This window comes from Pseudorca crassidens, chromosome 1 (genome assembly GCF_039906515.1).
Source record: "Pseudorca crassidens isolate mPseCra1 chromosome 1, mPseCra1.hap1, whole genome shotgun sequence".
Taxonomy (NCBI): domain Eukaryota; kingdom Metazoa; phylum Chordata; class Mammalia; order Artiodactyla; family Delphinidae; genus Pseudorca; species Pseudorca crassidens.
Genome location: NC_090296.1, coordinates 161,371,427 through 161,443,515, shown reverse-complemented (window position 1 = coordinate 161,443,515; position 72,089 = coordinate 161,371,427).

Sequence of the window (72,089 nt, the reverse complement as noted above, 5' to 3'; positions counted from 1 at the left end):
GCAGCAGTGATAGGATTGGTGAGGTTCGGTGAGCCAATGCAGAACCTTTGAAGTCATATTGCATGGTACCCATTCCATGGGTCTCAACTCTCCAGGTTTAAGGGATTCTTCCTTCAGCTAAAACATGCATGTGGAACCCAGAGTATGATCCACCGTGTGATCGGGAAACGTGTTCAAATGTGTCTCAGTTTTTGTCCCCTGGTACTCGGGTGCAACATTCCAGACGCTTTACTAAAACTCTCTCCACTTGGAGAGTCAGTGCCTTTAAACTCCTGTTTGGCCCAGTTTGCCATTTCTGCGGAAAATGAACAGGAATAGGGAGAACCAATGAGAGACTAGCTGGAGGTGTCTGGACGGGCAAATTTAACTCTCATTTCCCACCAGGAAGAGGAATTAACCAAAGGCTCAGCGTGCCATGCCGGAACCACACTAGGGCCTGAAGCAATCCTGCGGTGTTGCGGCCAGCTCACAAGAAAGCGAGTTGAAGAAAGGAGCTCAGGGGCACTGTAATTCACAAACCTGCAGAGTTATAAATGACAGCTATCGTCCAAAAATATATTGAAGTAAGGCTGCCAAGAGGACTCGAAAGCGGGGCAGAATTGCAGGAATCCGATTTCAGGAGGTAGACTGGAATTGCATGTAAAGCATAGGAAAAGAGTCAGAACGTCCACAATGATGCACTTGGCCAAAAAGGGCGTATGCGTTTTTTCCTGAATATATTCAGGAAAAAATGCATACGCCCTTTTTGGCCAACCAAGCAAGCTTGCAAAGGAAATCTGCAGTACAATGAAGTCTCACTGCCCCCCGGTCAAAAGGGCCATCTGAAAAATGTGTAAAATCCAGAAAGGCAGGACAGGCCATGGAGAATTGGGAGCCTTGTTATGCTGATGGGCGGGATGTAAATTGCCAACAGCCACTCTGGAGAAGTGTATGGTGTTTCCTGAAACATCTAAAAAACAAAGCAACAGAGCCTAGGGCACTTCCACTTATGGTCCTATAGCTTAGGGAAATTAAAATCAAAAAGACACAGCCACCCCAAAGTTTGGGCCGGCTCTGTTTACAAGAATCTCGTTTATGGTACAAGTTCAATATCGCAGAAAGTGAAAAATGGATAAAGAAGTTGTGGTACTTACGTACAATGCAATATCACTCAGGAATGAAATCTATGTCATCAGGCCCGTAGCAGCATAATGAGTGGATTCAGGTACGATGATTCTAAGTGACATAAGTCACACAGAAAAAGAAACATCATAAGATATCACTAATACATGGAATGTAAACTTGGCTACACAGGAACTGAATTACAAAACAGAACAGGATCTCAAATGTAGAAAACCAACTTATGCTTGCTTAAGGGGAAAGGTGAGTTGGGGTGCTGCATAAAACCAGAGATTGAAATTAGCACAGATACCGTTCCATAAGCCAAATATGTAATAGACAAGAGCTACTCCTTGCTCAACGAAGTGGACTCAACACCCCATATTAAACGTCTAAGAATATACCTGACTAGTAAGAATCTTGAAACCTATGGATTTATATGTCTCCAAAAGAGAATCAAGCATGTGTACAGCGGCATAAACGCAGCAGTGATAGGATTGGTGAGGTTTGATGAGCAAATGCAGACCCTTTGAAGTCATATTGCATGGTAGCCATTCCATGGGTCTCAACTCTCCAGGTTTAAGGGATTCTTCCTTCAGCTAAAACATGCATGTGGAACCCAGAGTATGATCCACCGTGTGATCGGGAAACGTGTTCAAATGTGTCTCAGGTTTGGTCCCCTGGTACTCGTGTGCAACATTCCAGACGCTTTACTAACACTCTCCCCACTTGGAGAGTCAGTGCCTTTAACCTCCTGTTTGGCCCAGTTTGCAATTTCTGCGGAAAATGAACAGGAATAGGGAGAACCAATGAGAGACTAGCTGGAGGTGTCTGGACGGGCAAATTTAACTCTCATTTCCCACCAGGAAGGGGAATTAACCAAAGGCTCAGCGTGCCATGCCGGAACCACACTAGGGCCTGAAGCAATCCTGCGGTGTTGCGGCCAGCTCACAAGAAAGTGAGTTGAAGAAAGGAGCTCAGGGGCACTGTAATTCACAAACCTGCAGAGTTAAAAATGACAGCTATCGTCCAAAAATATATTGAAGTAAGGCTGCCAAGAGGACTTGAAAGCGGGGCAGGATTGCAGGAAACCGATTTCAGGAGGTAGACTGGAATTGCATGTAAAGCATAGGAAAAGAGGCAGAACGTCCATAATGATGCACTTGGCCAAAAAGGGCGTATGCGTTTTTTCCTGAATATATTCAGGAAAAAACGCATACGCCCTTTTTGGCCAACCAAGCAAGCTTGCAAAGGAAATCTGCACTACAATGAAGTCTCACTGCCCCCCGGTCAAAAGGGCCATCTGAAAAAAGTGTAAAATCCAGAAAGGCAGGACAGGCCATGGAGAACTGGGAGCCTTGTTATGCTGATGGGCGGGATGTAAATTGCCAACAGCCACTCTGGAGAAGTGTATGGTGTTTCCTGAAACATCTAAAAAACAAAGCAACAGAGCCTAGGGCACTTCCACTTATGGTCCTATAGCTTAGGGAAATTAAAATCAAAAAGACACAGCCACCCCAAAGTTTGGGACGGCTCTGTTTACAAGAACCTCATTTACAGTACAAATTCAATATCACAGAAGGTGAAAAATGGATAAAGAATTTGTGGTACTTACGTACAATGCAATATCACTCAGCAATGAAATCTATATCATCAGGCCCGTAGCAGCATAATGAGTGGATTCAGGTACGATGATTCTAAGTGAGATAAGTCACACAGAAAAAGAAACATCATAAGATATCACTACTACACGGAATGTAAACTTGGCTACACAGAAACTGAATTACAAAACAGAACACGGTCTCAAATGTAGAAAACCAACTTATGCTTGCTTAAGGGGAAAGGTGAGTTGGGGTTCTGCATAAAACCAGAGATTGAAATTAGCACAGATACCATTCCATAAGCCAAATATGTAATAGACAAGAGCTACTCCTTGCTCAATGAAGTGGACTCTACACCCCATATTAATCGCCTAAGAATATACCTGACTAGTAATAATCTTAAAACCTATGGATTTATATGTCTCCAAAAGAGAATCAAGCATGTGTACAGCGGCATAAACGCAGCAGTGATAGGATTGGTGAGGTTTGATGAGCAAATGCAGACCCTTTGAAGTCATATTGCATGGTAGCCATTCCATGGGTCTCAACTCTCCAGGTTTAAGGGATTCTTCCTTCAGCTAAAACATGCATGTGGAACCCAGAGTATGATCCACCGTGTGATCGGGAAAGGTGTTCAAATGTCTCTCAGTTTTTGTCCCCTGGTACTCGGGTGCAACATTCCATACGCTTTACTAACACTCTCCCCACTTGGAGAGTCAGTGCCTTTAACCTCCTGTTTGGCCCAGTTTGCAATTTCTGCGGAAAATGAACAGGAATAGGGAGAACAAATGAGAGACTAGATGGAGGTGTCTGGACGGGCAAATTTAACTCTCATTTCCCACCAGGAAGAGGAATTAACCAAAGGCTCCGCATGCCATGCCGGAACCACACTAGGGCCTGAAGCAATCCTGCGGTGTTGCGCCAGCTCACAAGAAAGCGAGTTGAAGAAAGGAGCTCAGGGGCACTGTAATTCACAAACCTGCAGAGTTAAAAATGACAGCTATCGTCCAAAAATATATTGAAGTAAGGCTGCCAAGAGGACTTGAAAGCGGGGCAGAATTGCAGGAAACCGATTTCAGGAGGTAGACTGGAATTGCATGTAAAGCATAGGAAAAGAGGCAGAACGTCCACAATGATGCACTTGGCCAAAAAGGGCGTATGCATTTTTTCCTGAATATATTCAGAAAAAAACGCATACGCCCTTTTTGGCCAACCAAGCAAGCTTGCAAAGGAAATCTGCACTACCATGAAGACTCACTGCCCCCCGGTCAAAAGGGCCATCTGAAAAAAGTGTAAAATCCAGAAAGGCCGGACAGGCCATGGAGAACTGGGAGCCTTGTTATGCTGATGGGCGGGATGTAAATTGCCAACAGCCACTCTGGAGAAGTGTATGGTGTTTCCTGAAACATCTAAAAAACAAAGCAACAGAGCCTAGGGCACTGCCACTTATGGTCCTGTAGCTTAGGGAAATTAAAATCAAAAAGACACAGCCACCCCAAAGTTTGGGACGGCTCTGTTTACAAGAACCTCGTTTACGGTACAAGTTCAATATCACAGAAAGCGAAAAATGGATAAAGAAGTTGTGGTACTTACGTACAATGCAATATCACTCAGCAATGAAATCTATGTCATCAGGCCCGTAGCAGCATAATGAGTGGATTCAGGTACGATGATTCTAAGTGAGATAAGTCACACAGAAAAAGAAACATCATAAGATATCACTACTACACGGAATGTAAACTTGGCTACACAGGAACTGAATTACAAAACAGAACAGGGTCTCAAATGTAGAAAACCAACTTATGCTTGCTTAAGGGGAAAGGTGAGTTGGGGTGCTGCATAAAACCAGAGATTGAAATTAGCACAGATACCGTTCCATAAGCCAAATATGTAATAGACAAGAGCTACTCCTTGCTCAACGAAGAGGACTCAACACCCCATATTAAACGTCTAAGAATATACCTGACTAGGAAGAATCTTAAAATCTATGGATTTATATGTCTCCGAAAGAGAATCAAGCGTGTGTACAGCGGCATAAGCGCAGCAGTGATAGGATTGGTGAGGTTCGGTGAGCCAATGCAGAACCTTTGAAGTCATATTGCATGGTACCCATTCCATGGGTCTCAACTCTCCAGGTTTAAGGGATTCTTCCTTCAGCTAAAACATGCATGTGGAACCCAGAGTATGATCCACCGTGTGATCGGGAAACGTGTTCAAATGTGTCTCAGTTTTTGTCCCCTGGTACTCGGGTGCAACATTCCAGACGCTTTACTAAAACTCTCTCCGCTTGGAGAGTCAGTGCCTTTAACCTCCTGTTTGGCCCAGTTTGCCATTTCTGCGGAAAATGAACAGGAATAGGGAGAACCAATGAGAGACTAGCTGGAGGTGTCTGGACGGGCAAATTTAACTCTCATTTCCCACCAGGAAGAGGAATTAACCAAAGGCTCAGCATGCCATGCCGGAACCACACTAGGGCCTGAAGCAATCCTGCGGTGTTGCGCCAGCTCACAAGAAAGCGAGTTGAAGAAAGGAGCTCAGGGGCACTGTAATTCACAAACCTGCAGAGTTAAAAATGACAGCTATCGTCCAAAAATATATTGAAGTAAGGCTGCCAAGAGGACTTGAAAGCGGGGCAGAATTGCAGGAAACCGATTTCAGGAGGTAGACTGGAATTGCATGTAAAGCATAGGAAAAGAGGCAGAACGTCCACAATGATGCACTTGGCCAAAAAGGGCGTATGCGTTTTTTCCTGAATATATTCAGGAAAAAACGCATACGCCCTTTTTGGCCAACCAAGCAAGCTTGCAAAGGAAATCTGCACTACAATGAAGTCTCACTGCCCCCCGGTCAAAAGGGCCATCTGAAAAAAGTGTAAAATCCAGAAAGGCAGGACAGGCCATGGAGGACTGGGAGCCTTGTTATGCTGATGGGCGGGATGTAAATTGCCAACAGCCACTCTGGAGAAGTGTATGGTGTTTCCTGAAACATCTAAAAAACAAAGCAACAGAGCCTAGGGCACTTCCACTTATGGTCCTATAGCTTAGGGAAATTAAAATCAAAAAGACACAGCCACCCCAAAGTTTGGGACGGCTCTGTTTACAAGAACCTCATTTACAGTACAAATTCAATATCACAGAAGGTGAAAAATGGATAAAGAATTTGTGGTACTTACGTACAATGCAATATCACTCAGCAATGAAATCTATATCATCAGGCCCGTAGCAGCATAATGAGTGGATTCAGGTACGATGATTCTAAGTAAGATAAGTCACACAGAAAAAGAAACATCATAAGATATCACTACTACACGGAATGTAAACTTGGCTACACAGAAACTGAATTACAAAACAGAACAAGGTCTCAAATGTAGAAAACCAACTTATGCTTGCTTAAGGGGAAAGGTGAGTTGGGGTGCTGCATAAAACCAGCGATTGAAATTAGCACAGATACCATTCCATAAGCCAAATATGTAATAGACAAGAGCTACTCCTTGCTCAACGAAGTGGACTCTACACCCCATATTAATCGCCTAAGAATATACCTGACTAGTAATAATCTTAAAACCTATGGATTTATATGTCTCCAAAAGAGAATCAAGCATGTGTACAGCGGCATAAACGCAGCAGTGATAGGATTGGTGAGGTTTGATGAGCAAATGCAGACCCTTTGAAGTCATATTGCATGGTAGCCATTCCATGGGTCTCAACTCTCCAGGTTTTATGGGATTCTTCCTTCAGCTAAAACATGCATGTGGAACCCAGAGTATGATCCACCGTGTGATCGGGAAACGTGTTCAAATGTGTCTCAGTTTTTGTCCCCTGGTACTCGGGTGCAACATTCCAGACGCTTTACTAACACTCTCCCCACTTGGAGAGTCAGTGCCTTTAACCTCCTGTTTGGCCCAGTTTGCAATTTCTGCGGAAAATGAACAGGAATAGGGAGAACCAATGAGAGACTAGCTGGAGGTGTCTGGATGGGCAAATTTAACTCTCATTTCCCACCAGGAAGAGGAATTAACCAAAGGCTCAGCGTGCCATGCCAGAACCACACTACGGCCTGAAGCAATCCTGCGGTGTTGCGGCCAGCTCACAAGGAAGTGAGTTGAAGAAAGGAGCTCAGGGGCACTGTAATTCACAAACCTGCAGAGTTAAAAATGACAGCTATCGTCCAAAAATATATTGAAGTAAGGCTGCCAAGAGGACTTGAAAGCGGGGCAGGATTGCAGGAAACCGATTTCAGGAGGTAGACTGGAATTGCATGTAAAGCATAGGAAAAGAGGCAGAACGTCCACAATGATGCACTTGGCCAAAAAGGGCGTATGCGTTTTTTCCTGAATATATTCAGGAAAAAACGCATACGCCCTTTTTGGCCAACCAAGCAAGCTTGCAAAGGAAATCTGCACTACAATGAAGTCTCACTGCCCCCCGGTCAAAAGGGCCATCTGAAAAAAGTGTAAAATCCAGAAAGGCAGGACAGGCCATGGAGAACTGGGAGCCTTGTTATGCTGATGGGCGGGATGTAAATTGCCAACAGCCACTCTGGAGAAGTGTATGGTGTTTCCTGAAACATCTAAAAAACAAAGCAACAGAGCCTAGGGCACTTCCACTTATGGTCCTATAGCTTAGGGAAATTAAAATCAAAAAGAAACAGCCACCCCAAAGTTTGGGACGGCTCTGTTTACAAGAACCTCATTTACAGTACAAATTCAATATCACAGAAGGTGAAAAATGGATAAAGAATTTGTGGTACTTACGTACAATGCAATATCACTCAGCAATGAAATCTATATCATCAGGCCCGTAGCAGCATAATGAGTGGATTCAGGTACGATGATTCTAAGTGAGATAAGTCACACAGAAAAAGAAACATCATAAGATATCACTACTACACGGAATGTAAACTTGGCTACACAGAAACTGAATTACAAAACAGAACACGGTCTCAAATGTAGAAAACCAACTTATGCTTGCTTAAGGGGAAAGGTGAGTTGGGGTTCTGCATAAAACCAGAGATTGAAATTAGCACAGATACCATTCCATAAGCCAAAAATGTAATAGACAAGAGCTACTCCTTGCTCAACGAAGTGGACTCTACACCCCATATTAATCGCCTAAGAATATACCTGACTAGTAATAATCTTAAAACCTATGGATTTATATGTCTCCAAAAGAGAATCAAGCATGTGTACAGTGGCATAAACGCAGCAGTGATAGGATTGGTGAGGTTTGATGAGCAAATGCAGACCCTTTGAAGTCATATTGCATGGTAGCCATTCCATGGGTCTCAACTCTCCAGGTTTAAGGGATTCTTCCTTCAGCTAAAACATGCATGTGGAACCCAGAGTATGATCCACCGTGTGATCGGGAAACGTGTTCAAATGTGTCTCAGTTTTCGTCCCCTGGTACTCGGGTGCAACATTCCATATGCTTTACTAACACTCTCCCCACTTGGAGAGTCAGTGCCTTTAACCTCCTGTTTGGCCCAGTTTGCAATTTCTGCGGAAAATGAACAGGAATAGGGAGAACAAATGAGAGACTAGATGGAGGTGTCTGGACGGGCAAATTTAACTCTCATTTCCCACCAGGAAGAGGAATTAACCAAAGGCTCAGCATGCCATGCCGGAACCACACTAGGGCCTGAAGCAATCCTGCGGTGTTGCGCCCAGCTCACAAGAAAGCGAGTTGAAGAAAGGAGCTCAGGGGCACTGTAATTCACAAACCTGCAGAGTTAAAAATGACAGCTATCGTCCAAAAATATATTGAAGTAAGGCTGCCAAGAGGACTTGAAAGCGGGGCAGAATTGCAGGAAACCGATTTCAGGAGGTAGACTGGAATTGCATGTAAAGCATAGGAAAAGAGGCAGAACGTCCACAATGATGCACTTGGCCAAAAAGGGCGTATGCATTTTTTCCTGAATATATTCAGAAAAAAACGCATACGCCCTTTTTGGCCAACCAAGCAAGCTTGCAAAGGAAATCTGCACTACCATGAAGTCTCACTGCCCCCCGGTCAAAAGGGCCATCTGAAAAAAGTGTAAAATCCAGAAAGGCAGGACAGGCCATGGAGAACTGGGAGCCTTGTTATGCTGATGGGCGGGATGTAAATTGCCAACAGCCACTCTGGAGAAGTGTATGATGTTTCCTGAAACATCTAAAAAACAAAGCAACAGAGCCTAGGGCACTGCCACTTATGGTCCTGTAGCTTAGGGAAATTAAAATCAAAAAGACACAGCCACCCCAAAGTTTGGGACGGCTCTGTTTACAAGATCCTCGTTTACGGTACAAGTTCAATATCACAGAAAGCGAAAAATGGATAAAGAAGTTGTGGTACTTACGTACAATGCAATATCACTCAGCAATGAAATCTATGTCATCAGGCCCGTAGCAGCATAATGAGTGGATTCAGGTACGATGATTCTAAGTGAGATAAGTCACACAGAAAAAGAAACATCATAAGATATCACTACTACATGGAATGTAAACTTGGCTACACAGGAACTGAATTACAAAACAGAACAGGGTTTCAAATGTAGAAAACCAACTTATGCTTGCTTAAGGGGAAAGGTGAGTTGGGGTGCTGCATAAAACCAGAGATTGAAATTAGCACAGATACCGTTCCATAAGCCAAATATGTAATAGACAAGAGCTACTCCTTGCTCAACGAAGAGGACTCAACACCCCATATTAAACGTCTAAGAATATACCTGACTAGGAAGAATCTTAAAATCTATGGATTTATATGTCTCCGAAAGAGAATCAAGCGTGTGTACAGCGGCATAAGCGCAGCAGTGATAGGATTGGTGAGGTTCGGTGAGCCAATGCAGAACCTTTGAAGTCATATTGCATGGTACCCATTCCATGGGTCTCAACTCTCCAGGTTTAAGGGATTCTTCCTTCAGCTAAAACATGCATGTGGAACCCAGAGTATGATCCACCGTGTGATCGGGAAACGTGTTCAAATGTGTCTCAGTTTTTGTCCCCTGGTACTCGGGTGCAACATTCCAGACGCTTTACTGAAACTCTCTCCGCTTGGAGAGTCAGTGCCTTTAACCTCCTGTTTGGCCCAGTTTGCCATTTCTGCGGAAAATGAACAGGAATAGGGAGAACCAATGAGAGACTAGCTGGAGGTGTCTGGACGGGCAAATTTAACTCTCATTTCCCACCAGGAAGAGGAATTAACCAAAGGCTCAGCGTGCCATGCCGGAACCACACTAGGGCCTGAAGCAATCCTGCGGTGTTGCGGCCAGCTCACAAGAAAGCGAGTTGAAGAAAGGAGCTCAGGGGCACTGTAATTCACAAACCTGCAGAGTTATAAATGACAGCTATCGTCCAAAAATATATTGAAGTAAGGCTGCCAAGAGGACTCGAAAGCGGGGCAGAATTGCAGGAATCCGATTTCAGGAGGTAGACTGGAATTGCATGTAAAGCATAGGAAAAGAGGCAGAACGTCCACAATGATGCACTTGGCCAAAAAGGGCGTATGCGTTTTTTCCTGAATATATTCAGGAAAAACCTCATACGCCCTTTTTGGCCAACCAAGCAAGCTTGCAAAGGAAATCTGCAGTACAATGAAGTCTCACTGCTCCCCGGTCAAAAGGGCCATCTGAAAAATGTGTAAAATCCAGAAAGGCAGGACAGGCCATGGAGAATTGGGAGCCTTGTTATGCTGATGGGCGGGATGTAAATTGCCAACAGCCACTCTGGAGAAGTGTATGGTGTTTCCTGAAACATCTAAAAAACAAAGCAACAGAGCCTAGGGCACTTCCACTTATGGTCCTATAGCTTAGGGAAATTAAAATCAAAAAGCCACAGCCACCCCAAAGTTTGGGCCGGCTCTGTTTACAAGAATCTCGTTTATGGTACAAGTTCAATATCGCAGAAAGTGAAAAATGGATAAAGAAGTTGTGGTACTTACGTACAATGCAATATCACTCAGGAATGAAATCTATGTCATCAGGCCCGTAGCAGCATAATGAGTGGATTCAGGTACGATGATTCTAAGTGACATAAGTCACACAGAAAAAGAAACATCATAAGATATCACTAATACATGGAATGTAAACTTGGCTACACAGGAACTGAATTACAAAACAGAACAGGATCTCAAATGTAGAAAACCAACTTATGCTTGCTTAAGGGGAAAGGTGAGTTGGGGTGCTGCATAAAACCAGAGATTGAAATTAGCACAGATACCGTTCCATAAGCCAAATATGTAATAGACAAGAGCTACTCCTTGCTCAACGAAGTGGACTCAACACCCCATATTAAACGTCTAAGAATATACCTGACTAGTAAGAATCTTGAAACCTATGGATTTATATGTCTCCAAAAGAGAATCAAGCATGTGTACAGCGGCATAAACGCAGCAGTGATAGGATTGGTGAGGTTTGATGAGCAAATGCAGACCCTTTGAAGTCATATTGCATGGTAGCCATTCCATGGGTCTCAACTCTCCAGGTTTAAGGGATTCTTCCTTCAGCTAAAACATGCATGTGGAACCCAGAGTATGATCCACCGTGTGATCGGGAAACGTGTTCAAATGTGTCTCAGTTTTTGTCCCCTGGTACTCGGGTGCAACATTCCAGACGCTTTACTAACACTCTCCCCACTTGGAGAGTCAGTGCCTTTAACCTCCTGTTTGGCCCAGTTTGCAATTTCTGTGGAAAATGAACAGGAATAGGGAGAACCAATGAGAGACTAGCTGGAGGTGTCTGGATGGGCAAATTTAACTCTCATTTCCCACCAGGAAGTGGAATTAACCAAAGGCTCAGCGTGCCATGCCGGAACCACACTAGGGCCTGAAGCAATCCTGCAGTGTTGCGGCCAGCTCACAAGAAAGTGAGTTGAAGAAAGGAGCTCAGGGGCACTGTAATTCACAAACATGCAGAGTTAAAAATGACAGCTATCGTCCAAAAATATATTGAAGTAAGGCTGCCAAGAGGACTTGAAAGCGGGGCAGGATTGCAGGAAACCGATTTCAGGAGGTAGACTGGAATTGCATGTAAAGCATAGGAAAAGAGGCAGAACGTCCACAATGATGCACTTGGCCAAAAAGGGCGTATGCATTTTTTCCTGAATATATTCAGAAAAAAACGCATACGCCCTTTTTGGCCAACCAAGCAAGCTTGCAAAGGAAATCTGCACTACCATGAAGTCTCACTGCCCCCCGGTCAAAAGGGCCATCTGAAAAAAGTGTAAAATCCAGAAAGGCAGGACAGGCCATGGAGAACTGGGAGCCTTGTTATGCTGATGGGCGGGATGTAAATTGCCAACAGCCACTCTGGAGAAGTGTATGATGTTTCCTGAAACATCTAAAAAACAAAGCAACAGAGCCTAGGGCACTGCCACTTATGGTCCTGTAGCTTAGGGAAATTAAAATCAAAAAGACACAGCCACCCCAAAGTTTGGGACGGCTCTGTTTACAAGATCCTCGTTTACGGTACAAGTTCAATATCACAGAAAGCGAAAAATGGATAAAGAAGTTGTGGTACTTACGTACAATGCAATATCACTCAGCAATGAAATCTATGTCATCAGGCCCGTAGCAGCATAATGAGTGGATTCAGGTACGATGATTCTAAGTGAGATAAGTCACACAGAAAAAGAAACATCATAAGATATCACTACTACATGGAATGTAAACTTGGCTACACAGGAACTGAATTACAAAACAGAACAGGGTTTCAAATGTAGAAAACCAACTTATGCTTGCTTAAGGGGAAAGGTGAGTTGGGGTGCTGCATAAAACCAGAGATTGAAATTAGCACAGATACCGTTCCATAAGCCAAATATGTAATAGACAAGAGCTACTCCTTGCTCAACGAAGAGGACTCAACACCCCATATTAAACGTCTAAGAATATACCTGACTAGGAAGAATCTTAAAATCTATGGATTTATATGTCTCCGAAAGAGAATCAAGCGTGTGTACAGCGGCATAAGCGCAGCAGTGATAGGATTGGTGAGGTTCGGTGAGCCAATGCAGAACCTTTGAAGTCATATTGCATGGTACCCATTCCATGGGTCTCAACTCTCCAGGTTTAAGGGATTCTTCCTTCAGCTAAAACATGCATGTGGAACCCAGAGTATGATCCACCGTGTGATCGGGAAACGTGTTCAAATGTGTCTCAGTTTTTGTCCCCTGGTACTCGGGTGCAACATTCCAGACGCTTTACTGAAACTCTCTCCGCTTGGAGAGTCAGTGCCTTTAACCTCCTGTTTGGCCCAGTTTGCCATTTCTGCGGAAAATGAACAGGAATAGGGAGAACCAATGAGAGACTAGCTGGAGGTGTCTGGACGGGCAAATTTAACTCTCATTTCCCACCAGGAAGAGGAATTAACCAAAGGCTCAGCGTGCCATGCCGGAACCACACTAGGGCCTGAAGCAATCCTGCGGTGTTGCGGCCAGCTCACAAGAAAGCGAGTTGAAGAAAGGAGCTCAGGGGCACTGTAATTCACAAACCTGCAGAGTTATAAATGACAGCTATCGTCCAAAAATATATTGAAGTAAGGCTGCCAAGAGGACTCGAAAGCGGGGCAGAATTGCAGGAATCCGATTTCAGGAGGTAGACTGGAATTGCATGTAAAGCATAGGAAAAGAGGCAGAACGTCCACAATGATGCACTTGGCCAAAAAGGGCGTATGCGTTTTTTCCTGAATATATTCAGGAAAAACCTCATACGCCCTTTTTGGCCAACCAAGCAAGCTTGCAAAGGAAATCTGCAGTACAATGAAGTCTCACTGCTCCCCGGTCAAAAGGGCCATCTGAAAAATGTGTAAAATCCAGAAAGGCAGGACAGGCCATGGAGAATTGGGAGCCTTGTTATGCTGATGGGCGGGATGTAAATTGCCAACAGCCACTCTGGAGAAGTGTATGGTGTTTCCTGAAACATCTAAAAAACAAAGCAACAGAGCCTAGGGCACTTCCACTTATGGTCCTATAGCTTAGGGAAATTAAAATCAAAAAGCCACAGCCACCCCAAAGTTTGGGCCGGCTCTGTTTACAAGAATCTCGTTTATGGTACAAGTTCAATATCGCAGAAAGTGAAAAATGGATAAAGAAGTTGTGGTACTTACGTACAATGCAATATCACTCAGGAATGAAATCTATGTCATCAGGCCCGTAGCAGCATAATGAGTGGATTCAGGTACGATGATTCTAAGTGACATAAGTCACACAGAAAAAGAAACATCATAAGATATCACTAATACATGGAATGTAAACTTGGCTACACAGGAACTGAATTACAAAACAGAACAGGATCTCAAATGTAGAAAACCAACTTATGCTTGCTTAAGGGGAAAGGTGAGTTGGGGTGCTGCATAAAACCAGAGATTGAAATTAGCACAGATACCGTTCCATAAGCCAAATATGTAATAGACAAGAGCTACTCCTTGCTCAACGAAGTGGACTCAACACCCCATATTAAACGTCTAAGAATATACCTGACTAGTAAGAATCTTGAAACCTATGGATTTATATGTCTCCAAAAGAGAATCAAGCATGTGTACAGCGGCATAAACGCAGCAGTGATAGGATTGGTGAGGTTTGATGAGCAAATGCAGACCCTTTGAAGTCATATTGCATGGTAGCCATTCCATGGGTCTCAACTCTCCAGGTTTAAGGGATTCTTCCTTCAGCTAAAACATGCATGTGGAACCCAGAGTATGATCCACCGTGTGATCGGGAAACGTGTTCAAATGTGTCTCAGTTTTTGTCCCCTGGTACTCGGGTGCAACATTCCAGACGCTTTACTAACACTCTCCCCACTTGGAGAGTCAGTGCCTTTAACCTCCTGTTTGGCCCAGTTTGCAATTTCTGTGGAAAATGAACAGGAATAGGGAGAACCAATGAGAGACTAGCTGGAGGTGTCTGGATGGGCAAATTTAACTCTCATTTCCCACCAGGAAGTGGAATTAACCAAAGGCTCAGCGTGCCATGCCGGAACCACACTAGGGCCTGAAGCAATCCTGCAGTGTTGCGGCCAGCTCACAAGAAAGTGAGTTGAAGAAAGGAGCTCAGGGGCACTGTAATTCACAAACATGCAGAGTTAAAAATGACAGCTATCGTCCAAAAATATATTGAAGTAAGGCTGCCAAGAGGACTTGAAAGCGGGGCAGGATTGCAGGAAACCGATTTCAGGAGGTAGACTGGAATTGCATGTAAAGCATAGGAAAAGAGGCAGAACGTCCACAATGATGCACTTGGCCAAAAAGGGCGTATGCGTTTTTTCCTGAATATATTCAGGAAAAAACGCATACGCCCTTTTTGGCCAACCAAGCAAGCTTGCAAAGGAAATCTGCACTACAATGAAGTCTCACTGCCCCCCGGTCAAAAGGGCCATCTGAAAAAAGTGTAAAATCCAGAAAGGCAGGACAGGCCATGGAGGACTGGGAGCCTTGTTATGCTGATGGGCGGGATGTAAATTGCCAACAGCCACTCTGGAGAAGTGTATGGTGTTTCCTGAAACATCTAAAAAACAAAGCAACAGAGCCTAGGGCACTTCCACTTATGGTCCTATAGCTTAGGGAAATTAAAATCAAAAAGACACAGCCACCCCAAAGTTTGGGACGGCTCTGTTTACAAGAACCTCATTTACAGTACAAATTCAATATCACAGAAGGTGAAAAATGGATAAAGAATTTGTGGTACTTACGTACAATGCAATATCACTCAGCAATGAAATCTATATCATCAGGCCCGTAGCAGCATAATGAGTGGATTCAGGTACGATGATTCTAAGTGAGATAAGTCACACAGAAAAAGAAACATCATAAGATATCACTACTACACGGAATGTAAACTTGGATACACAGAAACTGAATTACAAAACAGAACACGGTCTCAAATGTAGAAAACCAACTTATGCTTGCTTAAGGGGAAAGGTGAGTTGGGGTTCTGCATAAAACCAGAGATTGAAATTAGCACAGATACCATTCCATAAGCCAAATATGTAATAGACAAGAGCTACTCCTTGCTCAACGAAGTGGACTCTACACCCCATATTAATCGCCTAAGAATATACCTGACTAGTAATAATCTTAAAACCTATGGATTTATATGTCTCCAAAAGAGAATCAAGCATGTGTACAGCGGCATAAACGCAGCAGTGATAGGATTGGTGAGGTTTGATGAGCAAATGCAGACCCTTTGAAGTCATATTGCATGGTAGCCATTCCATGGGTCTCAACTCTCCAGGTTTAAGGGATTCTTCCTTCAGCTAAAACATGCATGTGGAACCCAGAGTATGATCCACCGTGTGATCGGGAAACGTGTTCAAATGTGTCTCAGTTTTTGTCCCCTGGTACTCGGGTGCAACATTCCAGACGCTTTACTAACACTCTCCCCACTTGGAGAGTCAGTGCCTTTAACCTCCTGTTTGGCCCAGTTTGCAATTTCTGCAGAAAATGAACAGGAATAGGGAGAACCAATGAGAGACTAGCTGGAGGTGTCTGGATGGGCAAATTTAACTCTCATTTCCCACCAGGAAGAGGAATTAACCAAAGGCTCAGCGTGCCATGCCGGAACCACACTAGGGCCTGAAGCAATCCTGCGGTGTTGCGGCCAGCTCACAAGAAAGTGAGTTGAAGAAAGGAGCTCAGGGGCACTGTAATTCACAAACCTGCAGAGTTAAAAATGACAGCTATCGTCCAAAAATATATTGAAGTAAGGCTGCCAAGAGGACTTGAAAGCGGGGCAGGATTGCAGGAAACCGATTTCAGGAGGTAGACTGGAATTGCATGTAAAGCATAGGAAAAGAGGCAGAACGTCCACAATGATGCACTTGGCCAAAAAGGGCGTATGCGTTTTTTCCTGAATATATTCAGGAAAAAACGCATACGCCCTTTTTGGCCAACCAAGCAAGCTTGCAAAGGAAATCTGCACTACAATGAAGTCTCACTGCCCCCCGGTCAAAAGGGCCATCTGAAAAAAGTATAAAATCCAGAAAGGCAGGACAGGCCATGGAGAACTGGGAGCCTTGTTATGCTGATGGGCGGGATGTAAATTGCCAACAGCCACTCTGGAGAAGTGTATGGTGTTTCCTGAAACATCTAAAAAACAAAGCAACAGACCCTAGGGCACTTCCACTTATGGTCGTATAGCTTAGGGAAATTAAAATCAAAAAGACACAGCCACCCCAAAGTTTGGGACGGCTCTGTTTACAAGAACCTCGTTTACGGTACAAGTTCAATATCACAGAAAGCGAAAAATGGATAAAGAAGTTGTGGTACTTACGTACAATGCAATATCACTCAGCAATGAAATCTATGTCATCAGGCCCATAGCAGCATAATGAGTGGATTCAGGTACGATGATTCTAAGTGAGATAAGTCACACAGAAAAAGAAACATCATAAGATATCACTACTACACGGAATGTAAACTTGGCTACACAGGAACTGAATTACAAAACAGAACAAGGTCTCAAATGTAGAAAACCAACTTATGCTTGCTTAAGGGGAAAGGTGAGTTGGGGTGCTGCATAAAACCAGAGATTGAAATTAGCACAGATACCGTTCCATAAGCCAAATATGTAATAGACAAGAGCTACTCCTTGCTCAACGAAGAGGACTCAACACCCCATATTAAACGCCTAAGAATATACCTGACCAGTAAGAATCTTAAAACCTATATATTTCTATGTCTCCGAAAGAGAATCAAGCGTGTGTACAGTGGCATAAGCGCAGCAGTGATAGGATTAGTGAGGTTCGGTGAGCCAATGCAGAACCTTTGAAGTCATATTGAATGGTACCCATTCCATGGGTCTCAACTCTCCAGGTTTAAGGGATTCTTCCTTCAGCTAAAACATGCATGTGGAACCCAGAGTATGATCCACCGTGTGATCGGGAAACGTGTTCAAATGTGTCTCAGTTTTTGTCCCCTGGTACTCGGGTGCAACATTCCAGACGCTTTACTAAAACTCTCCCCACTTGGAGAGTCACTGCCTTTAACCTCCTGTTTGGCCCAGTTTGCAATTTCTGCGGAAAATGAACAGGAATAGGGAGAACCAATGAGAGACTAGCTGGAGGTGTCTGGACGGGCAAATTTAACTCTCATTTCCCACCAGGAAGAGGAATTAACCAAAGGCTCAGCGTGCCATGCCGGAACCACACTAGGGCCTGAAGCAATCCTGCGGTGTTGCGGCCAGCTCACAAGAAAGCGAGTTGAAGAAAGGAGCTCAGGGGCACTGTAATTCACAAACCTGCAGAGTTATAAATGACAGCTATCGTCCAAAAATATATTGAAGTAAGGCTGCCAAGAGGACTCGAAAGCGGGGCAGAATTGCAGGAATCTGATTTCAGGAGGTAGACTGGAATTGCATGTAAAGCATAGGAAAAGAGGCAGAACGTCCACAATGATGCACTTGGCCAAAAAGGGCGTATGCGTTTTTTCCTGAATATATTCAGGAAAAAACGCATACGCCCTTTTTGGCCAACCAAGCAAGCTTGCAAAGGAAATCTGCAGTACAATGAAGTCTCACTGCCCCCCGGTCAAAAGGGCCATCTGAAAAATGTGTAAAATCCAGAAAGGCAGGACAGGCCATGGAGAATTGGGAGCCTTGTTATGCTGATGGGCGGGATGTAAATTGCCAACAGCCACTCTGGAGAAGTGTATGGTGTTTCCTGAAACATCTAAAAAACAAAGCAACAGAGCCTAGGGCACTTCCACTTATGGTCCTATAGCTTAGGGAAATTAAAATCAAAAAGACACAGCCACCAAAAAATTTGGGCCGGCTCTGTTTACAAGAATCTCGTTTATGGTACAAGTTCAATATCGCAGAAAGTGAAAAATGGATAAAGAAGTTGTGGTACTTACGTACAATGCAATATCACTCAGGAATGAAATCTATGTCATCAGGCCCGTAGCAGCATAATGAGTGGATTCAGGTACGATGATTCTAAGTGACATAAGTCACACAGAAAAAGAAACATCATAAGATATCACTAATACATGGAATGTAAACTTGGCTACACAGGAACTGAATTACAAAACAGAACAGGATCTCAAATGTAGAAAACCAACTTATGCTTGCTTAAGGGGAAAGGTGAGTTGTGGTGCTGCATAAAACCAGAGATTGAAATTAGCACAGATACCGTTCCATAAGCCAAATATGTAATAGACAAGAGCTACTCCTTGCTCAACGAAGTGGACTCAACACCCCATATTAAACGTCTAAGAATATACCTGACTAGTAAGAATCTTGAAACCTATGGATTTATATGTCTCCAAAAGAGAATCAAGCATGTGTACAGCGGCATAAACGCAGCAGTGATAGGATTGGTGAGGTTTGATGAGCAAATGCAGACCCTTTGAAGTCATATTGCATGGTAGCCATTCCATGGGTCTCAACTCTCCAGGTTTAAGGGATTCTTCCTTCAGCTAAAACATGCATGTGGAACCCAGAGTATGATCCACCGTGTGATCGGGAAACGTGTTCAAATGTGTCTCAGTTTTTGTCCCCTGGTACTCGGGTGCAACATTCCAGACGCTTTACTAACACTCTCCCCACTTGGAGAGTCAGTGCCTTTAACCTCCTGTTTGGCCCAGTTTGCAATTTCTGTGGAAAATGAACAGGAATAGGGAGAACCAATGAGAGACTAGCTGGAGGTGTCTGGATGGGCAAATTTAACTCTCATTTCCCACCAGGAAGTGGAATTAACCAAAGGCTCAGCGTGCCATGCCGGAACCACACTAGGGCCTGAAGCAATCCTGCAGTGTTGCGGCCAGCTCACAAGAAAGTGAGTTGAAGAAAGGAGCTCAGGGGCACTGTAATTCACAAACATGCAGAGTTAAAAATGACAGCTATCGTCCAAAAATATATTGAAGTAAGGCTGCCAAGAGGACTTGAAAGCGGGGCAGGATTGCAGGAAACCGATTTCAGGAGGTAGACTGGAATTGCATGTAAAGCATAGGAAAAGAGGCAGAACGTCCACAATGATGCACTTGGCCAAAAAGGGCGTATGCGTTTTTTCCTGAATATATTCAGGAAAAAACGCATACGCCCTTTTTGGCCAACCAAGCAAGCTTGCAAAGGAAATCTGCACTACAATGAAGTCTCACTGCCCCCCGGTCAAAAGGGCCATCTGAAAAAAGTGTAAAATCCAGAAACGCAGGACAGGCCATGGAGGACTGGGAGCCTTGTTATGCTGATGGGCGGGATGTAAATTGCCAACAGCCACTCTGGAGAAGTGTATGGTGTTTCCTGAAACATCTAAAAAACAAAGCAACAGAGCCTAGGGCACTTCCACTTATGGTCCTATAGCTTAGGGAAATTAAAATCAAAAAGACACAGCCACCCCAAAGTTTGGGACGGCTCTGTTTACAAGAACCTCATTTACAGTACAAATTCAATATCACAGAAGGTGAAAAATGGATAAAGAATTTGTGGTACTTACGTACAATGCAATATCACTCAGCAATGAAATCTATATCATCAGGCCCGTAGCAGCATAATGAGTGGATTCAGGTACGATGATTCTAAGTGAGATAAGTCACACAGAAAAAGAAACATCATAAGATATCACTACTACACGGAATGTAAACTTGGCTACACAGAAACTGAATTACAAAACAGAACACGGTCTCAAATGTAGAAAACCAACTTATGCTTGCTTAAGGGGAAAGGTGAGTTGGGGTTCTGCATAAAACCAGAGATTGAAATTAGCACAGATACCATTCCATAAGCCAAATATGTAATAGACAAGAGCTACTCCTTGCTCAACGAAGTGGACTCTACACCCCATATTAATCGCCTAAGAATATACCTGACTAGTAATAATCTTAAAACCTATGGATTTATATGTCTCCAAAAGAGAATCAAGCATGTGTACAGCGGCATAAACGCAGCAGTGATAGGATTGGTGAGGTTTGATGAGCAAATGCAGACCCTTTGAAGTCATATTGCATGGTAGCCATTCCATGGGTCTCAACTCTCCAGGTTTAAGGGATTCTTCCTTCAGCTAAAACATGCATGTGGAACCCAGAGTATGATCCACCGTGTGATCGGGAAACGTGTTCAAATGTGTCTCAGTTTTTGTCCCCTGGTACTCGGGTGCAACATTCCAGACACTTTACTAACACTCTCCCCACTTGGAGAGTCAGTGCCTTTAACCTCCTGTTTGGCCCAGTTTGCAATTTCTGCGGAAAATGAACAGGAATAGGGAGAACCAATGAGAGACTAGCTGGAGGTGTCTGGATGGGCAAATTTAACTCTCATTTCCCACCAGGAAGAGGAATTAACCAAAGGCTCAGCGTGCCATGCCGGAACCACACTAGGGCCTGAAGCAATCCTGCGGTGTTGCGGCCAGCTCACAAGAAAGTGAGTTGAAGAAAGGAGCTCAGGGGCACTGTAATTCACAAACCTGCAGAGTTAAAAATGACAGCTATCGTCCAAAAATATATTGAAGTAAGGCTGCCAAGAGGACTTGAAAGCGGGGCAGGATTGCAGGAAACCGATTTCAGGAGGTAGACTGGAATTGCATGTAAAGCATAGGAAAAGAGGTAGAACGTCCACAATGATGCACTTGGCCAAAAAGGGCGTATGCGTTTTTTCCTGAATATATTCAGGAAAAAACGCATACGCCCTTTTTGGCCAACCAAGCAAGCTTGCAAACGAAATCTGCACTACAATGAAGTCTCACTGCCCCCCGGTCAAAAGGGCCATCTGAAAAAAGTATAAAATCCAGAAAGGCAGGACAGGCCATGGAGAACTGGGAGCCTTGTTATGCTGATGGGCGGGATGTAAATTGCCAACAGCCACTCTGGAGAAGTGTATGGTGTTTCCTGAAACATCTAAAAAACAAAGCAACACAGCCTAGGGCACTTCCACTTATGGTCGTATAGCTTAGGGAAATTAAAATCAAAAAGACACAGCCACCCCAAAGTTTGGGACGGCTCTGTTTACAAGAACCTCGTTTATGGTACAAGTTCAATATCACAGAAAGCGAAAAATGGATAAAGAAGTTGTGGTACTTACGTACAATGCAATATCACTCAGCAATGAAATCTATGTCATCAGGCCCATAGCAGCATAATGAGTGGATTCAGGTACGATGATTCTAAGTGAGATAAGTCACACAGAAAAAGAAACATCATAAGATATCACTACTACACGGAATGTAAACTTGGCTACACAGGAACTGAATTACAAAACAGAACAAGGTCTCAAATGTAGAAAACCAACTTATGCTTGCTTAAGGGGAAAGGTGAGTTGGGGTGCTGCATAAAACCAGAGATTGAAATTAGCACAGATACCGTTCCATAAGCCAAATATGTAATAGACAAGAGCTACTCCTTGCTCAACGAAGAGGACTCAACACCCCATATTAAACGCCTAAGAATATACCTGACCAGTAAGAATCTTAAAACCTATACATTTCTATGTCTCCGAAAGAGAATCAAGCGATGTGTACAGTGGCATAAGCGCAGCAGTGATAGGATTGGTGAGGTTCGGTGAGCCAATGCAGAACCTTTGAAGTCATATTGAATGGTACCCATTCCATGGGTCTCAACTCTCCAGGTTTAAGGGATTCTTCCTTCAGCTAAAACATGCATGTGGAACCCAGAGTATGATCCACCGTGTGATCGGGAAACGTGTTCAAATGTGTCTCAGTTTTTGTCCCCTGGTACTCGGGTGCAACATTCCAGACGCTTTACTAAAACTCTCCCCACTTGGAGAGTCACTGCCTTTAACCTCCTGTTTGGCCCAGTTTGCCATTTCTGCGGAAAATGAACAGGAATAGGGAGAACCAATGAGAGACTAGCTGGAGGTGTCTGGACGGGCAAATTTAACTCTCATTTCCCACCAGGAAGAGGAATTAACCAAAGGCTCAGCGTGCCATGCCGGAACCACACTAGGGCCTGAAGCAATCCTGCGGTGTTGCGGCCAGCTCACAAGAAAGCGAGTTGAAGAAACGAGCTCAGGGGCACTGTAATTCACAAACCTGCAGAGTTATAAATGACAGCTATCGTCCAAAAATATATTGAAGTAAGGCTGCCAAGAGGACTCGAAAGCGGGGCAGAATTGCAGGAATCCGATTTCAGGAGGTAGACTGGAATTGCATGTAAAGCATAGGAAAAGAGGCAGAACGTCCACAATGATGCACTTGGCCAAAAAGGGCGTATGCGTTTTTTCCTGAATATATTCAGGAAAAAACGCATACGCCCTTTTTGGCCAACCAAGCAAGCTTGCAAAGGAAATCTGCAGTACAATGAAGTCTCACTGCCCCCCGGTCAAAAGGGCCATCTGAAAAATGTGTAAAATCCAGAAAGGCAGGACAGGCCATGGAGAATTGGGAGCCTTGTTATGCTGATGGGCGGGATGTAAATTGCCAACAGCCACTCTGGAGAAGTGTATGGTGTTTCCTGAAACATCTAAAAAACAAAGCAACAGAGCCTAGGGCACTTCCACTTATGGTCCTATAGCTTAGGGAAATTAAAATCAAAAAGACACAGCCACCCCAAAATTTGGGCCGGCTCTGTTTACAAGAATCTCGTTTATGGTACAAGTTCAATATCGCAGAAAGTGAAAAATGGATAAAGAAGTTGTGGTACTTACGTACAATGCAATATCACTCAGGAATGAAATCTATGTCATCAGGCCCGTAGCAGCATAATGAGTGGATTCAGGTACGATGATTCTAAGTGACATAAGTCACACAGAAAAAGAAACATCATAAGATATCACTAATACATGGAATGTAAACTTGGCTACACAGGAACTGAATTACAAAACAGAACAGGATCTCAAATGTAGAAAACCAACTTATGCTTGCTTAAGGGGAAAGGTGAGTTGGGGTGCTGCATAAAACCAGAGATTGAAATTAGCACAGATACCGTTCCATAAGCCAAATATGTAATAGACAAGAGCTACTCCTTGCTCAACGAAGTGGACTCAACACCCCATATTAAACGTCTAAGAATATACCTGACTAGTAAGAATCTTGAAACCTATGGATTTATATGTCTCCAAAAGAGAATCAAGCATGTGTACAGCGGCATAAACGCAGCAGTGATAGGATTGGTGAGGTTTGATGAGCAAATGCAGACCCTTTGAAGTCATATTGCATGGTAGCCATTCCATGGGTCTCAACTCTCCAGGTTTAAGGGATTCTTCCTTCAGCTAAAACATGCATGTGGAACCCAGAGTATGATCCACCGTGTGATCGGGAAACGTGTTCAAATGTGTCTCAGTTTTTGTCCCCTGGTACTCGGGTGCAACATTCCAGACGCTTTACTAACACTCTCCCCACTTGGAGAGTCAGTGCCTTTAACCTCCTGTTTGGCCCAGTTTGCAATTTCTGTGGAAAATGAACAGGAATAGGGAGAACCAGTGAGAGACTAGCTGGAGGTGTCTGGATGGGCAAATTTAACTCTCATTTCTCACCAGGAAGTGGAAATAACCAAAGGCTCAGCGTGCCATGCCGGAACCACACTAGGGCCTGAAGCAATCCTGCAGTGTTGCGGCCAGCTCACAAGAAAGTGAGTTGAAGAAAGGAGCTCAGGGGCACTGTAATTCACAAACATGCAGAGATAAAAATGACAGCTATCGTCCAAAAATATATTGAAGTAAGGCTGCCAAGAGGACTTGAAAGCGGGGCAAGATTGCAGGAAACCGATTTCAGGAGGTAGACTGGAATTGCATGTAAAGCATAGGAAAAGAGGCAGAACGTCCACAATGATGCACTTGGCCAAAAAGGGCGTATGCGTTTTTTCCTGAATATATTCAGGAAAAAACGCATACGCCCTTTTTGGCCAACCAAGCAAGCTTGCAAAGGAAATCTGCACTACAATGAAGTCTCACTGCCCCCCGGTCAAAAGGGCCATCTGAAAAAAGTGTAAAATCCAGAAAGGCAGGACAGGCCATGGAGGACTGGGAGCCTTGTTATGCTGATGGGCGGGATGTAAATTGCCAACAGCCACTCTGGAGAAGTGTATGGTGTTTCCTGAAACATCTAAAAAACAAAGCAACAGAGCCTAGGGCACTTCCACTTATGGTCCTATAGCTTAGGGAAATTAAAATCAAAAAGACACAGCCACCCCAAAGTTTGGGACGGCTCTGTTTACAAGAACCTCATTTACAGTACAAATTCAATATCACAGAAGGTGAAAAATGGTTAAAGAATTTGTGGTACTTACGTACAATGCAATATCACTCAGCAATGAAATCTATATCATCAGGCCCGTAGCAGCATAATGAGTGGATTCAGGTACGATGATTCTAAGTGAGATAAGTCACACAGAAAAAGAAACATCATAAGATATCACTAATACACGGAATGTAAACTTGGCTACACAGAAACTGAATTACAAAACAGAACACGGTCTCAAATGTAGAAAACCAACTTATGCTTGCTTAAGGGGAAAGGTGAGTTGGGGTTCTGCATAAAACCAGAGATTGAAATTAGCACAGATACCATTCCATAAGCCAAATATGTAATAGACCAGAGCTACTCCTTGCTCAACGAAGTGGACTCTACACCCCATATTAATCGCCTAAGAATATACCTGACTAGTAATAATCTTAAAACCTATGGATTTATATGTCTCCAAAAGAGAATCAAGCATGTGTACAGCGGCATAAATGCAGCAGTGATAGGATTGGTGAGGTTTGATGAGCAAATGCAGACCCTTTGAAGTCATATTGCATGGTAGCCATTCCATGGGTCTCAACTCTCCAGGTTTAAGGGATTCTTCCTTCAGCTAAAACATGCATGTTGAACCCAGAGTATGATCCACCGTGTGATCGGGAAACGTGTTCAAATGTGTCTCAGTTTTTGTCCCCTGGTACTCGGGTGCAACATTCCAGATGCTTTACTAACACTCTCCCCACTTGGAGAGTCAGTGCCTTTAACCTCCTGTTTGGCCCAGTTTGCAATTTCTGCGGAAAATGAATAGGAATAGGGAGAACCAATGAGAGACTAGCTGGAGGTGTCTGGATGGGCAAATTTAACTCTCATTTCCCACCAGGAAGAGGAATTAACCAAAGGCTCAGCGTGCCATGCCAGAACCACACTAGGGCCTGAAGCAATCCTGCGGTGTTGCGGCCAGCTCACAAGAAAGTGAGTTGAAGAAAGGAGCTCAGGGGCACTGTAATTCACAAACATGCAGAGTTAAAAATGACAGCTATCGTCCAAAAATATATTGAAGTAAGGCTGCCAAGAGGACTTGAAAGCGGGGCAGGATTGCAGGAAACCGATTTCAGGAGGTAGACTGGAATTGCATGTAAAGCATAGGAAAAGAGGCAGAACGTCCACAATGATGCACTTGGCCAAAAAGGGCGTATGCGTTTTTTCCTGAATATATTCAGGAAAAAACGCATACGCCCTTTTTGGCCAACCAAGCAAGCTTGCAAAGGAAATCTGCACTACAATGAAGTCTCACTGCCCCCCGGTCAAAAGGGCCATCTGAAAAAAGTGTAAAATCCAGAAAGGCAGGACAGGCCATGGAGGACTGGGAGCCTTGTTATGCTGATGGGCGGGATGTAAATTGCCAACAGCCACTCTGGAGAAGTGTATGGTGTTTCCTGAAACATCTAAAAAACAAAGCAACAGAGCCTAGGGCACTTCCACTTATGGTCCTATAGCTTAGGGAAATTAAAATCAAAAAGACACAGCCACCCCAAAGTTTGGGACGGCTCTGTTTACAAGAACCTCATTTACAGTACAAATTCAATATCACAGAAGGTGAAAAATGGATAAAGAATTTGTGGTACTTACGTACAATGCAATATCACTCAGCAATGAAATCTATATCATCAGGCCCGTAGCAGCATAATGAGTGGATTCAGGTACGATGATTCTAAGTGAGATAAGTCACACAGAAAAAGAAACATCATAAGATATCACTACTACACGGAATGTAAACTTGGCTACACAGAAACTGAATTACAAAACAGAACACGGTCTCAAATGTAGAAAACCAACTTATGCTTGCTTAAGGGGAAAGGTGAGTTGGGGTTCTGCATAAAACCAGAGATTGAAATTAGCACAGATACCATTCCATAAGCCAAATATGTAATAGACAAGAGCTACTCCTTGCTCAACGAAGTGGACTCTACACCCCATATTAATCGCCTAAGAATATACCTGACTAGTAATAATCTTAAAACCTATGGATTTATATGTCTCCAAAAGAGAATCAAGCATGTGTACAGCGGCATAAACGCAGCAGTGATAGGATTGGTGAGGTTTGATGAGCAAATGCAGACCCTTTGAAGTCATATTGCATGGTAGCCATTCCATGGGTCTCAACTCTCCAGGTTTAAGGGATTCTTCCTTCAGCTAAAACATGCATGTGGAACCCAGAGTATGATCCACCGTGTGATCGGGAAACGTGTTCAAATGTGTCTCAGTTTTTGTCCCCTGGTACTCGGGTGCAACATTCCAGACGCTTTACTAACACTCTCCCCACTTGGAGAGTCAGTGCCTTTAACCTCCTGTTTGGCCCAGTTTGCAATTTCTGCGGAAAATGAACAGGAATAGGGAGAACCAATGAGAGACTAGCTGGAGGTGTCTGGATGGGCAAATTTAACTCTCATTTCCCACCAGGAAGAGGAATTAACCAAAGGCTCAGCGTGCCATGCCGGAACCACACTAGGGCCTGAAGCAATCCTGCGGTGTTGCGGCCAGCTCACAAGAAAGTGAGTTGAAGAAAGGAGCTCAGGGGCACTGTAATTCACAAACCTGCAGAGTTAAAAATGACAGCTATCGTCCAAAAATATATTGAAGTAAGGCTGCCAAGAGGACTTGAAAGCGGGGCAGGATTGCAGGAAACCGATTTCAGGAGGTAGACTGGAATTGCATGTAAAGCATAGGAAAAGAGGCAGAACGTCCACAATGATGCACTTGGCCAAAAAGGGCGTATGCGTTTTTTCCTGAATATATTCAGGAAAAAACGCATACGCCCTTTTTGGCCAACCAAGCAAGCTTGCAAACGAAATCTGCACTACAATGAAGTCTCACTGCCCCCCGGTCAAAAGGGCCATCTGAAAAAAGTATAAAATCCAGAAAGGCAGGACAGGCCATGGAGAACTGGGAGCCTTGTTATGCTGATGGGCGGGATGTAAATTGCCAACAGCCACTCTGGAGAAGTGTATGGTGTTTCCTGAAACATCTAAAAAACAAAGCAACACAGCCTAGGGCACTTCCACTTATGGTCGTATAGCTTAGGGAAATTAAAATCAAAAAGACACAGCCACCCCAAAGTTTGGGACGGCTCTGTTTACAAGAACCTCGTTTACGGTACAAGTTCAATATCACAGAAAGCGAAAAATGGATAAAGAAGTTGTGGTACTTACGTACAATGCAATATCACTCAGCAATGAAATCTATGTCATCAGGCCCATAGCAGCATAATGAGTGGATTCAGGTACGATGATTCTAAGTGAGATAAGTCACACAGAAAAAGAAACATCATAAGATATCACTACTACACGGAATGTAAACTTGGCTACACAGGAACTGAATTACAAAACAGAACAAGGTCTCAAATGTAGAAAACCAACTTATGCTTGCTTAAGGGGAAAGGTGAGTTGGGGTGCTGCATAAAACCAGAGATTGAAATTAGCACAGATACCGTTCCATAAGCCAAATATGTAATAGACAAGAGCTACTCCTTGCTCAACGAAGAGGACTCAACACCCCATATTAAACGCCTAAGAATATACCTGACCAGTAAGAATCTTAAAACCTATACATTTCTATGTCTCCGAAAGAGAATCAAGCGTGTGTACAGTGGCATAAGCGCAGCAGTGATAGGATTGGTGAGGTTCGGTGAGCCAATGCAGAACCTTTGAAGTCATATTGAATGGTACCCATTCCATGGGTCTCAACTCTCCAGGTTTAAGGGATTCTTCCTTCAGCTAAAACATGCATGTGGAACCCAGAGTATGATCCACCGTGTGATCAGGAAACGTGTTCAAATGTGTCTCAGTTTTTGTCCCCTGGTACTCGGGTGCAACATTCCAGACGCTTTACTAAAACTCTCCCCACTTGGAGAGTCACTGCCTTTAACCTCCTGTTTGGCCCAGTTTGCAATTTCTGCGGAAAATGAACAGGAATAGGGAGAACCAATGAGAGACTAGCTGGAGGTGTCTGGACGGGCAAATTTAACTCTCATTTCCCACCAGGAAGAGGAATTAACCAAAGGCTCAGCGTGCCATGCCGGAACCACACTAGGGCCTGAAGCAATCCTGCGGTGTTGCGGCCAGCTCACAAGAAAGCGAGTTGAAGAAACGAGCTCAGGGGCACTGTAATTCACAAACCTGCAGAGTTATAAATGACAGCTATCGTCCAAAAATATATTGAAGTAAGGCTGCCAAGAGGACTCGAAAGCGGGGCAGAATTGCAGGAATCCGATTTCAGGAGGTAGACTGGAATTGCATGTAAAGCATAGGAAAAGAGGCAGAACGTCCACAATGATGCACTTGGCCAAAAAGGGCGTATGCGTTTTTTCCTGAATATATTCAGGAAAAAACGCATACGCACTTTTTGGCCAACCAAGCAAGCTTGCAAAGGAAATCTGCACTACAATGAAGTCTCACTGCCCCCCGGTCAAAAGGGCCATCTGAAAAATGTGTAAAATCCAGAAAGGCAGGACAGGCCATGGAGAATTGGGAGCCTTGTTATGCTGATGGGCGGGATGTAAATTGCCAACAGCCACTCTGGAGAAGTGTATGGTGTTTCCTGAAACATCTAAAAAACAAAGCAACAGAGCCTAGGGCACTTCCACTTATGGTCCTATAGCTTAGGGAAATTAAAATCAAAAAGACACAGCCACCCCAAAATTTGGGCCGGCTCTGTTTACAAGAATCTCGTTTATGGTACAAGTTCAATATCGCAGAAAGTGAAAAATGGATAAAGAAGTTGTGGTACTTACGTACAATGCAATATCACTCAGGAATGAAATCTATGTCATCAGGCCCGTAGCAGCATAATGAGTGGATTCAGGTACGATGATTCTAAGTGACATAAGTCACACAGAAAAAGAAACATCATAAGATATCACTAATACATGGAATGTAAACTTGGCTACACAGGAACTGAATTACAAAACAGAACAGGATCTCAAATGTAGAAAACCAACTTATGCTTGCTTAAGGGGAAAGGTGAGTTGGGGTGCTGCATAAAACCAGAGATTGAAATTAGCACAGATACCGTTCCATAAGCCAAATATGTAATAGACAAGAGCTACTCCTTGCTCAACGAAGTGGACTCAACACCCCATATTAAACGTCTAAGAATATACCTGACTAGTAAGAATCTTGAAACCTATGGATTTATATGTCTCCAAAAGAGAATCAAGCATGTGTACAGCGGCATAAACGCAGCAGTGATAGGATTGGTGAGGTTTGATGAGCAAATGCAGACCCTTTGAAGTCATATTGCATGGTAGCCATTCCATGGGTCTCAACTCTCCAGGTTTAAGGGATTCTTCCTTCAGCTAAAACATGCATGTGGAACCCAGAGTATGATCCACCGTGTGATCGGGAAACGTGTTCAAATGTGTCTCAGTTTTTGTCCCCTGGTACTCGGGTGCAACATTCCAGACGCTTTACTAACACTCTCCCCACTTGGAGAGTCAGTGCCTTTAACCTCCTGTTTGGCCCAGTTTGCAATTTCTGTGGAAAATGAACAGGAATAGGGAGAACCAATGAGAGACTAGCTGGAGGTGTCTGGATGGGCAAATTTAACTCTCATTTCTCACCAGGAAGTGGAATTAACCAAAGGCTCAGCGTGCCATGCCGGAACCACACTAGGGCCTGAAGCAATCCTGCAGTGTTGCGGCCAGCTCACAAGAAAGTGAGTTGAAGAAAGGAGCTCAGGGGCACTGTAATTCACAAACATGCAGAGATAAAAATGACAGCTATCGTCCAAAAATATATTGAAGTAAGGCTTCCAAGAGGACTTGAAAGCGGGGCAAGATTGCAGGAAACCGATTTCAGGAGGTAGACTGGAATTGCATGTAAAGCATAGGAAAAGAGGCAGAACGTCCACAATGATGCACTTGGCCAAAAAGGGCGTATGCGTTTTTTCCTGAATATATTCAGGAAAAAACGCATACGCCCTTTTTGGCCAACCAAGCAAGCTTGCAAAGGAAATCTGCACTACAATGAAGTCTCACTGCCCCCCGGTCAAAAGGGCCATCTGAAAAAAGTGTAAAATCCAGAAAGGCAGGACAGGCCATGGAGGACTGGGAGCCTTGTTATGCTGATGGGCGGGATGTAAATTGCCAACAGCCACTCTGGAGAAGTGTATGGTGTTTCCTGAAACATCTAAAAAACAAAGCAACAGAGCCTAGGGCACTTCCACTTATGGTCCTATAGCTTAGGGAAATTAAAATCAAAAAGACACAGCCACCCCAAAGTTTGGGACGGCTCTGTTTACAAGAACCTCATTTACAGTACAAATTCAATATCACAGAAGGTGAAAAATGGATAAAGAATTTGTGGTACTTACGTACAATGCAATATCACTCAGCAATGAAATCTATATCATCAGGCCCGTAGCAGCATAATGAGTGGATTCAGGTACGATGATTCTAAGTGAGATAAGTCACACAGAAAAAGAAACATCATAAGATATCACTACTACACGGAATGTAAACTTGGCTACACAGAAACTGAATTACAAAACAGAACACGGTCTCAAATGTAGAAAACCAACTTATGCTTGCTTAAGGGGAAAGGTGAGTTGGGGTTCTGCATAAAACCAGAGATTGAAATTAGCACAGATACCATTCCATAAGCCAAATATGTAATAGACAAGAGCTACTCCTTGCTCAACGAAGTGGACTCTACACCCCATATTAATCGCCTAAGAATATACCTGACTAGTAATAATCTTAAAACCTATGGATTTATATGTCTCCAAAAGAGAATCAAGCATGTGTACAGCGGCATAAACGCAGCAGTGATAGGATTGGTGAGGTTTGATGAGCAAATGCAGACCCTTTGAAGTCATATTGCATGGTAGCCATTCCATGGGTCTCAACTCTCCAGGTTTAAGGGATTCTTCCTTCAGCTAAAACATGCATGTGGAACCCAGAGTATGATCCACCGTGTGATCGGGAAACGTGTTCAAATGTCTCTCAGTTTTTGTCCCCTGGTACTCGGGTGCAACATTCCATACGCTTTACTAACACTCTCCCCACTTGGAGAGTCAGTGCCTTTAACCTCCTGTTTGGCCCAGTTTGCAATTTCTGCGGAAAATGAACAGGAATAGGGAGAACAAATGAGAGACTAGATGGAGGTGTCTGGACGGGCAAATTTAACTCTCATTTCCCACCAGGAAGAGGAATTAACCAAAGGCTCAGCATGCCATGCCGGAACCACACTAGGGCCTGAAGCAATCCTGCGGTGTTGCGCCCAGCTCACAAGAAAGCGAGTTGAAGAAAGGAGCTCAGGGGCACTGTAATTCACAAACCTGCAGAGTTAAAAATGACAGCTATCGTCCAAAAATATATTGAAGTAAGGCTGCCAAGAGGACTTGAAAGCGGGGCAGAATTGCAGGAAACCGATTTCAGGAGGTAGACTGGAATTGCATGTAAAGCATAGGAAAAGAGGCAGAACGTCCACAATGATGCACTTGGCCAAAAAGGGCGTATGCATTTTTTCCTGAATATATTCAGAAAAAAACGCATACGCCCTTTTTGGCCAACCAAGCAAGCTTGCAAAGGAAATCTGCACTACCATGAAGTCTCACTGCCCCCCGGTCAAAAGGGCCATCTGAAAAAAGTGTAAAATCCAGAAAGGCCGGACAGGCCATGGAGAACTGGGAGCCTTGTTATGCTGATGGGCGGGATGTAAATTGCCAACAGCCACTCTGGAGAAGTGTATGGTGTTTCCTGAAACATCTAAAAAACAAAGCAACAGAGCCTAGGGCACTGCCACTTATGGTCCTATAGCTTAGGGAAATTAAAATCAAAAAGACACAGCCACCCCAAAATTTGGGCCGGCTCTGTTTACAAGAATCTCGTTTATGGTACAAGTTCAATATCGCAGAAAGTGAAAAATGGATAAAGAAGTTGTGGTACTTACGTACAATGCAATATCACTCAGGAATGAAATCTATGTCATCAGGCACGTAGCAGCATAATGAGTGGATTCAGGTACGATGATTCTAAGTGACATAAGTCACACAGAAAAAGAAACATCATAAGATATCACTAATACATGGAATGTAAACTTGGCTACACAGGAACTGAATTACAAAACAGAACAGGATCTCAAATGTAGAAAACCAACTTATGCTTGCTTAAGGGGAAAGGTGAGTTGGGGTGCTGCATAAAACCAGAGATTGAAATTAGCACAGATACCGTTCCATAAGCCAAATATGTAATAGACAAGAGCTACTCCTTGCTCAACGAAGTGGACTCAACACCCCATATTAAACGTCTAAGAATATACCTGACTAGTAAGAATCTTGAAACCTATGGATTTATATGTCTCCAAAAGAGAATCAAGCATGTGTACAGCGGCATAAACGCAGCAGTGATAGGACTGGTGAGGTTTGATGAGCAAATGCAGACCCTTTGAAGTCATATTGCATGGTAGCCATTCCATGGGTCTCAACTCTCCAGGTTTAAGGGATTCTTCCTTCAGCTAAAACATGCATGTGGAACCCAGAGTATGATCCACCGTGTGATCGGGAAACGTGTTCAAATGTGTCTCAGTTTTTGTCCCCTGGTACTCGGGTGCAACATTCCAGACGCTTTACTAACACTCTCCCCACTTGGAGAGTCAGTGCCTTTAACCTCCTGTTTGGCCCAGTTTGCAATTTCTGTGGAAAATGAACAGGAATAGGGAGAACCAATGAGAGACTAGCTGGAGGTGTCTGGATGGGCAAATTTAACTCTCATTTCTCACCAGGAAGTGGAATTAACCAAAGGCTCAGCGTGCCATGCCGGAACCACACTAGGGCCTGAAGCAATCCTGCAGTGTTGCGGCCAGCTCACAAGAAAGTGAGTTGAAGAAAGGAGCTCAGGGGCACTGTAATTCACAAACATGCAGAGATAAAAATGACAGCTATCGTCCAAAAATATATTGAAGTAAGGCTGCCAAGAGGACTTGAAAGCGGGGCAAGATTGCAGGAAACCGATTTCAGGAGGTAGACTGGAATTGCATGTAAAGCATAGGAAAAGAGGCAGAACGTCCACAATGATGCACTTGGCCAAAAAGGGCGTATGCGTTTTTTCCTGAATATATTCAGGAAAAAACGCATACGCCCTTTTTGGCCAACCAAGCAAGCTTGCAAAGGAAATCTGCACTACAATGAAGTCTCACTGCCCCCCGGTCAAAAGGGCCATCTGAAAAAAGTGTAAAATCCAGAAAGGCAGGACAGGCCATGGAGAACTGGGAGCCTTGTTATGCTGATGGGCGGGATGTAAATTGCCAACAGCCACTCTGGAGAAGTGTATGGTGTTTCCTGAAACATCTAAAAAACAAAGCAACAGAGCCTAGGGCACTTCCACTTATGGTCCTATAGCTTAGGGAAATTAAAATCAAAAAGACACAGCCACCCCAAAGTTTGGGACGGCTCTGTTTACAAGAACCTCATTTACAGTACAAATTCAATATCACAGAAGGTGAAAAATGGATAAAGAATTTGTGGTACTTACGTACAATGCAATATCACTCAGCAATGAAATCTATATCATCAGGCCCGTAGCAGCATAATGAGTGGATTCAGGTACGATGATTCTAAGTGAGATAAGTCACACAGAAAAAGAAACATCATAAGATATCACTACTACACGGAATGTAAACTTGGCTACACAGAAACTGAATTACAAAACAGAACACGGTCTCAAATGTAGAAAACCAACTTATGCTTGCTTAAGGGGAAAGGTGAGTTGGGGTTCTGCATAAAACCAGAGATTGAAATTAGCACAGATACCATTCCATAAGCCAAATATGTAATAGACAAGAGCTACTCCTTGCTCAACGAAGTGGACTCTACACCCCATATTAATCGCCTAAGAATATACCTGACTAGTAATAATCTTAAAACCTATGGATTTATATGTCTCCAAAAGAGAATCAAGCATGTGTACAGCGGCATAAACGCAGCAGTGATAGGATTGGTGAGGTTTGATGAGCAAATGCAGACCCTTTGAAGTCATATTGCATGGTAGCCATTCCATGGGTCTCAACTCTCCAGGTTTAAGGGATTCTTCCTTCAGCTAAAACATGCATGTGGAACCCAGAGTATGATCCACCGTGTGATCGGGAAACGTGTTCAAATGTCTCTCAGTTTTTGTCCCCTGGTACTCGGGTGCAACATTCCATACGCTTTACTAACACTCTCCCCACTTGGAGAGTCAGTGCCTTTAACCTCCTGTTTGGCCCAGTTTGCAATTTCTGCGGAAAATGAACAGGAATAGGGAGAACAAATGAGAGACTAGATGGAGGTGTCTGGACGGGCAAATTTAACTCTCATTTCCCACCAGGAAGAGGAATTAACCAAAGGCTCAGCATGCCATGCCGGAACCACACTAGGGCCTGAAGCAATCCTGCGGTGTTGCGCCCAGCTCACAAGAAAGCGAGTTGAAGAAAGGAGCTCAGGGGCACTGTAATTCACAAACCTGCAGAGTTAAAAATGACAGCTATCGTCCAAAAATATATTGAAGTAAGGCTGCCAAGAGGACTTGAAAGCGGGGCAGAATTGCAGGAAACCGATTTCAGGAGGTAGACTGGAATTGCATGTAAAGCATAGGAAAAGAGGCAGAACGTCCACAATGATGCACTTGGCCAAAAAGGGCGTATGCATTTTTTCCTGAATATATTCAGAAAAAAACGCATACGCACTTTTTGGCCAACCAAGCAAGCTTGCAAAGGAAATCTGCACTACCATGAAGTCTCACTGCCCCCCGGTCAAAAGGGCCATCTGAAAAAAGTGTAAAATCCAGAAAGGCCGGACAGGCCATGGAGAACTGGGAGCCTTGTTATGCTGATGGGCGGGATGTAAATTGCCAACAGCCACTCTGGAGAAGTGTATGGTGTTTCCTGAAACATCTAAAAAACAAAGCAACAGAGCCTAGGGCACTGCCACTTATGGTCCTGTAGCTTAGGGAAATTAAAATCAAAAAGACACAGCCACCCCAAAATTTCGGCCGGCTCTGTTTACAAGAACCTCATTTACAGTACAAATTCAATATCACAGAAGGTGAAAAATGGATAAAGAAGTTGTGGTACTTACGTACAATGCAATATCACTCAGCAATGAAATCTATGTCATCAGGCCCGTAGCAGCATAATGAGTGGATTCAGGTACGATGATTCTAAGTGAAATAAGTCACACAGAAAAAGAAACATCATAAGATATCACTACTACACGGAATGTAAACTTGGCTACACAGGAACTGAATTACAAAACAGAACAGGATCTCAAATGTAGAAAACCAACTTATGCTTGCTTAAGGGGAAAGGTGAGTTGGGGTGCTGCATAAAACCAGAGATTGAAATTAGCACAGATACCGTTCCATAAGCCAAATATGTAATAGACAAGAGCTACTCCTTGCTCAACGAAGAGGACTCAACACCCCATATTAAACGTCTAAGAATATACCTGACTAGGAAGAATCTTAAAATCTATGGATTTATATGTCTCCGAAAGAGAATCAAGCGTGTGTACAGCGGCATAAGCGCAGCAGTGATAGGATTGGTGAGGTTCAGTGAGCCAATGCAGAACCTTTGAAGTCATATTGCATGGTACCCATTCCATGGGTCTCAACTCTCCAGGTTTAAGGGATTCTTCCTTCAGCTAAAACATGCATGTGGAACCCAGAGTATGATCCACCGTGTGATCGGGAAACGTGTTCAAATGTGTCTCAGTTTTTGTCCCCTGGTACTCGGGTGCAACATTCCAGACGCTTTACTAAAACTCTCTCCACTTGGAGAGTCAGTGCCTTTAACCTCCTGTTTGGCCCAGTTTGCCATTTCTGCGGAAAATGAACAGGAATAGGGAGAACCAATGAGAGACTAGCTGGAGGTGTCTGGACGGGCAAATTTAACTCTCATTTCCCACCAGGAAGAGGAATTAACCAAAGGCTCAGCGTGCCATGCCGGAACCACACTAGGGCCTGAAGCAATCCTGCGGTGTTGCGGCCAGCTCACAAGAAAGCGAGTTGAAGAAAGGAGCTCAGGGGCACTGTAATTCACAAACCTGCAGAGTTATAAATGACAGCTATCGTCCAAAAATATATTGAAGTAAGGCTTCCAAGAGGACTCGAAAGCGGGGCAGAATTGCAGGAATCCGATTTCAGGAGGTAGACTGGAATTGCATGTAAAGCATAGGAAAAGAGGCAGAACGTCCACAATGATGCACTTGGCCAAAAAGGGCGTATGCGTTTTTTCCTGAATATATTCAGGAAAAAACGCATACGCCCTTTTTGGCCAACCAAGCAAGCTTGCAAAGGAAATCTGCACTACCATGAAGTCTCACTGCCCCCCGGTCAAAAGGGCCATCTGAAAAATGTGTAAAATCCAGAAAGGCAGGACAGGCCATGGAGAACTGGGAGCCTTGTTATGCTGATGGGCGGGATGTAAATTGCCAACAGCCACTCTGGAGAAGTGTATGGTGTTTCCTGAAACATCTAAAAAACAAAGCAACAGAGCCTAGGGCACTTCCACTTATGGTCCTATAGCTTAGGGAAATTAAAATCAAAAAGACACAGCCACCCCAAAGTTTGGGCCGGCTCTGTTTACAAGAATCTCGTTTATGGTACAAGTTCAATATCGCAGAAAGTGAAAAATGGATAAAGAAGTTGTGGTACTTACGTACAATGCAATATCACTCAGGAATGAAATCTATGTCATCAGGCCCGTAGCAGCATAATGAGTGGATTCAGGTACGATGATTCTAAGTGACATAAGTCACACAGAAAAAGAAACATCATAAGATATCACTAATACACGGAATGTAAACTTGGCTACACAGGAACTGAATTACAAAACAGAACAGGATCTCAAATGTAGAAAACCAACTTATGCTTGCTTAAGGGGAAAGGTGAGTTGGGGTGCTGCATAAAACCAGAGATTGAAATTAGCACAGATACCGTTCCATAAGCCAAATATGTAATAGACAAGAGCTACTCCTTGCTCAACGAAGTGGACTCTACACCCCATATTAATCGCCTAAGAATATACCTGACTAGTAATAATCTTAAAACCTATGGATTTATATGTCTCCAAAAGAGAATCAAGCATGTGTACAGCGGCATAAACGCAGCAGTGATAGGATTGGTGAGGTTTGATGAGCAAATGCAGACCCTTTGAAGTCATATTGCATGGTAGCCATTCCATGGGTCTCAACTCTCCAGGTTTAAGGGATTCTTCCTTCAGCTAAAACATGCATGTGGAACCCAGAGTATGATCCACCGTGTGATCGGGAAACGTGTTCAAATGTGTCTCAGTTTTTGTCCCCTGGTACTCGGGTGCAACATTCCAGATGCTTTACTAACACTCTCCCCACTTGGAGAGTCACTGCCTTTAACCTCCTGTTTGGCCCAGTTTGCAATTTCTGCGGAAAATGAACAGGAATAGGGAGAACCAATGAGAGACTAGCTGGAGGTGTCTGGATGGGCAAATTTAACTCTCATTTCCCACCAGGAAGAGGAATTAACCAAAGGCTCAGCGTGCCATGCCAGAACCACACTAGGGCCTGAAGGAATCCTGCGGTGTTGCGGCCAGCTCACAAGAAAGTGAGTTGAAGAAAGGAGCTCAGGGGCACTGTAATTCACAAACCTGCAGAGTTAAAAATGACAGCTATCGTCCAAAAATATATTGAAGTAATGCTGCCAAGAGGACTTGAAAGCGGGGCAGGATTGCAGGAAACCGATTTCAGGAGGTAGACTGGAATTGCATGTAAAGCATAGGAAAAGAGGCAGAACGTCCACAATGATGCACTTGGCCAAAAAGGGCGTATGCGTTTTTTCCTGAATATATTCAGGAAAAAACGCATACGCCCTTTTTGGCCAACCAAGCAAGCTTGCAAAGGAAATCTGCACTACAATGAAGTCTCACTGCACCCCGGTCAAAAGGGCCATCTGAAAAAAGTGTAAAATCCAGAAAGGCAGGACAGGCCATGGAGAACTGGGAGCCTTGTTATGCTGATGGGCGGGATGTAAATTGCCAACAGCCACTCTGGAGAAGTGTATGGTGTTTCCTGAAACATCTAAAAAACAAAGCAACAGAGCCTAGGGCACTTCCACTTATGGTCCTATAGCTTAGGGAAATTAAAATCAAAAAGACACAGCCACCCCAAAGTTTGGGACGGCTCTGTTTACAAGAACCTCATTTACAGTACAAATTCAATATCACAGAAGGTGAAAAATGGATAAAGAATTTGTGGTACTTACGTACAATGCAATATCACTCAGCAATGAAATCTATATCATCAGGCCCGTAGCAGCATAATGAGTGGATTCAGGTACGATGATTCTAAGTGAGATAAGTCACACAGAAAAAGAAACATCATAAGATATCACTACTACACGGAATGTAAACTTGGCTACACAGAAACTGAATTACAAAACAGAACACGGTCTCAAATGTAGAAAACCAACTTATGCTTGCTTAAGGGGAAAGGTGAGTTGGGGTTCTGCATAAAACCAGAGATTGAAATTAGCACAGATACCATTCCATAAGCCAAATATGTAATAGACAAGAGCTACTCCTTGCTCAACGAAGTGGACTCTACACCCCATATTAATCGCCTAAGAATATACCTGACTAGTAATAATCTTAAAACCTATGGATTTATATGTCTCCAAAAGAGAATCAAGCATGTGTACAGCGGCATAAACGCAGCAGTGATAGGATTGGTGAGGTTTGATGAGCAAATGCAGACCCTTTGAAGTCATATTGCATGGTAGCCATTCCATGGGTCTCAACTCTCCAGGTTTAAGGGATTCTTCCTTCAGCTAAAACATGCATGTGGAACCCAGAGTATGATCCACCGTGTGATCGGGAAACGTGTTCAAATGTCTCTCAGTTTTTGTCCTCTGGTACTCGGGTGCAACATTCCATACGCTTTACTAACACTCTCCCCACTTGGAGAGTCAGTGCCTTTAACCTCCTGTTTGGTCCAGTTTACAATTTCTGCGGAAAATGAACAGGAATAGGGAGAACCAATGAGAGACTAGCTGGAGGTGTCTGGATGGGCAAATTTAACTCTCATTTCCCACCAGGAAGAGGAATTAACCAAAGGCTCAGCGTGCCATGCCGGAACCACACTAGGGCCTGAAGCAATCCTGCGGTGTTGCGGCCAGCTCACAAGAAAGCGAGTTGAAGAAAGGAGCTCAGGGGCACTGTAATTCACAAACCTGCAGAGTTATAAATGACAGCTATCGTCCAAAAATATATTGAAGTAAGGCTGCCAAGAGGACTCGAAAGCGGGGCAGAATTGAAGGAATCTGATTTCAGGAGGTAGACTGGAATTGCATGTAAAGCATAGGAAAAGAGACAGAACGTCCACAATGATGCACTTGGCCAAAAAGGGCGTATGCGTTTTTTCCTGAATATATTCAGGAAAAAACGCATACGCCCTTTTTGGCCAACCAAGCAAGCTTGCAAAGGAAATCTGCACTACAATGAAGTCTCACTGCCCCCCAGTCAAAAGGGCCATCTGAAAATGTGTAAAATCCAGAAAGGCCGGACAGGCCATGGAGAACTGGGAGCCTTGTTATGCTGATGGGCGGGATGTAAATTGCCAACAGCCACTCTGGAGAAGTGTATGGTGTTTCCTGAAACATCTAAAAAACAAAGCAACAGAGCCTAGGGCACTTCCACTTATGGTCCTATAGCTTAGGGAAATTAAAATCAAAAAGACACAGCCACCCCAAAGTTTGGGACGGCTCTGTTTACAAGAACCTCGTTTACGGTACAAGTTCAATATCACAGAAAGCGAAAAATGGATAAAGAAGTTGTGGTACTTACGTACAATGCAATATCACTCAGCAATGAAATCTATGTCATCAGGCCCATAGCAGCATAATGAGTGGATTCAGGTACGATGATTCTAAGTGAGATAAGTCACACAGAAAAAGAAACATCATAAAATATCACTAATACACGGAATGTAAACTTGGCTACACAGGAACTGAATTACAAAACAGAACAGGATCTCAAATGTAGAAAACCAACTTATGCTTGCTTAAGGGGAAAGGTGAGTTGGGGTGCTGCATAAAACCAGAGATTGAAATTAGCACAGATACCATTCCATAAGCCAAATAGGTAATAGACAAGAGCTACTCCTTGCTCAACGAAGAGGACTCAACACCCCATATTAAACGTCTAAGAATATACCTGACTAGTAAGAATCTTAAAATCTATGGATTTATATGTCTCCGAAAGAGAATCAAGCGTGTGTACAGTGGCATAAGCGCAGCAGTGATAGGATTGATGAGGTTCGGTGAGCCAATGCAGAACCTTTGAAGTCATATTGAATGGTACCCATTCCATGGGTCTCAACTCTCCAGGTTTAAGGGATTCTTCCTTCAGCTAAAACATGCATGTGGAACCCAGAGTATGATCCACCGTGTGATCGGGAAACGTGTTCAAATGTGTCTCAGTTTTTGTCCCCTGGTACTCGGGTGCAACATTCCAGACGCTTTACTAAAACTCTCCCCACTTGGAGAGTCACTGCCTTTAACCTCCTGTTTGGCCCAGTTTGCAATTTCTGTGGAAAATGAACAGGAATAGGGAGAACCAATGAGAGACTAGCTGGAGGTGTCTGGATGGGCAAATTTAACTCTCATTTCCCACCAGGAAGAGGAATTAACCAAAGGCTCAGCGTGCCATGCCGGAACCACACTAGGGCCTGAAGCAATGCTGCGGTGTTGCGGCCAGCTCACAAGAAAGCGAGTTGAAGAAAGGAGCTCAGGGGCACTGTAATTCACAAACCTGCAGAGTTAAAAATGACAGCTATCGTCCAAAAATATATTGAAGTAAGGCTGCCAAGAGGACTTGAAAGCGGGGCAGAATTGCAGGAATCCGATTTCAGGACGTAGACTGGAATTGCATGTAAAGCATAGGAAAAGAGGCAGAACGTCCACAATGATGCACTTGGCCAAAAAGGGCGTATGCGTTTTTTCCTGAATATATTCAGGAAAAAACGCATACGCCCTTTTTGGCCAACCAAGCAAGCTTGCAAAGGAAATCTGCACTACAATGAAGTCTCACTGCCCCCCGGTCAAAAGGGCCATCTGAAAAAAGTATAAAATCCAGAAAGGCAGGACAGGCCATGGAGAACTGGGAGCCTTGTTATGCTGATGGGCGGGATGTAAATTGCCAACAGCCACTCTGGAGAAGTGTATGGTGTTTCCTGAAACATCTAAAAAACAAAGCAACAGAGCCTAGGGCACTTCCACTTATGGTCCTATAGCTTAGGGAAATTAAAATCAAAAAGACACAGCCACCCCAAAGTTTGGGCCGGCTCTGTTTACAAGAATCTCGTTTATGGTACAAGTTCAATATCGCAGAAAGTGAAAAATGGATAAAGAAGTTGTGGTACTTACGTACAATGCAATATCACTCAGGAATGAAATCTATGTCATCAGGCCCGTAGCAGCATAATGAGTGGATTCAGGTACGATGATTCTAAGTGACATAAGTCACACAGAAAAAGAAACATCATAAGATATCACTAATACACGGAATGTAAACTTGGCTACACAGGAACTGAATTACAAAACAGAACAGGATCTCAAATGTAGAAAACCAACTTATGCTTGCTTAAGGGGAAAGGTGAGTTGGGGTGCTGCATAAAACCAGAGATTGAAATTAGCACAGATACCATTCCATAAGCCAAATAGATAATAGACAAGAGCTACTCCTTGCTCAACAAAGTGGACTCAACACCCCATATTAAATGCCTAAGAATATACCTGACTAGTAAGTATCTTAAAACCTATGGATTTATATGTCTCCGAAAGAGAATCAAGCGTGTCTACAGAGGCATAAATGCAGCAGTAATAGGATTGGTGAGGTTCGGTGAGCCAATGCAGAACCTTTGAAGTCATATTGCATGGTACCCATTCCATGGGTCTCAACTCTCCAGGTTTAAGGGATTCTTCCTTCAGCTAAAACATGCATGTGGAACCCAGAGTATGATCCACCGTGTGATCGGGAAACGTGTTCAAATGTGTCTCAGTTTTTGTCCCCTGGTACTCGGGTGCAACATTCCAGACGCTTTACTAACACTCTCTCCACTTGGAGAGTCAGTGCCTTTAACCTCCTGTTTGGCCCAGTTTGCAATTTCTGCGGAAAATGAACAGGAATAGGGAGAACCAATGAGAGACTAGATGGAGGTGTCTGGACGGGCAAATTTAACTCTCATTTCCCACCAGGAAGAGGAATTAACCAAAGGCTCAGTGTGCCATGCCGGAACCACACTAGGGCCTGAAGCAATCCTGCGGTGTTGCGGCCCGCTCACAAGAAAGCGAGTTGAAGAAAGGAGCTCAGGGGCACTGTAATTCACAAACCTGCAGAGTTATAAATGACAGCTATCGTCCAAAAATATATTGAAGTAAGGCTGCCAAGAGGACTCGAAAGCGGGGCAGAATTGCAGGAATCCGATTTCAGGAGGTAGACTGGAATTGCATGTAAAGCATAGGAAAAGAGGCAGAACGTCCACAATGATGCACTTGGCCAAAAAGGGCGTATGCGTTTTTTCCTGAATATATTCAGGAAAAAACGCATACGCCCTTTTTGGCCAACCAAGCAAGCTTGCAAAGGAAATCTGCAGTACAATGAAGTCTCACTGCCCCCCGGTCAAAAGGGCCATCTGAAAAATGTGTAAAATCCAGAAAGGCAGGACAGGCCATGGAGAATTGGGAGCCTTGTTATGCTGATGGGCGGGATGTAAATTGCCAACAGCCACTCTGGAGAAGTGTATGGTGTTTCCTGAAACATCTAAAAAACAAAGCAACAGAGCCTAGGGCACTTCCACTTATGGTCCTATAGCTTAGGGAAATTAAAATCAAAAAGACACAGCCACCCCAAAGTTTGGGCCGGCTCTGTTTACAAGAATCTCGTTTATGGTACAAGTTCAATATCGCAGAAAGTGAAAAATGGATAAAGAAGTTGTGGTACTTACGTACAATGCAATATCACTCAGGAATGAAATCTATGTCATCAGGCCCGTAGCAGCATAATGAGTGGATTCAGATACGATGATTCTAAGTGACATAAGTCACACAGAAAAAGAAACATCATAAGATATCACTAATACACGGAATGTAAACTTGGCTACACAGGAACTGAATTACAAAACAGAACAGGATCTCAAATGTAGAAAACCAACTTATGCTTGCTTAAGGGGAAAGGTGAGTTGGGGTGCTGCATAAAACCAGAGATTGAAATTAGCACAGATACCATTCCATAAGCCAAATAGATAATAGACAAGAGCTACTCCTTGCTCAACAAAGTGGACTCAACACCCCATATTAAATGCCTAAGAATATACCTGACTAGTAAGTATCTTAAAACCTATGGATTTATATGTCTCCGAAAGAGAATCAAGCGTGTCTACAGAGGCATAAATGCAGCAGTAATAGGATTGGTGAGGTTCGGTGAGCCAATGCAGAACCTTTGAAGTCATATTGCATGGTACCCATTCCATGGGTCTCAACTCTCCAGGTTTAAGGGATTCTTCCTTCAGCTAAAACATGCATGTGGAACCCAGAGTATGATCCACCGTGTGATCGGGAAACGTGTTCAAATGTGTCTCAGTTTTTGTCCCCTGGTACTCGGGTGCAACATTCCAGACGCTTTACTAACACTCTCTCCACTTGGAGAGTCAGTGCCTTTAACCTCCTGTTTGGCCCAGTTTGCAATTTCTGCGGAAAATGAACAGGAATAGGGAGAACCAATGAGAGACTAGATGGAGGTGTCTGGACGGGCAAATTTAACTCTCATTTCCCACCAGGAAGAGGAATTAACCAAAGGCTCAGTGTGCCATGCCGGAACCACACTAGGGCCTGAAGCAATCCTGCGGTGTTGCGGCCAGCTCACAAGAAAGCGAGTTGAAGAAAGGAGCTCAGGGGCACTGTAATTCACAAACCTGCAGAGTTATAAATGACAGCTATCGTCCAAAAATATATTGAAGTAAGGCTGCCAAGAGGACTCGAAAGCGGGGCAGAATTGCAGGAATCCGATTTCAGGAGGTAGACTGGAATTGCATGTAAAGCATAGGAAAAGAGGCAGAACGTCCACAATGATGCACTTGGCCAAAAAGGGCGTATGCGTTTTTTCCTGAATATATTCAGGAAAAAACGCATACGCCCTTTTTGGCCAACCAAGCAAGCTTGCAAAGGAAATCTGCAGTACAATGAAGTCTCACTGCCCCCCGGTCAAAAGGGCCATCTGAAAAATGTGTAAAATCCAGAAAGGCAGGACAGGCCATGGAGAATTGGGAGCCTTGTTATGCTGATGGGCGGGATGTAAATTGCCAACAGCCACTCTGGAGAAGTGTATGGTGTTTCCTGAAACATCTAAAAAACAAAGCAACAGAGCCTAGGGCACTTCCACTTATGGTCCTATAGCTTAGGGAAATTAAAATCAAAAAGACACAGCCACCCCAAAGTTTGGGCCGGGTCTGTTTACAAGAATCTCGTTTATGGTACAAGTTCAATATCGCAGAAAGTGAAAAATGGATAAAGAAGTTGTGGTACTTACGTACAATGCAATATCACTCAGGAATGAAATCTATGTCATCAGGCCCGTAGCAGCATAATGAGTGGATTCAGGTACGATGATTCTAAGTGAAATAAGTCACACAGAAAAAGAAACATCATAAGATATCACTAATACACGGAATGTAAACTTGGCTACACAGGAACTGAATTACAAAACAGAACAGGATCTCAAATGTAGAAAACCAACTTATGCTTGCTTAAGGGGAAAGGTGAGTTGGGGTGCTGCATAAAACCAGAGATTGAAATTAGCACAGATACCGTTCCATAAGCCAAATAGGTAATAGACAAGAGCTACTCCTTGCTCAACGAAGAGGACTCAACACCCCATATTAAACGTCTAAGAATATACCTGACTAGTAAGAATCTTAAAATCTATGGATTTATATGTCTCCAAAAGAGAATCAAGCGTGTGTACAGTGGCATAAGCGCAGCAGTGATAGGATTGATGAGGTTCGGTGAGCCAATGCAGAACCTTTGAAGTCATATTGCATGGTACCCATTCCATGGGTCTCAACTCTCCAGGTTTAAGGGATTCTTCCTTCAGCTAAAACATGCATGTGGAACCCAGAGTATGATCCACCGTGTGATCGGGAAACGTGTTCAAATGTGTCTCAGTTTTTGTCCCCTGGTACTCGGGTGCAACATTCCAGACGCTTTACTAAAACTCTCCCCACTTGGAGAGTCACTGCCTTTAACCTCCTGTTTGGCCCAGTTTGCAATTTCTGCGGAAAATGAACAGGAATAGGGAGAACCAATGAGAGACTAGCTGGAGGTGTCTGGATGGGCAAATTTAACTCTCATTTCCCACCAGGAAGAGGAATTAACCAAAGGCTCAGCGTGCCATGCCAGAACCACACTAGGGCCTGAAGCAATCCTGCGGTGTTGCGGCCAGCTCACAAGAAAGCGAGTTGAAGAAAGGAGCTCAGGGGCACTGTAATTCACAAACCTGCAGTGTTAAAAATGACAGCTATCGTCCAAAAATATATTGAAGTAAGGCTGCCAAGAGGACTTGAAAGCGGGGCAGAATTGCAGGAATCCGATTTCAGGACGTAGACTGGAATTGCATGTAAAGCATAGGAAAAGAGGCAGAACGTCCACAATGATGCACTTGGCCAAAAATGGCGTATGCGTTTTTTCCTGAATATATTCAGGAAAAAACGCATACGCCCTTTTTGGCCAACCAAGCAAGCTTGCAAAGGAAATCTGCAGTACAATGAAGTCTCACTGCCCCCCGGTCAAAAGGGCCATCTGAAAAAAGTATAAAATCCAGAAAGGCAGGACAGGCCATGGAGACGTGGGAGCCTTGTTATGCTGATGGGCGGGATGTAAATTGCCAACAGCCACTCTGGAGAAGTGTATGGTGTTTCCTGAAACATCTAAAAAACAAAGCAACAGAGCCTAGGGCACTTCCACTTATGGTCCTATAGCTTAGGGAAATTAAAATCAAAAAGACACAGCCACCCCAAAGTTTGGGCCGGCTCTGTTTACAAGAATCTCGTTTATGGTACAAGTTCAATATCGCAGAAAGTGAAAAATGGATAAAGAAGTTGTGGTACTTACGTACAATGCAATATCACTCAGGAATGAAATCTATGTCATCAGGCCCGTAGCAGCATAATGAGTGGATTCAGGTACGATGATTCTAAGTGACATAAGTCACACAGAAAAAGAAACATCATAAGATATCACTAATACACGGAATGTAAACTTGGCTACACAGGAACTGAATTACAAAACAGAACAGGATCTCAAATGTAGAAAACCAACTTATGCTTGCTTAAGGGGAAAGGTGAGTTGGGGTGCTGCATAAAACCAGAGATTGAAATTAGCACAGATACCATTCCATAAGCCAAATAGATAATAGACAAGAGCTACTCCTTGCTCAACAAAGTGGACTCAACACCCCATATTAAATGCCTAAGAATATACCTGACTAGTAAGTATCTTAAAACCTATGGATTTATATGTCTCCGAAAGAGAATCAAGCGTGTCTACAGAGGCATAAATGCAGCAGTAATAGGATTGGTGAGGTTCGGTGAGCCAATGCAGAACCTTTGAAGTCATATTGCATGGTACCCATTCCATGGGTCTCAACTCTCCAGGTTTAAGGGATTCTTCCTTCAGCTAAAACATGCATGTGGAACCCAGAGTATGATCCACCGTGTGATCGGGAAACGTGTTCAAATGTGTCTCAGTTTTTGTCCCCTGGTACTCGGGTGCAACATTCCAGACGCTTTACTAACACTCTCTCCACTTGGAGAGTCAGTGCCTTTAACCTCCTGTTTGGCCCAGTTTGCAATTTCTGCGGAAAATGAACAGGAATAGGGAGAACCAATGAGAGACTAGATGGAGGTGTCTGGACGGGCAAATTTAACTCTCATTTCCCACCAGGAAGAGGAATTAACCAAAGGCTCAGCGTGCCATGCCGGAACGACACTAGGGCCTGAAGCAATCCTGCGGTGTTGTGGCCAGCTCACAAGAAAGCGAGTTGAAGAAAGGAGCTGAGGGTCACTGTAATTCACAAACATGCAGAGTTAAAAATGACAGCTATCGTCCAAAAATATATTGAAGTAAGGCTGCCAAGAGGACTTGAAAGCGGGGCAGGATTGCAGGAAACCGATTTTAGGAGGTAGACTGGAATTGCATGTAAAGCATAGGAAAAGAGGCAGAACGTCCACAATGATGCACTTGGCCAAAAAGGGCGTATGCGTTTTTTCCTGAATATATTCAGGAAAAAACGCATACGCCCTTTTTGGCCAACCAAGCAAGCTTGCAAAGGAAATCTGCACTACCATGAAGTCTCACTGCCCCCCGGTCAAAAGGGCCATCTGAAAAAAGTGTAAAATCCAGAAAGGGAGGACAGGCCATGGAGAACTGGGAGCCTTGTTATGCTGATGGGCGGGATGTAAATTGCCAACAGCCACTCTGCAGAAGTGTATGGTGTTTCCTGAAACATCTAAAAAACAAAGCAACAGAGCCTAGGGCACTTCCACTTATGGTCCTATAGCTTAGGGAAATTAAAATCAAAAAGACACAGCCACCCCAAAGTTTGGGACGGCTCTGTTTACAAGAACCTCATTTACAGTACAAATTCAATATCACAGAAGGTGAAAAATGGATAAAGAATTTGTGGTACTTACGTACAATGCAATATCACTCAGCAATGAAATCTATATCATCAGGCCCGTAGCAGCATAATGAGTGGATTCAGGTACGATGATTCTAAGTGAGATAAGTCACACAGAAAAAGAAACATCATAAGATATCACTACTACACGGAATGTAAACTTGGCTACACAGAAACTGAATTACAAAACAGAACACGGTCTCAAATGTAGAAAACCAACTTATGCTTGCTTAAGGGGAAAGGTGAGTTGGGGTTCTGCATAAAACCAGAGATTGAAATTAGCACAGATACCATTCCATAAGCCAAATATGTAATAGACAAGAGCTACTCCTTGCTCAACGAAGTGGACTCTACACCCCATATTAATCACCTAAGAATATACCTGACTAGTAAGAATCTTGAAACCTATGGATTTATATGTCTCCAAAAGAGAATCAAGCATGTGTACAGCGGCATAAACGCAGCAGTGATAGGATTGGTGAGTTTTGATGAGCAAATGCAGACCCTTTGAAGTCATATTGCATGGTACCCATTCCATGGGTCTCAACTCTCCAGGTTTAAGGGATTCTTCCTTCAGCTAAAACATGCATGTGGAACCCAGAGTATGATCCACCGTGTGATCGGGAAACGTGTTCAAATGTGTCTCAGTTTTTGTCCCCTGGTACTCGGGTGCAACATTCCAGATGCTTTACTAACACTCTCCCCACTTGGAGAGTCAGTGCCTTTAACCTCCTGTTTGGCCCAGTTTGCAATTTCTGCGGAAAATGAACAGGAATAGGGAGAACCAATGAGAGACTAGCTGGAGGTGTCTGGATGGGCAAATTTAACTCTCATTTCCAACCAGGAAGAGGAATTAACCAAAGGCTCTGCGTGCCATGCCAGAACCACACTAGGGCCTGAAGCAATCCTGCGGTGTTGTGGCCAGCTCACAAGAAAGCGAGTTGAAGAAAGGAGCTCAGGGGCACTGTAATTCACAAACCTGCAGAGTTATAAATGACAGCTATCGTCCAAAAATATATTGAAGTAAGGCTGCCAAGAGGACTCGAAAGCGGGGCAGAATTGAAGGAATCCGATTTCAGGAGGTAGACTGGAATTGCATGTAAAGCATAGGAAAAGAGACAGAATGTCCACAATGATGCACTTGGCCAAAAAGGGCGTATGCGTTTTTTCCTGAATATATTCAGGAAAAAACGCATACGCGCTTTTTGGCCAACTAAGCAAGCTTGCAAAGGAAATCTGCACTACAATGAAGTCTCACTGCCCCCCGGTCAAAAGGGCCATCTGAAAAAAGTTTAAAATCCAGAAAGCCCGGACAGGCCATGGAGAACTGGGAGCCTTGTTATGCTGATGGGCGGGATGTAAATTGCCAACAGCCACTCTGGAGAAGTGTATGGTGTTTCCTGAAACATCTAAAAAACAAAGCAACAGAGCCTAGGGCACTTCCACTTATGGTCCTATAGCTTAGGGAAATTAAAATCAAAAAGACACAGCCACCCCAAAGTTTGGGATGGCTCTGTTTACAAGAACCTCATTTACAGTACAAATTCAATATCACAGAAGGTGAAAAATGGATAAAGAATTTGTGGTACTTACGTACAATGCAATATCACTCAGTAATGAAATCTATATCATCAGGCCCGTAGCAGCATAATGAGTGGATTCAGGTACGATGATTCTAAGTGAGATAAGTCACACAGAAAAAGAAACATCATAAGTTATCACTACTACACGGAATGAAAACTTGGCTACACAGAAACTGAATTACAAAACAGAACACGGTCTCAAATGTAGAAAACCAACTTATGCTTGCTTAAGGGGAAAGGTGAGTTGGGGTTCTGCATAAAACCAGAGATTGAAATTAGCACAGATACCATTCCATAAGCCAAATATGTAATAGACAAGAGCTACTCCTTGCTCAACGAAGTGGACTCTACACCCCATATTAATCGCCTAAGAATATACCTGACTAGTAATAATCTTAAAACCTATGGATTTATATGTCTCCAAAAGAGAATCAAGCATGTGTACAGCGGCATAAACGCAGCAGTGATAGGATTGGTGAGGTTTGATGAGCAAATGCAGACCCTTTGAAGTCATATTGCATGCTAGCCATTCCATGGGTCTCAACTCTCCAGGTTTAAGGGATTCTTCCTTCAGCTAAAACATGCATGTGGAACCCAGAGTATGATCCACCATGTGATCGGGAAAAGTGTTCAAATGTGTCTCAGATTTTCTCCGCTGGTACTTGGGTGCAACATTCCAGACGCTTTACTAAAACTCTCCCCACTTGGAGAGTCAGTGCCTTTAACCTCCTGTTTGGCCCAGTTTGCAATTTCTGCGGAAAATGAACAGGAATAGGGAGAACCAATGAGAGACTAGCTGGAGGTGTCTGGACGGGCAAATGTAACTCTCATTTCCCACCAGGAAGAGGAATTAACCAAAGGCTCAGCGTGCCATGCCGGAACCACACTAGGGCCTGAAGCAATCCTGCGGTGTTGCGGCCAGCTCACAAGAAAGCGAGTTGAAGAAAGGAGCTCAGGGGCACTGTAATTCACAAACCTGCAGAGTTAAAAATGACAGCTATCGTCCAAAAATATATTGAAGTAAGGCTGCCAAGAGGACTTGAAAGCGGGACAGAATTGCAGGAAACCGATTTCAGGAGGTAGACTGGAATTGCATGTAAAGCATAGGAAAAGAGGCAGAACGTCCACAATGATGCACTTGGCCAAAAAGGGCGTATGCGTTTTTTCCTGAATATATTCAGGAAAAAACGCATACGCCCTTTTTGGCCAACCAAGCAAGCTTGCAAAGGAAATCTGCACTACAATGAAGTCTCACTGCCCCCCAGTCAAAAGGGCCATCTGAAAAAAGTTTAAAATCCAGAAAGCCCGGACAGGCCATGGAGAACTGGGAGCCTTGTTATGCTGATGGGCGGGATGTAAATTGCCAACAGCCACTCTGGAGAAGTGTATGGTGTTTCCTGAAACATCTAAAAAACAAAGCAACAGAGCCTAGGGCACTTCCACTTATGGTCGTATAGCTTAGGGAAATTAAAATCAAAAAAACACAGCCACCCCAAAGTTTGGGATGGCTCTGTTTACAAGAACCTCGTTTACGGTACAAGTTCAATATCACAGAAAGCGAAAAATGGATAAAGAAGTTGTGGTACTTACGTACAATGCAATATCACTCAGCAATGAAATCTATGTCATCAGGCCCATAGCAGCATAATGAGTGGATTCAGGTACGATGATTCTAAGTGAGATAAGTCACACAGAAAAAGAAACATCATAAGATATCACTACTACACGGAATGAAAACTTGGCTACACAGACACTGAATTACAAAACAGAACACGGTCTCAAATGTAGAAAACCAACTTATGCTTGCTTAAGGGGAAAGGTGAGTTGGGGTTCTGCATAAAACCAGAGATTGAAATTAGCACAGATACCATTCCATAAGCCAAATATGTAATAGACAAGAGCTACTCCTTGCTCAACGAAGTGGACTCTACACCCCATATTAATCGCCTAAGAATATACCTGACTAGTAATAATCTTAAAACCTATGGATTTATATGTCTCCAAAAGAGAATCAAGCATGTGTACAGCGGCATAAACGCAGCAGTGATAGGATTGGTGAGGTTTGATGAGCAAATGCAGACCCTTTGAAGTCATATTACATGCTAGCCATTCCATGGGTCTCAACTCTCCAGGTTTAAGGGATTCTTCCTTCAGCTAAAACATGCATGTGGAACCCAGAGTATGATCCACCGTGTGATCGGGAAACGTGTTCAAATGTGTCTCAGATTTTCTCCGCTGGTACTTGGGTGCAACATTCCAGACGCTTTACTAAAACTCTCCCCACTTGGAGAGTCAGTGCCTTTAACCTCCTGTTTGGCCCAGTTTGCAATTTCTGCGGAAAATGAACAGGAATAGGGAGAACCAATGAGAGACTAGCTGGAGGTATCTGGATGGGCAAATGTAACTCTCATTTCCCACCAGGAAGAGGAATTAACCAAAGGCTCAGCGTGCCATTCCGGAACCACACTAGGGCCTGAAGCAACCCTGCGGTGTTGCGGCCAGCTCACAAGAAAGCGAGTTGAAGAAAGGAGCTCAGGGGCACTGTAATTCACAAACCTGCAGAGTTATAAATGACAGCTATCGTCCAAAAATATATTGAAGTAAGGCTGCCAAGAGGACTCGAAAGCGGGGCAGAATTGCAGGAATCCGATTTCAGGAGGTAGACTGGAATTGTATGTAAAGCATAGGAAAAGAGACAGAATGTCCACAATGATGCACTTGGCCAAAAAGGGCGTATGCGTTTTTTCCTGAATATATTCAGGAAAAAACCCATACGCCCTTTTTGGCCAACCAAGCAAGCTTGCAAAGGAAATCTGCACTACAATGAAGTCTCACTGCCCCCCAGTCAAAAGGGCCATCCGAAAAAAGTGTAAAATCCAGAAAGGCCGGACAGGCCATGGAGAACTGGGAGCCTTGTTATGCTGATGGGCGGGATGTAAATTGCCAACAGCCACTCTGGAGAAGTGTATGGTGTTTCCTGAAACATCTAAAAAACAAAGCAACAGAGCCTAGGGCACTTCCACTTATGGTCCTATAGCTTAGGGAAATTAAAATCAAAAAGACACAGCCACCCCAAAGTTTGGGACGGCTCTGTTTACAAGAACCTCGTTTACGGTACAAGTTCAATATCACAGAAAGCGAAAAATGGATAAAGAAGTTGTGGTACTTACGTACAATGCAATATCACTCAGCAATGAAATCTATGTCATCAGGCCCATAGCAGCAAAATGAGTGGATTCAGGTACGATGATTCTAAGTGAGATAAGTCACACAGAAAATGAAACATCATAAGATATCACTAATACACGGAATGTAAACTTGGCTACACAGGAACTGAATTACAAAACAGAACAAGGTCTCAAATGTAGAAAACCAACTTATGCTTGCTTAAGGGGAAAGGTGAGTTGGGGTGCTGCATAAAACCAGAGATTGAAATTAGCACAGATACCGTTCCATAAGGCAAATATGTAATAGACAAGAGCTACTCCTTGCTCAACGAAGAGGACTCAACAACCCATATTAAACGTCTAAGAATATACCTGACTAGTAAGAATCTTAAAACCTATGGATTAATATGTCTCCAAAAGAGAATCAAGCATGTGTACAGTGGCATAAGTGCAGCAGTGATAGGATTGGTGAGGTTCGGTGAGCCAATGCAGAACCTTTGAAGTCATATTGCATGGTACCCATTCCATGGGTCTCAACCCTCCAGGTTTAAGGGATTCTTCCTTCAGCTAAAACATGCATGTGGAACCCAGAGTATGATCCACCGTGTGATCGGGATACGTGTTCAAATGTGTCTCAGGTTTCGTCCCCTGGTACTCGGGTGCAACATTCCAGACGCTTTACTAACACTCTCCCCACTTGGAGAGTCAGTGCCTTTAACCACCTGTTTGGCCCAGTTTGCAATTTTTGCGGAAGATGATCAGGAATAGGGAGAACCAGTGAGAGACTAGCTGGAGGTGTCTGGACGGGCAAATTTAACTCTCATTTCCCACCAGGAAGAGGAATTAACCAAAGGCTCAGCGTGCCATGCCGGAACGCCACTAGGGCCTGAAGCAATCCTGCGGTGTTGCGGCCAGCTCACAAGAAAGCGAGTTGAAGAAAGGAGCTCAGAGGCACTGTAATTCACAAACCTGCAGAGTTATAAATGACAGCTATCGTCCAAAAATATATTGAAGTAAGGCTGCCAAGAGGACTTGAAAGCGGGTCAGAATTGCAGGAAACCGATTTCAGGAGGTAGACTGGAATTGCATGTAAAGCATAGGAAAAGAGGCAGAACGTCCACAATGATGCACTTGGCCAAAAAGGGCGTATGCATTTTTTCCTGAATATATTCAGAAAAAAATGCATACGCCCTTTTTGGCCAACCAAGCAAGCTTGCAAAGGAAATCTGCACTACAATGAAGTCTCACTGACCCCCGGTCAAAAGGGCCATCTGAAAAAAGTGTAAAATCCAGAAAGGCCGGACAGGCCATGGAGAACTGGGAGCCTTGTTATGCTGATGGGCGGGATGTAAATTGCCAACAGCCACTCTGGAGAAGTGTATGGTGTTTCCTGAAACATCTAAAAAACAAAGCAACAGAGCCTAGGGCACTGCCACTTATGGTCCTGTAGCTTAGGGAAATTAAAATCAAAAAGACACAGCCACCCCAAAGTTTGGGACGGCTCTGTTTACAAGAATCTCGTTTATGGTACAAGTTCAATATCGCAGAAAGTGAAAAATGGATAAAGAAGTTGTGGTATTTACGTACAATGCAATATCACTCAGGAATGAAATCTATGTCATCAGGCCCGTAGCAGCATAATGAGTGGATTCAGGTACGATGATTCTAAGTGACATAAGTCACACAGAAAAAGAAACATCATAAGATATCACTAATACATGGAATGTAAACTTGGCTACACAGGAACTGAATTACAAAACAGAACAGGATCTCAAATGTAGAAAACCAACTTATGCTTGCTTAAGGGGAAAGGTGAGTTGGGGTGCTGCATAAAACCAGAGATTGAAATTAGCACAGATACCGTTCCATAAGCCAAATATGTAATAGACAAGAGCTACTCCTTGCTCAACGAAGTGGACTCAACACCCCATATTAAACGTCTAAGAATATACCTGACTAGTAAGAATCTTGAAACCTATGGATTTATATGTCTCCAAAAGAGAATCAAGCATGTGTACAGCGGCATAAACGCAGCAGTGATAGGATTGGTGAGGTTTGATGAGCAAATGCAGACCCTTTGAAGTCATATTGCATGGTAGCCATTCCATGGGTCTCAACTCTCCAGGTTTAAGGGATTCTTCCTTCAGCTAAAACATGCATGTGGAACCCAGAGTATGATCCACCGTGTGATCGGGAAACGTGTTCAAATGTGTCTCAGTTTTTGTCCCCTGGTACTCGGGTGCAACATTCCATACGCTTTACTAACACTCTCCCCACTTGGAGAGTCAGTGCCTTTAACCTCCTGTTTGGCCCAGTTTACAATTTCTGCGGAAAATGAACAGGAATAGGGAGAACCAATGAGAGACTAGCTGGAGGTGTCTGGATGGGCAAATTTAACTCTCATTTCCCACCAGGAAGAGGAATTAACCAAAGGCTCAGCGTGCCATGCCGGAACCACACTAGGGCCTGAAGCAATCCTGCGGTGTTGCGGCCAGCTCACAAGAAAGCGAGTTGAAGAAAGGAGCTCAGGGGCACTGTAATTCACAAACCTGCAGAGTTATAAATGACAGCTATCGTCCAAAAATATATTGAAGTAAGGCTGCCAAGAGGACTCGAAAGCGGGGCAGAATTGAAGGAATCCGATTTCAGGAGGTAGACTGGAATTGCATGTAAAGCATAGGAAAAGAGACAGAATGTCCACAATGATGCACTTGGCCAAAAAGGGCGTATGCGTTTTTTCCTGAATATATTCAGGAAAAAACGCATACGCCCTTTTTGGCCAACCAAGCAAGCTTGCAAAGGAAATCTGCACTACAATGAAGTCTCACTGCCCCCCAGTCAAAAGGGCCATCTGAAAAAAGTGTAAAATCCAGAAAGGCCGGACAGGCCATGGAGAACTGGGAGCCTTGTTATGCTGATGGGCGGGATGTAAATTGCCAACAGCCACTCTGGAGAAGTGTATGGTGTTTCCTGAAACATCTAAAAAACAAAGCAACAGAGCCTAGGGCACTTCCACTTATGGTCCTATAGCTTAGGGAAATTAAAATCAAAAAGACACAGCCACCCCAAAGTTTGGGACGGCTCTGTTTACAAGATCCTCGTTTACGGTACAAGTTCAATATCACAGAAAGCGAAAAATGGATAAAGAAGTTGTGGTACTTACGTACAATGAAATATCACTCAGCAATGAAATCTATGTCATCAGGCCCATAGCAGCATAATGAGTGGATTCAGGTACGATGATTCTACGTGAGATAAGTCACACAGAAAAAGAAACATCATAAGATATCTCTAATACACGGAATGTAAACTTGGCTACACAGGAACTGAATTACAAAACAGAACAGGATCTCAAATGTAGAAAACCAACTTATGCTTGCTTAAGGGGAAAGGTGAGTTGGGGTGCTGCATAAAACCAGAGATTGAAATTAGCACAGATACCATTCCATAAGCCAAATATGTAATAGACAAGAGCTACTCCTTGCTCAACGAAGTGGACTCTACACCCCATATTAATCGCCTAAGAATATACCTGACTAGTAATAATCTTAAAACCTATGGATTTATATGTCTCCAAAAGAGAATCAAGCATGTGTACAGCAGCATAAAAGCAGCAGTGATAGGATTGGTGAGGTTCGGTGAGCCAATGCAGAACCTTTGAAGTCATATTGCATGGTACCCATTCCATGGGTCTCAACTCTCCAGGTTTAAGGGATTCTTCCTTCAGCTAAAACATGCATGTGGAACCCAGAGTATGATCCACCGTGTGATCGGGAAACGTGTTCAAATGTGTCTCAGTTTTTGTCCCCTGGTACTCGGGTGCAACATTCCAGACGCTTTACTAAAACTCTCTCCACTTGGAGAGTCAGTGCCTTTAACCTCCTGTTTGGCCCAGTTTGCAATTTCTGCGGAAAATGAACAGGAATAGGGAGAACCAATGAGAGACCAGCTGGAGGTGTCTGGACGGGCAAATTTAACTCTCATTTCCCACCAGGAAGAGGAATTAACAAAAGGCTCAGCGTGCCATGCCGGAACCACACTAGGGCCTGAAGCAACCCTGCGGTGTTGCGGCCAGCTCACAAGAAAGCGAGTTGAAGAAAGGAGCTCAGGGGCACTGTAATTCACAAACCTGCAGAGTTATAAATGACAGCTATCGTCCAAAAATATATTGAAGTAAGGCTGCCAAGAGGACTCGAAAGCGGGGCAGAATTGCAGGAATCCGATTTCAGGAGGTAGACTGGAATTACATGTAAAGCATAGGAAAAGAGGCAGAACGTCCACAATGATGCACTTGGCCAAAAAGGGCGTATGCGTTTTTGCCTGAATATATTCAGGAAAAAACGCATACGCCCTTTTTGGCCAACCAAGCAAGCTTGCAAAGGAAATCTGCAGTACAATGAAGTCTCACTGCCCCCCGGTCAAAAGGGCCATCTGAAAAATGTGTAAAATCCAGAAAGGCAGGACAGGCCATGGAGAATTGGGAGCCTTGTTATGCTGATGGGCGGGATGTAAATTGCCAACAGCCACTCTGGAGAAGTGTATGGTGTTTCCTGAAACATCTAAAAAACAAAGCAACAGAGCCTAGGGCACTTCCACTTATGGTCCTATAGCTTAGGGAAATTAAAATCAAAAAGACACAGCCACCCCAAAGTTTGGGCCGGCTCTGTTTACAAGAATCTCGTTTATGGTACAAGTTCAATATCGCAGAAAGTGAAAAATGGATAAAGAAGTTGTGGTACTTACGTACAATGCAATATCACTCAGGAATGAAATCTATGTCATCAGGCCCATAGCAGCATAATGAGTGGATTCAGGTACGATGATTCTAAGTGAAATAAGTCACACAGAAAATGAAACATCATAAGATATCACTAATACACGGAATGTAAACTTGGCTACACAGGAACTGAATTACAAAACAGAACAGGATCTCAAATGTAGAAAACCAACTTATGCTTGCTTAAGGGGAAAGGTGAGTTGGGGTGCTGCATAAAACCAGAGATTGAAATTAGCACAGATACCATTCCATAAGCCAAATAGGTAATAGACAAGAGCTACTCCTTGCTCAACGAAGAGGACTCAACACCCCATATTAAACGTCTAAGAATATACCTGACTAGTAAGAATCTTAAAATCTATGGATTTATATGTCTCCGAAAGAGAATCAAGCGTGTGTACAGTGGCATAAGCGCAGCAGTGATAGGATTGATGAGGTTCGGTGAGCCAATGCAGAACCTTTGAAGTCATATTGAATGGTACCCATTCCATGGGTCTCAACTCTCCAGGTTTAAGGGATTCTTCCTTCAGCTAAAACATGCATGTGGAACCCAGAGTATGATCCACCGTGTGATCGGGAAACGTGTTCAAATGTGTCTCAGTTTTTGTCCCCTGGTACTCGGGTGCAACATTCCAGACGCTTTACTAAAACTCTCCCCACTTGGAGAGTCACTGCCTTTAACCTCCTGTTTGGCCCAGTTTGCAATTTCTGCGGAAAATGAACAGGAATAGGGAGAACCAATGAGAGACTAGCTGGAGGTGTCTGGATGGGCAAATTTAACTCTCATTTCCCACCAGGAAGAGGAATTAACCAAAGGCTCAGCGTGCCATGCCGGAACCACACTAGGGCCTGAAGCAATCCTGCAGTGTTGCGGCCAGCTCACAAGAAAGCGAGTTGAAGAAAGGAGCTCAGGGGCACTGTAATTCACAAACCTGCAGAGTTAAAAATGACAGCTATCGTCCAAAAATATATTGAAGTAAGGCTGCCAAGAGGACTTGAAAGCGGGGCAGAATTGCAGGAATCCGATTTCAGGAGGTAGACTGGAATTGCATGTAAAGCATAGGAAAAGAGGCAGAACGTCCACAATGATGCACTTGGCCAAAAAGGGCGTATGCGTTTTTTCCTGAATATATTCAGGAAAAAACGCATACGCCCTTTTTGGCCAACCAAGCAAGCTTGCAAAGGAAATCTGCAGTACAATGAAGTCTCACTGCCCCCCGGTCAAAAGGGCCATCTGAAAAAAGTATAAAATCCAGAAAGGCAGGACAGGCCATGGAGAACTGGGAGCCTTGTTATGCTGATGGGCGGGATGTAAATTGCCAACAGCCACTCTGGAGAAGTGTATGGTGTTTCCTGAAACATTTAAAAAACAAAGCAACAGAGCCTAGGGCACTTCCACTTATGGTCCTATAGCTTAGGGAAATTAAAATCAAAAAGACACAGCCACCCCAAAGTTTGGGCCGGCTCTGTTTACAAGAATCTCGTTTATGGTACAAGTTCAATATCGCAGAAAGTGAAAAATGGATAAAGAAGTTGTGGTACTTACGTACAATGCAATATCACTCAGGAATGAAATCTATGTCATCAGGCCCGTAGCAGCATAATGAGTGGATTCAGGTACGATGATTCTAAGTGACATAAGTCACACAGAAAAGGAAACATCATAAGATATCACTAATACACGGAATGTAAACTTGGCTACACAGGAACTGAATTACAAAACAGAACAGGATCTCAAATGTAGAAAACCAACTTATGCTTGCTTAAGGGGAAAGGTGAGTTGGGGTGCTGCATAAAACCAGAGATTGAAATTAGCACAGATACCGTTCCATAAGGCAAATATGTAATAGACAAGAGCTACTCCTTGCTCAACGAAGAGGACTCAACAACCCATATTAAACGTCTAAGAATATACCTGACTAGTAAGAATCTTAAAACCTATGGATTAATATGTCTCCAAAAGAGAATCAAGCATGTGTACAGTGGCATAAGTGAAGCAGTGATAGGATTGGTGAGGTTCGGTGAGCCAATGCAGAACCTTTGAAGTCATATTGCATGGTACCCATTCCATGGGTCTCAACTCTCCAGGTTTAAGGGATTCTTCCTTCAGCTAAAACATGCATGTGGAACCCAGAGTATGATCCACCGTGTGATCGGGATACATGTTCAAATGTGTCTCAGGTTTCGTCCCCTGGTACTCGGGTGCAACATTCCAGACGCTTTACTAACACTCTCCCCACTTGGAGAGTCAGTGCCTTTAACCACCTGTTTGGCCCAGTTTGCAATTTTTGCGGAAGATGATCAGGAATAGGGAGAACCAGTGAGAGACTAGCTGGAGGTGTCTGGACGGGCAAATTTAACTCTCATTTCCCACCAGGAAGAGGAATTAACCAAAGGCTCAGCGTGCCATGCCGGAACCACACTAGGGCCTGAAGCAATCCTGCGGTGTTGCGGCCAGCTCACAAGAAAGCGAGTTGAAGAAAGGAGCTCAGAGGCACTGTAATTCACAAAACTGCAGAGTTATAAATGACAGCTATCGTCCAAAAATATATTGAAGTAAGGCTGCCAAGAGGACTTGAAAGCGGGGCACAATTGCAGGAAACCGATTTCAGGAGGTAGACTGGAATTGCATGTAAAGCATAGGAAAAGAGGCAGAACGTCCACAATGATGCACTTGGCCAAAAAGGGCGTATGCGTTTTTTCCTGAATATATTCAGGAAAAAACGCATACGCACTTTTTGGCCAACCAAGCAAGCTTGCAAAGGAAATCTGCACTACAATGAAGTCTCACTGCCCCCCGGTCAAAAGGGCCATCTGAAAAAAGTGTAAAATCCAGAAAGGCAGGACAGGCCATGGAGACGTGGGAGCCTTGTTATGCTGATGGGCGGGATGTAAATTGCCAACAGCCACTCTGGAGAAGTGTATGGTGTTTCCTGAAACATCTAAAAAACAAAGCAACAGAGCCTAGGGCACTTCCACTTATGGTCCTATAGCTTAGGGAAATTAAAATCAAAAAGACACAGCCACCCCAAAGTTTGGGATGGCTCTGTTTACAAGAACCTCGTTTACGGTACAAGTTCAATATCACAGAAAGCGAAAAATGGATAAAGAAGTGGTGGTACTTACGTACAATGCAATATCACTCAGCAATGAAATCTATGTCATCAGGCCCGTAGCAGCATAATGAGTGGATTCAGGTACGATGATTCTAAGTGAGATAAGTCACACAGAAAAAGAAACATCATAAGATATCACTACTACACGGAATGTAAACTTGGCTACACAGGAACTGAATTACAAAACAGAACAGGGTCTCAAATGTAGAAAACCAACTTATGCTTGCTTAAGGGGAAAGGTGAGTTGGGGTGCTGCATAAAACCAGAGATTGAAATTAGCACAGATACCGTTCCATAAGCCAAATATGTAATAGACAAGAGCTACTCCTTGCTCAACGAAGTGGACTCTACACCCCATATTAAACGCCTAAGAATATACCTGACCAGTAAGAATCTTAAAACCTATACATTTCTATGTCTCCGAAAGAGAATCAAGCGTGTGTACAGCGGCATAAACGCAGCAGTGATAGGATTGGTGAGGTTCGGTGAGCAAATGCAGACCCTTTGAAGTCATATTGCATGGTACCCATTCCATGGGTCTCAACTCTCCAGGTTTAAGGGATTCTTCCTTCAGCTAAAACATGCATGTGGAACCCAGAGTATGATCCACCATGTGATCGGGAAACGTGTTCAAATGTGTCTCAGTTTTTCTCCCCTGGTACTCGGGTGCAACATTCCATACGCTTTACTAACACTCTCCCCACTTGGAGAGTCAGTGCCTTTAACCTCCTGTTTGGCCCAGTTTACAATTTCTGCGGAAAATGAACAGGAATAGGGAGAACCAATGAGAGACTAGCTGGAGGTGTCTGGATGGGCAAATTTAACTCTCATTTCCCACCAGGAAGAGGAATTAACCAAAGGCTCAGCGTGCCATGCCGGAACCACACTAGGGCCTGAAGCAATCCTGCGGTGTTGCGGCCAGCTCACAAGAAAGCGAGTTGAAGAAAGGAGCTCAGGGGCACTGTAATTCACAAACCTGCAGAGTTATAAATGACAGCTATCGTCCAAAAATATATTGAAGTAAGGCTGCCAAGAGGACTCGAAAGCGGGGCAGAATTGAAGGAATCCGATTTCAGGAGGTAGACTGGAATTGCATGTAAAGCATAGGAAAAGAGACAGAATGTCCACAATGATGCACTTGGCCAAAAAGGGCGTATGCGTTTTTTCCTGAATATATTCAGGAAAAAACGCATACGCCCTTTTTGGCCAACCAAGCAAGCTTGCAAAGGAAATCTGCACTACAATGAAGTCTCACTGCCCCCCAGTCAAAAGGGCCATCTGAAAAAAGTGTAAAATCCAGAAAGGCCGGACAGGCCATGGAGAACTGGGAGCCTTGTTATGCTGATGGGCGGGATGTAAATTGCCAACAGCCACTCTGGAGAAGTGTATGGTGTTTCCTGAAACATCTAAAAAACAAAGCAACAGAGCCTAGGGCACTTCCACTTATGGTCCTATAGCTTAGGGAAATTAAAATCAAAAAGACACAGCCACCCCAAAGTTTGGGACGGCTCTGTTTACAAGAACCTCGTTTATGGTACAAGTTCAATATCACAGAAAGCGAAAAATGGATAAAGAAGTTGTGGTACTTACGTACAATGCAATATCACTCAGCAATGAAATCTATGTCATCAGGCCCATAGCAGCATAATGAGTGGATTCAGGTACGATGATTCTAAGTGAGATAAGTCACACAGAAAAAGAAACATCATAAGATATCACTAATACACGGAATGTAAACTTGGCTACACAGGAACTGAATTACAAAACAGAACAAGGTCTCAAATGTAGAAAACCAACTTATGCTTGCTTAAGGGGAAAGGTGAGTTGGGGTGCTGCATAAAACCAGAGATTGAAATTAGCACAGATACCGTTCCATAAGGCAAATATGTAATAGACAAGAGCTACTCCTTGCTCAACGAAGAGGACTCAACAACCCATATTAAACGTCTAAGAATATACCTGACTAGTAAGAATCTTAAAACCTATGGATTAATATGTCTCCAAAAGAGAATCAAGCATGTGTACAGTGGCATAAGTGCAGCAGTGATAGGATTGGTGAGGTTCGGTGAGCCAATGCAGAACCTTTGAAGTCATATTGCATGGTACCCATTCCATGGGTCTCAACTCTCCAGGTTTAAGGGATTCTTCCTTCAGCTAAAACATGCATGTGGAACCCAGAGTATGATCCACCGTGTGATCGGGATACATGTTCAAATGTGTCTCAGGTTTCGTCCCCTGGTACTCGGGTGCAACATTCCAGACGCTTTACTAACACTCTCCCCACTTGGAGAGTCAGTGCCTTTAACCACCTGTTTGGCCCAGTTTGCAATTTTTGCGGAAGATGATCAGGAATAGGGAGAACCAGTGAGAGACTAGCTGGAGGTGTCTGGACGGGCAAATTTAACTCTCATTTCCCACCAGGAAGAGGAATTAACCAAAGGCTCAGCGTGCCATGCCGGAACCACACTAGGGCCTGAAGCAATCCTGCGGTGTTGCGGCCAGCTCACAAGAAAGCGAGTTGAAGAAAGGAGCTCAGAGGCACTGTAATTCACAAAACTGCAGAGTTATAAATGACAGCTATCGTCCAAAAATATATTGAAGTAAGGCTGCCAAGAGGACTTGAAAGCGGGGCACAATTGCAGGAAACCGATTTCAGGAGGTAGACTGGAATTGCATGTAAAGCATAGGAAAAGAGGCAGAACGTCCACAATGATGCACTTGGCCAAAAAGGGCGTATGCCTTTTTTCCTGAATATATTCAGGAAAAAACGCATACGCACTTTTTGGCCAACCAAGCAAGCTTGCAAAGGAAATCTGCACTACAATGAAGTCTCACTGCCCCCCGGTCAAAAGGGCCATCTGAAAAAAGTGTAAAATCCAGAAAGGCAGGACAGGCCATGGAGACGTGGGAGCCTTGTTATGCTGATGGGCGGGATGTAAATTGCCAACAGCCACTCTGGAGAAGTGTATGGTGTTTCCTGAAACATCTAAAAAACAAAGCAACAGAGCCTAGGGCACTTCCACTTATGGTCCTATAGCTTAGGGAAATTAAAATCAAAAAGACACAGCCACCCCAAAGTTTGGGATGGCTCTGTTTACAAGAACCTCGTTTACGGTACAAGTTCAATATCACAGAAAGCGAAAAATGGATAAAGAAGTGGTGGTACTTACGTACAATGCAATATCACTCAGCAATGAAATCTATGTCATCAGGCCCGTAGCAGCATAATGAGTGGATTCAGGTACGATGATTCTAAGTGAGATAAGTCACACAGAAAAAGAAACATCATAAGATATCACTACTACACGGAATGTAAACTTGGCTACACAGGAACTGAATTACAAAACAGAACAGGGTCTCAAATGTAGAAAACCAACTTATGCTTGCTTAAGGGGAAAGGTGAGTTGGGGTGCTGCATAAAACCAGAGATTGAAATTAGCACAGATACCGTTCCATAAGCCAAATATGTAATAGACAAGAGCTACTCCTTGCTCAACGAAGTGGACTCTACACCCCATATTAAACGCCTAAGAATATACCTGACCAGTAAGAATCTTAAAACCTATACATTTCTATGTCTCCGAAAGAGAATCAAGCGTGTGTACAGCGGCATAAACGCAGCAGTGATAGGATTGGTGAGGTTCGGTGAGCAAATGCAGACCCTTTGAAGTCATATTGCATGGTACCCATTCCATGGGTCTCAACTCTCCAGGTTTAAGGGATTCTTCCTTCAGCTAAAACATGCATGTGGAACCCAGAGTATGATCCACCATGTGATCGGGAAACGTGTTCAAATGTGTCTCAGTTTTTCTCCCCTGGTACTCGGGTGCAACATTCCATACGCTTTACTAACACTCTCCCCACTTGGAGAGTCAGTGCCTTTAACCTCCTGTTTGGCCCAGTTTACAATTTCTGCGGAAAATGAACAGGAATAGGGAGAACCAATGAGAGACTAGCTGGAGGTGTCTGGATGGGCAAATTTAACTCTCATTTCCCACCAGGAAGAGGAATTAACCAAAGGCTCAGCGTGCCATGCCGGAACCACACTAGGGCCTGAAGCAATCCTGCGGTGTTGCGGCCAGCTCACAAGAAAGCGAGTTGAAGAAAGGAGCTCAGGGGCACTGTAATTCACAAACCTGCAGAGTTATAAATGACAGCTATCGTCCAAAAATATATTGAAGTAAGGCTGCCAAGAGGACTCGAAAGCGGGGCAGAATTGAAGGAATCCGATTTCAGGAGGTAGACTGGAATTGCATGTAAAGCATAGGAAAAGAGACAGAATGTCCACAATGATGCACTTGGCCAAAAAGGGCGTATGCGTTTTTTCCTGAATATATTCAGGAAAAAACGCATACGCCCTTTTTGGCCAACCAAGCAAGCTTGCAAAGGAAATCTGCACTACAATGAAGTCTCACTGCCCCCCAGTCAAAAGGGCCATCTGAAAAAAGTGTAAAATCCAGAAAGGCCGGACAGGCCATGGAGAACTGGGAGCCTTGTTATGCTGATGGGCGGGATGTAAATTGCCAACAGCCACTCTGGAGAAGTGTATGGTGTTTCCTGAAACATCTAAAAAACAAAGCAACAGAGCCTAGGGCACTTCCACTTATGGTCCTATAGCTTAGGGAAATTAAAATCAAAAAGACACAGCCACCCCAAAGTTTGGGACGGCTCTGTTTACAAGAACCTCGTTTATGGTACAAGTTCAATATCACAGAAAGCGAAAAATGGATAAAGAAGTTGTGGTACTTACGTACAATGCAATATCACTCAGCAATGAAATCTATGTCATCAGGCCCATAGCAGCATAATGAGTGGATTCAGGTACGATGATTCTAAGTGAGATAAGTCACACAGAAAAAGAAACATCATAAGATATCACTAATACACGGAATGTAAACTTGGCTACACAGGAACTGAATTACAAAACAGAACAAGGTCTCAAATGTAGAAAACCAACTTATGCTTGCTTAAGGGGAAAGGTGAGTTGGGGTGCTGCATAAAACCAGAGATTGAAATTAGCACAGATACCGTTCCATAAGGCAAATATGTAATAGACAAGAGCTACTCCTTGCTCAACGAAGAGGACTCAACAACCCATATTAAACGTCTAAGAATATACCTGACTAGTAAGAATCTTAAAACCTATGGATTAATATGTCTCCAAAAGAGAATCAAGCATGTGTACAGTGGCATAAGTGCAGCAGTGATAGGATTGGTGAGGTTCGGTGAGCCAATGCAGAACCTTTGAAGTCATATTGCATGGTACCCATTCCATGGGTCTCAACTCTCCAGGTTTAAGGGATTCTTCCTTCAGCTAAAACATGCATGTGGAACCCAGAGTATGATCCACCGTGTGATCGGGATACATGTTCAAATGTGTCTCAGGTTTCGTCCCCTGGTACTCGGGTGCAACATTCCAGACGCTTTACTAACACTCTCCCCACTTGGAGAGTCAGTGCCTTTAACCACCTGTTTGGCCCAGTTTGCAATTTTTGCGGAAGATGATCAGGAATAGGGAGAACCAGTGAGAGACTAGCTGGAGGTGTCTGGATGGGCAAATTTAACTCTCATTTCCCACCAGGAAGAGGAATTAACCAAAGGCTCAGCGTGCCATGCCGGAACCACACTAGGGCCTGAAGCAATCCTGCGGTGTTGCGGCCAGCTCACAAGAAAGCGAGTTGAAGAAAGGAGCTCAGAGGCACTGTAATTCACAAAACTGCAGAGTTATAAATGACAGCTATCGTCCAAAAATATATTGAAGTAAGGCTGCCAAGAGGACTTGAAAGCGGGGCACAATTGCAGGAAACCGATTTCAGGAGGTAGACTGGAATTGCATGTAAAGCATAGGAAAAGAGGCAGAACGTCCACAATGATGCACTTGGCCAAAAAGGGCGTATGCGTTTTTTCCTGAATATATTCAGGAAAAAACGCATACGCACTTTTTGGCCAACCAAGCAAGCTTGCAAAGGAAATCTGCACTACAATGAAGTCTCACTGCCCCCCGGTCAAAAGGGCCATCTGAAAAAAGTGTAAAATCCAGAAAGGCAGGACAGGCCATGGAGACGTGGGAGCCTTGTTATGCTGATGGGCGGGATGTAAATTGCCAACAGCCACTCTGGAGAAGTGTATGGTGTTTCCTGAAACATCTAAAAAACAAAGCAACAGAGCCTAGGGCACTTCCACTTATGGTCCTATAGCTTAGGGAAATTAAAATCAAAAAGACACAGCCACCCCAAAGTTTGGGACGGCTCTGTTTACAAGAACCTCGTTTACGGTACAAGTTCAATATCACAGAAAGCGAAAAATGGATAAAGAAGTGGTGGTACTTACGTACAATGCAATATCACTCAGCAATGAAATCTATGTCATCAGGCCCGTAGCAGCATAATGAGTGGATTCAGGTACGATGATTCTAAGTGAGATAAGTCACACAGAAAAAGAAACATCATAAGATATCACTACTACACGGAATGTAAACTTGGCTACACAGGAACTGAATTACAAAACAGAACACGGTCTCAAATGTAGAAAACCAACTTATGCTTGCTTAAGGGGAAAGGTGAGTTGGGGTGCTGCATAAAACCAGAGATTGAAATTAGCACAGATACCGTTCCATAAGCCAAATATGTAATAGACAAGAGCTACTCCTTGCTCAACGAAGAGGACTCAACACCCCATATTAAACGTCTAAGAATATACCTGACCAGTAAGAATCTTAAAACCTATGGATTTATATGTCTCCGAAAGAGAATCAAGCGTGTGTACAGTGGCATAAGCGCAGCAGTGATAGGATTGGTGAGGTTCGGTGAGCCAATGCAGAACCTTTGAAGTCATATTGCATGGTACCCATTCCATGGGTCTCAACTCTCCAGGTTTAAGGGATTCTTCCTTCAGCTAAAACATGCATGTGGAACCCAGAGTATGATCCACCGTGTGATCGGGAAACGTGTTCAAATGTGTCTCAGTTTTCGTCCCCAGGTACTCGGGTGCAACATTCCAGACGCTTTACTAAAACTCTCCCCACTTGGAGAGTCAGTGCCTTTAACCTCCTGTTTGGCCCAGTTTGCCATTTCTGCGGAAAATGAACAGGAATAGGGAGAACCAATGAGAGACTAGCTGGAGGTGTCTGGACGGGCAAATTTAACTCTCATTTCCCACCAGGAAGAGGAATTAACCAAAGGCTCAGCGTGCCATGCCGGAACCACACTAGGGCCTGAAGCAATCCTGCGGTGTTGCGGCCAGCTCACAAGAAAGCGAGTTGAAGAAAGGAGCTCAGGGGCATTGTAATTCACAAAACTGCAGAGTTATAAATGACAGCTATCGTCCAAAAATATATTAAAGTAAGGCTGCCAAGAGGACTTGAAAGCGGGGCAGAATTGCAGGAAACCGATTTCAGGAGGTAGACTGGAATTGCATGTAAAGCATAGGGAAAGAGACAGAACGTCCACAATGATGCACTTGGCCAAAAAGGGCGTATGCGTTTTTCCCTGAATATATTCAGGAAAAAACGCATACGCCCTTTTTGGCCAACCAAGCAAGCTTGCAAAGGAAATCTGCACTACAATGAAGTCTCACTGCCTTCCGGTCAAAAGGGCCATCTGAAAAAAGTGTAAAATCCAGAAAGGCCGGACAGGCCATGGAGAACTGGGAGCCTTGTTATGCTGATGGGCGGGATGTAAATTGCCAACAGCCACTCTGGAGAAGTGTATGGTGTTTCCTGAAACATCTAAAAAACAAAGGAACAGAGCCTAGGGCACTTCCACTTATGGTCCTATAGCTTAGGGAAATTAAAATCAAAAAGACACAGCCACCCCAAAGTTTGGGACGGCTCTGTTTACAAGAACCTCGTTTACGGTACAAGTTCAATATCACAGAAAGCGAAAAATGGATAAAGAATTTGTGGTACTTACGTACAATGCAATATCACTCAGCAATGAAATCTATATCTTCAGGCCCGTAGCAGCATACTGAGTGGATTCAGGTACGATGATTCTTAGTGAGATAAGAAACACAGAAAAAGAAACATCATAAGATATCACTACTACACGGAATGTAAACTTGGCTACACAGGAACTGAATTACAAAACAGAACAGGCTCTCAAATGTAGAAAACCAACTTATGCTTGCTTAAGGGGAAAGTTGAGTTGGGGTGCTGCATAAAACCAGAGATTGAAATTAGCACAGATACCGTTCCATAAGCCAAATATGTAATAGACATGAGCTAGTCTTTGCTCACCGAAGAGGACTCAACACCCCATATTAAACGTCTAAGAATATACCTGACTAGTAAGAATCTTAAAATCTATGGATTTATATGTCTCCAAAAGAGAATCAAGCGTGTGTACAGTGGCAAAAGCGCAGCAGTGATACGATTGGTGAGGTTCGGTGAGCCAATGCAGAACCTTTGAAGTCATATTGCATGGTACCCATTCCATGGGTCTCAACTCTCCAGGTTTAAGGGATTCTTCCTTCAGCTAAAAGATGCATGTGGAACCCAGAGTATGATCCACCGTGTGATCGGGAAACGTGTTCAAATGTGTCTCAGGTTTGGTCCCCTGGTACTCGGGTGCAACATTCCAGATGCTTTACTAACCCTCTCCCCACTTGGAGAGTCAGTGCCTTTAACCTCCTGTTTGGCCCAGTTTGCAATTTCTGTGGAAAATGAACAGGAATAGGGAGAACCAATGAGAGACTAGCTGGAGGTGTCTGGACGGGCAAATTTAACTCTCATTTCCCACCAGGAAGAGGAATTAACCAAAGGCTCAGCGTGCCATGCCGGAACCACACTAGGGCCTGAAGCAATCCTGCGGTGTTGCGGCCAGCTCACAAGAAAGCGAGTTGAAGAAAGGAGCTTAGGGGCACTCTAATTCAAAAACCTGCAGAGTTATAAATGACAGCTATCGTCCAAAAATATATTGAAGTAAGGCTGCCAAGAGGACTTGAAAGCGGGGCAGAATTGCAGGAAACCGATTTCAGGAGGTAGACTGGAATTGCATGTAAAGCATAGGAAAAGAGGCAGAACGTCCACAATGATGCACTTGGCCAAAAAGGGCGTATGCGTTTTTTCCTGAATATATTCAGGAAAAAACGCATACGCCCTTTTTGGCAAACCAAGCAAGCTTGCAATGGAAATCCGAACTACTATGAAGTGTCACTTCCCCCCAGTTTAAAGAGCCATCTGAAAAAAGTGGAAAATGCAGAAAGGCAAGACAGGCCATGGGGATAAAGGAACCTTGTTATGCTGATGGGCGGGATGTAAATTGCCAACAGCCACTCTGGAGAAGTGTATGGTGTTTCCTGATACATCTGAAAAACAAAGCAACAGAGTCTAGGGCATTTCCACTTATGGTCCTATAGCTTAGGGAAATTAAAATCAAAAAGACACAGCCACCCCAAAATTTGGGACGGCTCTGTTTACAGGAACCTCTTCTATGGTACAAGTTAAGTATCCCAGAGAGCAAATAATTGATAAAGAAGTTGCGGTACTTAACGTACAACAGAATACCACTCAGCAATGAAATCTGTGTCACCAGGCCTGTACCCGCATAATGAGTGGATTGAGGCACGATGATTCTAAGTGAAATAAGTCACACAGATAAGGAAACATCATAAGGTATCACTAATACATGGAATGTAAACTTGGCTACACATGAACTGAATTACAAAACAGAACAGGATCTCAAATGTAGAAAACCAACTTATGCTTGCTTAAGGGGAAAGGTGAGTTGGGGTGCTGCATAAAACCAGAGTTTGAAATTAGCACAGATACCGTTCCATAAGCCAAATATGTAATAGACAAGACCTACCCCTTGCTCAACGAAATGGACTCAACAATGAGGTATCACCTCACACCTGTTAGAATGGGCATCATCTGAAAATCTACAAACAACAATTGCTGGAAAGGGTGTGGGGAAAAGGAAGCCTCTTCCACTATTGTTGGGAATATAAATTGATACAGTCACTATGGAGAACAATATGGAGTCTTAAGAAACTAATAATAGAATTACCATATGATACAGCAATCCCAGTACTGGACATATACACAGACAAAACCATAAATCAAAAAGAGACATTCACCGCAATGTTCATTGCATCACTATTTACAATATCGAGGTAATGGAAGCAACCTAAATGCCCACAGACAGACGAATGCATAAAGATGTGGTACATATATAAAATGGAATATTACTAAGCCATGAAAGGAATGAAATTGGGTCATTTGTAGAGACGTCGATGGATCTAGAGACTGTCATACAGAGTGAAGTAAGTCAGAAAGAGAAAAACAAATCTTGTATATTCATGCATATATGTGGAACCTAGAAAAACTGTACAGATTAACCGTTTTGCAAGGCATAAATAGAGCAACAGATGTAGACAACAATCGTATGGACAACAAGGGGGGAAAGCTCTTGGGGGGGTGGTGGTGGGAGGAGCTGAGAGATTGGGATTGGCATGTAAACATTTATATGTATAAAATAGATAACCAATAAGAACCTGCTGTATAAAAATATAAAATAAAATTCAAAATTAAAAAGAAATAAAATTTAAAAAATAAAACAGAAAAAACAATTATTCCCTTCACATACATGTATTTATATGAATAAATTATTTCCATGCTTATATCTGTAAATACAAAAAAGAGGAATAAAATCTACCTTGAACCAAAAACGAAAAAGAGAAAAAAAAAAAAAACAGAACCCACCAGTTACTCAGAGGAAAACCGTATCAGGGCACTTGCTCCAGTTGTAAACAATTCTGAAGTTGGTCAGTGGTGGGGAATCGTCTCCCATTCAGCCAGCAGCCCCCACACAAGCGTACTCATTGCAAAGCTGGGGCACTGTGCCGAGGCATCTGTGAGTGAACGTGAGCTGAGCCCCAGGCCAGTTGCTGTTGAACTGTTCCCACCCTTCCCAGGTAAAACACCTGA